The 72,089-nt window shown below is 43.7% G+C and overlaps 1 protein-coding gene across 3 annotated transcripts; it reads right to left on the minus strand.

The window, feature by feature from the left end:
* Positions 1 to 4,112: 4,112 nt before the first annotated feature.
* On the minus strand, positions 4,113 to 44,732 carry CBFB (core-binding factor subunit beta). Of its 3 annotated transcripts, none has more exons than XM_030457964.1 (6): positions 44,527 to 44,732; positions 44,218 to 44,304; positions 39,536 to 39,652; positions 21,637 to 21,753; positions 17,751 to 17,843; positions 4,113 to 4,513 (listed from the first exon to the last, which is right to left on the minus strand). In XM_030457964.1, exons 1-6 carry the CDS (start codon positions 44,602 to 44,604, stop codon positions 4,445 to 4,447), a joined length of 561 nt encoding a protein of 186 aa, XP_030313824.1. In that variant the 5' UTR covers positions 44,605 to 44,732; the 3' UTR covers positions 4,113 to 4,444. The 3 variants fall into 3 exon arrangements, with proteins under 3 accessions (XP_030313824.1, XP_030313823.1, XP_030313825.1); XM_030457963.1 differs by having other exon boundaries at positions 17,751 to 17,846; XM_030457965.1 differs by having other exon boundaries at positions 17,720 to 17,846.
* Between the last annotated feature and the right edge of the window lie 27,357 nt (positions 44,733 to 72,089).

The following is a 72,089-nucleotide window of genomic DNA, read 5'->3' on the forward strand; positions in this document are numbered from 1 at the left end:
CTTTAACACCTCCAGGGCTATGCATCACCCACCTCCCTGGGCAGCCCATGCCAGCTTTAAGTTACCTTTTCAGTGAAGATTTTTCTTCTAATATACAACCTAAACCTCCCCTGGTGCAACTTGAGACCCTTTTAGGCACAAGCTTTTCTCCAGCTCTTGAAGTTTGTTTTCTACCTAACCCATCACCTGGTATGGCGGAGAGAGAGAGAGAGGACTGCAAGGGGAGATGGGGCCAAACAATTCCTGTGAAAAACAGAATCACAGCCTGTGGAACAAGTGAAGCACTGGGAATATCCACATCCCCCAAAACACCACTGTCAAATCCAAATCCAACAGGCTGGAAAACACCAAGTAACTCATCACAAGTGGGGAGCAGTAGAGACTTGCAAAACCTCCCCAGCTGTGCTAAACAGTGGACCGAGCTGAGTAAGCATCCTGCAGCTAAGAAGGAAACATCCCTGTTTTCCACTTGTTCCTATCCAGCAGGATTTTCCACTGCCACAGGGTGACAGTGGTGGTTTTTCCACAGGGTGACAGCACTCCACTCTTCTGCATCACTTTACACCCCCCCACTCCTGGGCTTTAAAAAACGAGCCCCAGGCAACTGAGGAAATTCACTTATCTCAACCTGTGCTTGAAAAAGCTATTTAATCAAGTTACTTAAACCCTGAGCACCTCTGAGCTTTGCAGCAGCTGATGAATATGCATGAGCTGCGATTTCCATTTTGTGGCAGAGTGAAGGGAGGATGGCAGGCAAATGAGTTATGAGAAACACTGCTTATGCAAATGGTCACATTGCTCCAACTTCTGTCACACAGAAGTTCTCATCCTCGGAGCCATTTTTGTCCTTCTCTTCTTTGCCTCGGAAATGCAGTACCAAAAAACACTGTAACTTTACAGAAATTGGTCTGGTTTGTATGCAGACAGAATGGATTAGTTAATACATCTCTAATGGAGTGAAGTGCTGAACTAATGGTGAACAAAAAAAAAACCCAAAACACACAAACAACAAAACCCTGAAGTCCTGCCAAAATTCTGTACATTTTGGATTTCTCCAAAACCACATCTCCTTCATTTAACTTTCCAGCCCTTACCTGAGGAACGCTCAGTGTTAGACACACCACCTGCAGGAACACAGACACTGCTGTTTGCACCCCCAGCTTCACTTTCCGAGTTTCCTGTTCTCCAAAGCGAGCCCAGACCAGGCCAGCTGCTATTTTTCTTCAAGATTAGGCAACCTGTTTGATCAGGTCTTGGAAACCTCAGACTGTTCCATTTTAACCCCCCTTTTCTGCTGTAGATTCCATAGGCAAGATTTTCAAGATTCCCTCAGCTACTTGTGCACCTGGGAAACAAACTCCAAGGGGAGCTGGAGGACAGGGAAGCTTTAGGAGCTTCCACTCAGGACAAGGCTTTACAAAGGCGCTTGCCCACTTCTGATGCACCTGGGGCAGAAAAGTGAATTATTCCATGAAGCAGCCAAGTAAACCAATGGCTTTACTCACTGCTCTATGAAGAGGCCTTTCAAAAAGGAGCTGCTTTAGTGGCAGAGCCACCCAGCAATGACAGAGGAACCTGGTCACATCAGTTGTCATTCCTGCCACCTTTCCACACTCCAGATGTGTTCAGAAACAGCCAGACCCCAGGCTGTGCAGTGCTGCTCTCCCCTCTTTTTCCAGGCAGATTTTAACAGTAGGAAGCTCAGGTTAGACTTTGTCCTTTCCCATGCAGCCAGCCCCAAAGCAGGACTCCAGTTCTGAAGGCATCTGCAGGATCCTTTTTACAGGATGTCAGCACCATGAGAAAGAAGTTCTTCCCTGTGAGGCTGCTGAGACACAGATGTGGCTGCCCCATTCCTGGAAGTCTTGGAGGTCAGGTTGGATGGGACCTTGAGCAACCTGGGCTCCCTGCAGGGGGGTTGGAGCTGGATGAGCTTTAAGGTGCCTTCCAACCCAAACCATTCTGTGACTCTGTGAAAAGGAAATGTCTCAGGGTTACAGAAGCAGAGATGCCTCCAGAGCAAGCAGGGGGGGTACCACTTGGGGTTTTAGGGAGGCAAAATCAGCATTTTCCCCAAAGGTACACTCCTACCTTTCATGTTTGGAGGGTAAACACCAGCCCACGAACATGGGTTAGCTGAAGTGACCACTTGATGTCACTACTGCTTCACCCAGGGCCACCAGGGGTTGGAAAGTGACCTCCCCGACACAGACTGCATCCGTAGGGACTAAGGGGGATGTCAGCAAGAAATTTACAGCAACTTGAGTTTTCACTACACAGAGGTTTATTATGAAAGTTAAACATACAACATCCTGTAGCTTAAGGCAACTCTCACAGGAGATGAATCCAGGAAAAGATGATGCAACTTCAGCTTAAATAGAAATTATGAAAAATATCAAATTGCATCAAATAACTTAAAAAAAAAAAGCACTTTAAAAAAAAGTTGCACTAACCAGCAGAGGGTAAAAGGCTCGAGATCTTAATGCCAGCATTAAGATCCTGAAAGCAGCAGAAAGCTAAATGCTGATAGGGACAGTTCAGTATTTACACAAAGATAGCAATGGTAATATCTGAGAGCATCAGGTCCTGTGTACTGGTTCAAACTCATCATCTGAAACATGAGGAAAACCTTTTAAAATAATTCTTCAGGCTATTCCATCAAAATTACACAGATGGCAGAGAAGATCCCAGGCTAGGGGATGGGTGCAGATTGCATGCATGTGTCCCTTAAATAACTCACTGCAGAAACACTTCAGAAAAATTATTTCTTTGGGGGAAGAAGAGCAAGAATACATGGCCACAGTGAAAAAAAAGGTTATATCTTTCAGGTGAGTCACATTTAAATTGAAGTATCAAAATATTTCTATTTGATGACATTCTCACAGCTTACAGTTACTGACATTTTTAGGTGTATGTTAAATATTCATATTATTAACACAAAAAGATTCTCCTTCACATTGACATTTGCTCAGTTTTTTGCAAGACCTCTTTTGCATCTAATTGTTTTGCCATTAATGAGGAGTGTAATCATCTTATTTATAGACTTTAATAAAGATTCAACTGTTTTAACCATTGAGAGCTTTTACCTTCAAAATAATTCTTAAAATACTGAAGGCATTGAAGTGACATTTTAATGAATCAGGCTGTACAGGAAGCACCACATTTTAACAGAGCCAAATGACAATAATCAATTTAGTTCGAATATTGGATGCAACAAAAAAAATCTGAAACCAAGGCATTCACCATCACCCCAAATAAAACAAGGGAAATCACACAGATCAGCTCATCCAAAACCTTTACCTATTAGAAAATGCAATACATACTGCAATGTAGTTTTAATTTGCATAAAATTTAATAGAAGTCTCCTTTGCACAGAATATTTTCTGCACACAACCTTATCTCCACTTTTCACCATTCAGCACAACTTTACAAAAAAGCCTAATATATAAAATATACTTAAAAGCTGCTATATCTGAAACATGATTTAATACAGATCACCTTGGCAGCTGATGACTTCTGTTCCCAGTTTAACATGCTGTTGAATCTGATTGTAGAGTTGCAGTATCCCTTTTAAAAACTATTTTAAAAAATCCCTGAATAAAACAGAAGCCAGCCTGCGACTCCCCATGAGATTCAGTGAATATTCAGCTATATACAGGGGTATAAATACCACCCAAAATCACTTGATACAGAATAAAATCCAAGACAGAAGACTGGGGCAGAATGCATTAATGCACAAAAACAGACATTTCAAGGTTTTTTAAATGATAAAGTGGAACCAATGAATGGGTAGCAGTTAAAAGAAAACTGCAACTGCAATGTTTACAAACCCACAGCGTTTGAAAACTGATTCCAACAGCTCTGATTCACTGGGTTTCACTTGGAAATAATGCAAAATAACATCAGCAGTTTTAAGAAGGTCTTGCAAATTCAGAGAAAAAGAAAAAACTGGAAGAAATACAAGGATTCCTATCTAAAATAAAGCAGGAGCACAATAAAGAATCAAAACTGCAAAAGCCCATATTAAAAAAAAATTAAGCTTGGAACGCATTGGCTTCCAGCAGTTTACAAAAAAACCAACAAAAAGACATTTTAAATCTAGTATCTTGACCTATTTTTGAGTGACAATTTTTATTACAGTTGAGAAAATGGTTTTATAGCTGCATTAAGTTTCCATTTCACTAAAATAGTGCCAACAAAAACAAGTTTGCATAGTAAAACAAAATTTCCAATTGCCACTGGCTACATGCTTAAAATGGGAAATGCAGGTATTGTAACATAAACATAGTGCAAACCATGGCAGTTCATGGTGATTTTGACTGCCCCAGGTCAGGAAACAGACCATATTATACCCAGTTATCACAGTTTCTGGTCTTCTATTAAATCCTTTGCCAAGTAGAAGCAATGCAGATGTGCAGACCCCTGGTATGGCTGCTGCTCTTGATTAACGTAGTTTGAGATCATCACCACTCCCTAGGTTAGATCCAGGACTAGGGTCTTGCTGTCTTCTTGCCTGTATGAACAAAGACATATTTAGGATAAGAAAGATAGGATTTAGAAGTTGTAAGTTTCCTTAATACCTTCAGTTACATTTTCCTTTCACATGATTAACAGGATAACCAATTGTAAGGCAAAACCTGAACATTTCAAGCAGTACACAATGCATGCATTTTTAATATCAAATAATTCCTTCCCCTGATTTAATAATCTCCCAGAAACACTAGGAATCTTAGAGAAGGACTCAGCAGTCAGGCACCATCCTCTCTTTAAAAGGGGACAGAGCTCTGGTGCTACATAATTTTCAAATATATCTCCCCTCAGTATTTTCATGTAAGAAACACTGACTTTAGGTTTTTCTGGAATACAGAGACTTATAACATGATAAAAACTAGTGCAGCTTCATCTATATATTGACACACATTTTAACTCTTCTTAAAAATTGGGGCTTTACTGCAGAGTAGGTATTTTTCCTTGGTGCAATAACAGAAAACTGAGAAAACTTTGGTTCTTGTAATTGTACCCTTATACTGAAAAAAATAACATCAGTTCTTTAAATAAATGACCCTGTCACACACAGTTCAAGTTGATGTCAGTTTAGAGAGGAAATTAACTGTAGTAATATCAATCACAGTAAAAAACTTTCCTACCTATCTACTTTACCTGTACACATGCAGGATGCTTTCAAGTTGCACACACAAATGCTGCAGGTACTTAAACACTGATATACTTAAATGTTAGAAGTTAAGACTTTGATTCTGGGAACATCTTGCATCTGCTAGCTGGTTTTGAGGACATTTTATAATCAAGTCTTTCACACTAAGTGAATAGCTGACTCCTCAGCCTGTCATTGTTACCCAACCCAACATCAGGACCATTCTGTGAGATGCCGGGAAGCATCACTACAAAAGCACTACTCAGTGTAGCTCTCTTAGTTTCACCAGATCCAGTAAACTGCCACATCCAGTGCTCAAAAAAGTACTCCACAAAACCCCCCACTTTTCTCCCTTGACAGACTTCTTGCCTTTAGTGGAAGGAGGCAGCAGCAGATGTGCCACTGAAATATGTAGTTTAAGCACTAATATGTAGTTTAAGCAATTACCACCTTCACACAGAGTGCCCTGAACAGTGACTACCAGTGACCCAAGAGCTGCTCAGAGGTGTTCTCTGGACTCCTTGGGTCATGGTTCCTGACACAGAGGAAGCTTCTCAGCAGCTGCCCCAGCTCCCAGCCTCCTGCTCCTTTGCTCCTGTACCAAACACAAAGTTTGCCAGCTCCCAAACCCTCGGGCAGATATTGCCAAGACCATTTTCTCTAATTGATATTTTTCTCTCTTCATTTCCTTATCATTCTTCTTGCTGCCTAACTTTATGCTCCGCATGCAATCAGCTGAACACACAACTGCTGCTTCCCTCTGATTTAAATCCCCATTTAAAGTTATATTTTCCTTTCACATGCAATAATCCCACACTCTGATGTACACCCAATTCATTCAATAAATCCCACTCATCACCAGCATGTTTCCAGAGAAAATAATTCCCTCTAGCACCTTCCTCAGTGGCCATATGGTCATTATTGTTTTGGAAACACCTTCACTATCTTAAATATTACAATTGCTACCTACTGCTATCAGTATCCAGTACTGCTGTTGGCTGCACTTCAGGTATTCAGGGATGCAATAATCTTCTGTCTGCTTTGGTTCCTCTGGCTAAATGAAACTCTTGTTTTGCCTCCGTGCAGAACAACTCTGAACATGACAACAGACACCACTGCTGAGGCACAAACCCACAGATTTCTCAGTGATCTTCCTGAGGAATCACACTAAAGCAAACAGCTGTGATCACATCCAGTGCTGAAGGCTTGAAGCACCAAAAGGCACTTTCTTTTCAGCCCCTGAAGCAACTCTTGACCCTCTTTGTAGAGATGCAGAATAGTGTGAGATGGTATTTAATGAAGATTTTGCACAGTATTTCCCAAAAGCCAAGTCATTCAGCTTTGACCACCAAGATCTCTGTGGAAAAGTAAGAGAAAGTCTGTACTCTTTTTTTTCTTTCAATTCAACAGAAAAGTAAACAGTGCTGTTAAGAATTTTCTTAGCACAAAATAGTTGCTCAACAAGACTAAATAGGTACTTCCACACTAATTTAAGAGTTTTACTAACACAAAAGAGTAACAGTTCCACTTTGCATACTTTTCTCCTACTGATCAGGCTGCAAAAAGACTTCTGGTTTTAACTGCTGCCTTTTTCTACAAAAAAACAAAGGCATGCACTGTATTTCAGCATTACTGAAGTCTTACTAACATTTTTACACTTAAATAAAAAAACCCAGCAAGTTAATTGCTGCTATACTACTGCTCCAAAACCAGAGCTCCTTCTTCAGAAAACAAATCATACACACAGCAATTTTCCTGTCAGATTTCAGTGAAGATTCCAAGGTATGGGCATATGGTTTGCATTTATGTTCTGCCTAGAGTGGTCCTTTCTTTCAAAACATATGAAAGGATTCACATGATTCATGACCTCACTGCTACTTGTGGAGTTTGCAGAAGCCACTACTGAATAACTCCCAGATTTCCCCTCTCAAGTGATATGCAGAAGGCATGACAAATTACCCTCAGCTGTAATGAAAGCATTCATTACAGTATCTTACACCAGTGTGTGTGGATAAAGGTGTAATTTTGCATCTGAGTAAGTGGGGATTTACACAAGCAACTGCAATGTGGAGGGACAGCTCTGTCCCACTGGGACACCCTCCTTCACTTCTGCTGCACATATGAAGCACCAGACATCCTCCTGTCAGGGCACTCATGCTTAGTACCTAACCACTGAAACTGGGCTTTACATGCTGAAAAAATATCTAAAAGCACCATATATGCATGTATCTAAAAAATAAACACCTGTAATAGACAGGAGGACTCACCTTGTATGTACACAGCACGTGCACTGTAGAGCATCAGCTGCTGGGCTCTGTTTTTGTCCACTGACAATGGGCAAAATTGAGCTCTCACAAGAAGTGCCAGAAAATCCTTAACACTCACTTAGAGGAGGAGTTTGACTGCCAGTGAGGTACTACTTGCTAGTTCTCCTCAGTCTATTACAGGTAGCTGAAAGTTCCCTTTTACAGATGTAAAAAATGGCAATTTCCAGAGTTCTTTCAGTTTGGGATCTCCTATTCTCACAGCATAGCTCTTCAGTCTCCCAAATTGCAGCATCTGCTGCATTTTTTGAAATGCATCCCTTACAATCCCTTGCAGCAGCATCAGAATTACCCTCAGTGAATAAGGGTTCTCAGGTTCTCATAGACTGAGAAGCTTTGCTCCAATTCAGAAAGAAGCATCTATCTTTAACCACTGGGAAATGGAATACTCTGCCTCAAGTCAAGGCATAATGAGTCATGAGAAAACAGGAGCTATTCATCTGATCTCAGCATATTTCATGCATCAGCCAAATGCTAATTGTGAGGGAGCACCACTTCTAATGTTATTTATCTGCTATTTAGTGAAAGGGTAACAAATACTTGTTTGCAAGAAAAACTTTTAAAACAGTGCCCAGGTCCCACCACAGCTGTAACGTTCCTAAAACAAAAGATGTATTGTAGCCAACACTGCCAGTTGCCTTCCAACTATCCTGGAAGAGTTAAATGCAGTAGACACACACTGGAAGTTTCAATACCCCAAAATAATTCACACTGGACTTTCAGCAGACAAATCCATGCAAATCTTCTGCAATAGTGAAGGAATTACAACTGGCCACAAGCCATTTCAAACCATTCATGCTGGAGATGCTATGATGACTGACTGAAAGAAGTGCAGGAAGCTATCTAGCAAAAAGAAAACATTTCAAAGCCTCCTATAACATGATAGTCTAGAGCTCATTATGCTGGTACCCCAGGGGAAATAAACAGCAGGAAAAGTTACTAATAAAATAATTTTGACTTGAGGGCCAACAAACACAAAAAGTACCTTCTGCAATACTCATCCACTTCTCACCTCAACCCTGTTGGCTCTGAGCTTTTCCCAAGCATAAATATAGGCTAACTGGTATGAGTTAACAGTCATATCAAGAGGACAATGCAGTAACAGCTGTATTATATTAATTTTCTTCTCAATAAATTGCAAAGCTTGAAGTCATCAATTCAAAACTTAGAGCTGTGTCTCTCTTGGACAAGGATCATGGAGCGTTTACATCTGTTACTGGAGCACTCAGGTAAAACAGAGCTAAGAATAAACAACAGGTAAAAAAGATCTAAGAATAAACAATAATTCAGGAAGACAGGACATAAGCAGTTCTTCCAGCAGCTACCAGACAGTCAGACACCATCCTCCTCAATCCTGACCCATGCTGCAGGTGACTGCACTCTCAGTGGTGTCAATAAGGCTCCCCAGGCTGCCAGAGAAAGCCCCTGTACCCTAAACCTCTTCCTGGGCATGTTCAGAGACCTCTGCCATACCTACAGAACCAACTCCTTTCAGCACATGAACTCCTCAGAAAAACATCATGCAAGTCCCACCATGGGGTCTACATGGCAGCTCTGAGAAAGCAGAACCAGGGAAGCTGGAAGTTAATTTAGTGAGGATGCTATGAATGTGGTTGCTCTGAAGATGGCCTTTCATTTCAAAGAACCACTTAAAAAATCCAGCAGGCAAAATTGGGAAGTCACAAGAAGAGCAGCATGCACTGCAGATAAAACCTGGGACACTGGTGAAGAGGAGGAGGAGAAGGAGAGGAAAAATCATGTAATTTGAAGAAGTAGCCAAAATCAAATCTTTCCATGGACAACTCCACTGCAGTTCTTTAATTGCATTCTGGCAACTCCATGCTGCTGAAAGAGATAGAGCAGATGCACTGTGTGCCTTGGCATCTGTCATCTGTAATTTATTAAGTGAAAAAAAATCAGGCTATGTTATGAAAAAACTAAACAGTGAACATTTGGATTCTCTTAAGACTGTCAGCCTCCTGAAAAGGATTAAAAAAACCAAAACTGCAGATACTTTTCTAAAAAGCATACAACCACAGGAGGAAAAAAAAAAAGTATCCAAACAAAAAAAGCTCTGAAATAAAGAAAGCAATACTTGGAAAAATGACCAGCCACCATCAAGCACACCTCCACCCACATTAGTCCTGGCAGACCCCCATCAAGAAAAACAACAAATGGACAAATGGAAAGCTCTTCTCTGAGCTGCTGGTGAAGGAACAGCCTCTCCTACAGCATGTGAACATAGTTAAAATGCTGGCCATGCCTCCATTTCAACTATTCTTACTCAGCAGAAGAGTAGAGATGAGGAAAGTCAGCTGAGGTCAGCAAAAAGAGGCCACTACCACATCAGAAGAAAGGCAGCTTGCATGTAATCAAAATTTGTGTCACCGTTATACCCTGATGAAGCACCCTGTATGCTTTCAGGTCCTGGGGGGGGAGTTGAAAAGAGATTCTCAGCCTTCACTTCTCAGGATTATTTCAGCTCCAGTGCCAAAGGGATCTCATCACTGCCAGATACAGCTCCTCTAAGCTGCTGGCAGACAGCAGAGGAGATGATTTTTACCACCTTCCTTTGGAGTTGCTTTGTTTGCTGATGGAAACATCCATTTAGCACTCACCTTTTTTTTTTTTTCCTCTCTCGAACCTGGGAAGGTAGCCTTGATCTTTCAAGCACCATGTAAATTATGCACATAATGGAAAACACTCTCTGGAATTTGGTAAGAGATCTGGATGACAGACTAAAGTAATGACTTGTTATGAACTCGATGCTAAAAGGCCATACAAAAAAAGGCTTCATCAAGATTTCAAGCTTCCACCCATCTACTGCCTAGAAACTGGGAACCCTTCACTAAAAAGACATCAAATGGGTTATGTGCTGAGTCTGCTCTCCCATCACCAAGTGCTGGAGAGCTACAGAGCACAGCCAGGCTGACATGCAGAATTTGCTTGCCAGTTCCTGACATCTGCATCTTTGTTTAAAATCCATAATGAAGCTACTGATGCTGGTATTGGTAACTGGGCTAAGACAAGAGCAATCCAAGAGAGGAAAAAGTATGGCAACAGAGTGAGCTCTTCAAGTAGAAGCTCAAATTTTTTGTATGAAAAGCTCCTTCCCAAGGGAAAAAAAAACAAGTCTGAAATGCTGCCTTTTGAAGGCTGGTATAAAGGTTATAAATTTATAATTAATATTGATTGCCTCCAGACAATATTCCTCTGTTGCTCAGCCCTTTTCTAACCTTCATTGACTGAAAGAAGATGCTTGCATTACAGTATTCCCTGATTTGCAAGATTGATCTCTCTGCTACAATCAGCACTGATTCTGTGCAGCATAAATGGTTTCCCTGATATGTGCATTCCACAGCACTCTTACACAAACACCAACTATTTAAAAATCTTGTGAACCAAACTTGTCATAACATTACTGGCCTACTTGTATGTACTCACACTGGAGAAACCTTTGAGGCAACACATACGACCATGCTTTAATAATTTCCTCTAAATTATGTTGGATTCATCCTGAATCTCAACAAATCGTGGATATGCTCATATTCCCACTGCCTATGAAGCATTAACAGTTTGGGTTTCCCTCACATTCTAAAAGCAGAAGCCAATGTAATTCTCTTTACACATCATTGTCAGTCTGGACAGTGAATACAGGGAGTAGCAACTGAATTCATTCTAGGTTAATTTTTCAGGGAAAAAACCCTCAAAAGTCAGTTTCATAAGGAAAAAAAATTAATCTTGTTGGATCTATGTTTCTTCTGAAGGAAGTTACACTTGGCAAAATACTTATAATTATTTCTTTATACTAGTACTGTCACCTTAAATACTTTTTTTAAAAGGGACAGTAATTTCACTACCTAAAACCTTGGAAGAATAGGACAGTCAGTCCCATGCCTTTGGTTCAATTCTGAACTGTTTATCTGTCTGTCACAAATATTGAGCCTATTTTCCAACAGGTCACAACTTCAGCACAATGAAATTAAACAAGTTATCTCCTGTTTCAACTCAATTCCCAACAAACAGTGAAAATACACAGAAACATAGTGTGGGACTGAGTATTAAATGCTCATACAAATTTTTACTCCAGAAGTTTTAGGAATGGGGTTGGTGTTCTTTGGGGTTTTTTTTCAGCAAAATGAAGATTTTTTTAAAATGAGAATTTCATGCAGTTCCCTAAAATGGCTCTGCTTAGCCATTAATGCAATTTATATTTAGCACAAGACCACAAACAGACAAATTGCTAGGCTAGACTGTTTCAGGGAACAGCAAACCACTTTGCCTCTTTACTCATGGTTTTGCTAAAAGAAAGCGTGGCAGTAACATGGGAAATGAAAACAAAACAGAAAAAATAAGGCATTTTAAAAACGGTGTCTGAACAAATTGTGTTGGGAGACTGAGAAGAGATGCAACCCACCCCTGGGTAAAGGATCTGTAGCTAAACTGGAGAGCAACAAGAGCAGGACAAACTAAGCACTCCTGGTGAGGCCACAGCTTGAGTCCTGTGTCCAGTTCTGGGCCCCTCAGCTCAGGAAGGAGCTTGAGGTGCTGGAGCAGGTCCAGAGAAGAGCAAGGAGGCTGTGAAGGGATCCAGCAGAATTGCTGTGAGGAAGGGCTGAGGGAGCTGGGGGTGTTGAGGCTGGAGAAGAGGAGGCTCAGGGGAGACCTCATCACTCTCTGCAACTCCCTGAAAGGAGGCTGGAGCCAGGGGGGGGTTGGGCTCTCTTCCCAGGCAACTCTCAGCAAGACTCTCTGCAGAGGGACCTGGACAGACTAGAGAGCTGGGCCGATTCCAACGGGATGAGGTTCAACAAGGCCAAGTGCCGGGTCCTGCACTTTGGCCACAACAACCCCATGCAGCGCTACAGGCTGGGCACAGAGTGGCTGGAGAGCAGCCAGGCAGAAAGGGACCTGGGAGTCTGCATCGACAAGAAACTGAACATGAGCCAGCAATGTGCCCAGGTGGCCAAGAAGGCCAATGGCATCCTGGCCTGTATCAAAAACAGCGTCACCAGCAGGTCCAGGGAGGTGATTCTTCCCCTGTACTCAGCGCTGGTTAGGCCACACCTCGAGTACTGTGTCCAGTTCTGGGCCCCTCAGTTTAAGAAGGATGTAGAGGTCCTGGAACAGGTCCAAAGGAGGGCAACCAGGCTGGTGAAGGGACTCGAGCACAGGCCCTATGAGGAGAGGCTGAGAGAGCTGGGGCTGTTCAGCCTGAGGAAGAGGAGGCTCAGGGGAGACCTCATCACTCTCTGCAACTCCCTGAAAGGAGGCTGTAGCGAGGTGGGAACTGGACTCTTTTCACAGACGACCTTCAACAAGACAAGAGGACACAGTCTTAAGTTGTGCCAGGGGAGCTTTAGGTTAGATATTAGAAAGAATTTCTTCACGGAGAGGGTGATTAGGCTATGGAATGGACTGCCCGGGGAGGTGGTAGATTCTCCGTCCCTGGAGACATTTAAAAAAAGACTGGATGTGGCACTCAGTGCCATGGTCTAGCAACTGCTCCGGTGGGTCAAGGGTTGGACTAGATGATCTCTGAGGTCCCTTCCAGCCCGGCTAATTCTATGATTCTATGATTCTATGACAAGAGGGCAGGGTCTCAAGTTGTGCCAGGGGAGGTTTAGGTTGGAGATGAGAAAGAATTTCTTTCTGGAGAGGGTGATCAGGCATTGGAATGGGCTGCCCAGGGAAGTAGTGGATTCTCCGTGTCTGGAGATCTTTCCAAAGAGCCTGGATGTGGCACTGAGTGCCATGGGCTGGGAACTGCAACAGTAGTGGATCAAGGGTTGGACTTGATGATCTCTGAGGTCCCTTCCAACCCAGACCATTCTGTGATTCTATGAAATTGATCACTTCAGTTGTGAAATTATTACTTTGCCTCTACAACACAAACCTTCACAAAAAAAAAAAAACAACCCAAAAACTATCTGCACACAGCAACACACTAGGCAGCCTATTGGCTTGATCCCTCCCCTTGAGAATTCACTGCTGCATCCCTTCTGCTCCAGGGAAAAGCTGGCAGGTGCTTGTCTGGAATGCACACACTGTATTCCTACTCTATTCTCCTTTCACCAGTGGGAGGCTGTTTGATTCTCTCAGAGTCACTCTGGAAAGCCTGGGGCATCTTGCATCATGCTGCTCTGGCCAGAAGTCAGAATACAAGTTTTTACTGGAAGATTCAAGCACATCCATCCAACAGCCAACCACACAGCAATTTCTGCAGAACACTTCTCATCCTGACACTGAGCTTTGGTGTCTCACACTGCAACCACAGCAAAGAGGAGAACACACCAGTACTGATGCTCTTGACCAAGGGGACAAAGAGATAATGAAAACTGAGCACCCACCTCACTGATATCCCCTCGGCCTCCTCACTTTTCTAGTAGTTTGCAAAATGAAACAAAAAGGGTCCCAGTTCCTACACCTGCTTAATGGCTCCAGAATAAATTCCTTAAATTACCTGTGACCAAGATCCCTGTGGTGTGCTGCTTACTCCTGGAAAGAGAACTTTGCTCTGTTCAGCTGCTCTGAAGCTATTAAAAAAATCCAAGTTTTCCAAGCAGCTCAATGTCCCTAAACTTAAGAAGCTTCATTCATTTTTACAAGAGCCTTTAAGTGAGGATAAGGTCTTTTTTCATGTGTCTCATTAAACAGTTACTGTCTCAACATTCCAACATTTTTGTAAAAGTGAAAGCTATCAAAATACATTATTAATTTTGAAGGTATTAAATACACTCACTGACTTCAAAAGCATCTTTGAAACAGGAGAATCCTCAACAGTGAGGCAGGATTTAGGGCATCTGATGTGACTAAGCTACAGAAATTGCTAGAAAACCCCACAAGCTTCTTGTATTAAAAATGAAACTATGTTAAAAATGCAACAGAACACAGTTCAATCTGGAGGCATTTGAAAACTTAAATGAAAACCCCTAAATCCACTTATAGTCTATTTACATGAGGGGAATACTGTAACTGCACATAAATATTATGTGCTAATGAATTTGCCAATAAGAGAGGGTACATGATGAATGAAAGGCAAAGAAGCCTGACGGCACTATGAAGGGGTTTTGTTGGTGGGGTTTGGTTTTGTTGTTGCTTTTATTTATTAATTGGTTGGGGGTTTTTTTAAAGATACTTTAAATGATATTTAGTATAGTGATGATTCCTAAGCTATTACTACACTTGATATTTTACCCCCCTCCAAGCCATCACCAATCTAATATCCAACTGCCATAAAAAGCCATTTTAAACTCTTTTCCACAGCCTTCATTAATCTTTCCTAGGCAGATAAACCGCTTTGTTTTAGAAGTCTACAGAGAGATTTAAAGCAGGGAATCTTTTCTACACAGAAAGCTGTATAAATAAAGAACTGAAGTTGATCATTTTCATATGCTGCCAGGCTTTGGATGGATAAATTTTTCCAAAGAGCTGGCGCCTCTGTTTTGGATGGGAGTGGGTAGAATATTGCAAGGATTCCCTTTCCCTCTCCCCACTGAAGCAGAATCTGGTCTCTATTAAAGGCATTTCAGCTGTAATCCTACTGTCTGCAATATCTTGAATTTATGCAATGCTGCAATTCCTAAAACAACCATTAACACTCGTGAGATCCTGTTCCAGCTCTGGCAGTTCTGAGGTTTCCTGTCTGTGCCAAGCTTTGCAGGGAAGAAAAATTCTTAATTTTCATTAATGGTGAAAGGTATACATTTCATACCAAAAAGATTCTGCTGAGGGAATCTCCATCCCTGTGTAGTGTAACATACATCAAAATTTACTCAGTACACTAAGAACCCACATCTTCTAGATGCCCTGTAGAAACTTTCACATACTGTCTGTCTCTGCAGTGCAACCAAAGGCCCCAATTTGACCTCTGGAAATCACCTAAGAGTGCACAATACAGTTTGGATTAATATTTTGACACCTGACAGCAGTGCAGTCATCAGAAGGGAACAACAAAGCAACCCTATTTCTAAGCTGACTGAGCATATTAACACTGGAAAATCCAATACAGGCCACAAATACAAACATGAAAATGCATATTTTAGGCATTACTTTCTACTAAGACTCCTGTATGATCATTCCAAGCTACTTCTTCAAGTGCTTGCTGATTGAAGTTCCTTTGGTTCTGCTTTAGATTATAACTGAAGTGAAAGCCAGGGAAAAAATGAATGGTTTGGAAAGCCGAATCCTCCTTAGGAATTCACTACAAGTCTACCTGTTCTCTCCCCTATCCCAAAAGATCCTCATTCTTATGCAGTCCTAAGATTCAGAGTGTAAAAGCTCTGTAAACACCCCAGAAACATGGCCAGGATGTCTTTCCCCAAACACACAAATGAAAAAATGAAATGTGAAAACCAATTAACAGAACTACAAGTAACTGAGTAAATTATCTGCTGGTTATACATATTAAACATGCACAATAAAATAAAAAATAAAGCATGCATAACAAAACATACTGCAATTATTTAAAATCTGCACTTGACATCACATGAATTTCAAGTACCCTTGACAATGGTTTTAGTTCTGCTCAAACATTTCAAGTCAGCAATTTTTCCTTTTGTTCCTTTCTGTAGGTGATCTGCTCCAGTCCCTGTCCAGGGCTGGGACAATGGCTATCATTGGCTTAAGAGAAAGTGGGGACTGGCAGCTAAAAAGGACAAAATTTATTAGCAACTTCCTGCTGCATTATGAATAGCAGCTTTTTCAGAAGATATTGAATCCATCTCCTGCAGCTGGCCAGAGGTGTTGCTTGCCGTGTCTCAGTGTCACAAGTTTTTGTCTGTCATGAAGCCCCAGATGCTTGGTATTACCTCAATCTCACTGTTAATTTAAAGAGGATTTCCACATCCTAGTTGCAAATAAGTGTTTTCTACACTTGGAGGGCAGAATAAGCCTCACAAAACTCCAGAAGTTAATTCAGGAAGCCTCATTCTTTTTTAAGCTTCAGCATTCAGTAAACACCTGGCTTCCTTTTTGTAGCATCAGGAGTGGGAAAGAAGGAGACTAAAGGAAAATAAATCAAGAAAAGCCTGAAGTAAATTAAGGTCAAGGACAAAGCCAGGCTTGAAATTTCTACAGTTTTGTTAAAATTAAGGCAGGCTGACAGAGATCTTCATGAATTCTACTTCCCTTTGAACCAAACCTCTAAGCAGATGCAGGTGACAGACAGAATGATTCAGGAAATCCAGCTGCTGCTCTGAGGACCCAGGGGTATCAAGGCCACCAAGGAAAGGTTTAACTGTGATACAGCTGACACCTGACCTGGCCACATCAGTGTATCCATGGAGAGACACACTAGCCATGCCTTCAAGGAGTGGGAGATAATTCTCTGCATCTGCCTTCTTTCCTCTCTCAGTCCCATGCTCAGCATCTTCCAATTGCACTTGGAAGGTAAGAGAATCTGTCTAATGATCTCAGTGATTAGTAAAGATGCCAGAAGAATAGCTTAGTAATAACAATAACCAAATATCCTAAAAACCTGGCAAGCATCTGATTGATCATATTTGACTACAGCATGGCCAGGCTTTCCTGAGGAAGCAAAAAGTAGGAAACAGAGTTTTCTTCCTATTCTCTGCCTGCCTTAAGTTGCCAACTCTCTGTATGTATATTGCTTGTCCTCACAGCTCTTGCCTTTCTGACATCTCAGAGCAGCTGGTTTCCATTCACTTTTCTGGCTCCTCTTTTCTTGATCCCAGTAATTTCTGCTCTCACCAAGAAAGAGCAAGATTCAAGACTGTGGGGCCCTAACGAAACAAAGAACAAGACCAGAGAAACAAGGACAGGAGTTAAGACTTCCTGCCAGTAAGGAAAAAGTGAGAGGAAAACAAAACTAGTCTGTATCAGAAATCAGACTGTGGTAACATTTCCCACCACATGGATAGCAAGCTACAAAATTATGTGTCTCCTGAAGCTTTCCCTGTGTTCTGAGAAATGTGCAGGGCAAAAAACCCCAACCCTCTTTGTGCTATTAAAGTATCCTTTGAGAGAGCTGTGGCAGTTTTGTGAACAAATGCATCCTTACAGTTTAGGTTCCCACTGAACAGGCCATCTACAGAAAGGAAAAAAGGACAGAAAACTAATTCTTATCAAAAGGTCAAAAAAAGGTGTATTAGTTTTATTAGAGTTAAAACACATTTTGCAGTATTTATACTACAACATCAAACAACAAAACAGAACACACACAACATTGTACAGACAAGACAAATAAAACTGAAACAATCTAAAGTTTTGGGAAAGTACTAACCAGTTACTGACAGCAGCTGTGAAACCCTCACCTCCATTTCCTCCCGATGAGACCTGTCTCTGTCCTCGAACTCACGAGTTCTGCGCCGAGCTTCTTCAAAGGCTTGTTGTGCCAAAGCATCCTCCTGCTACCAAACCAGAACACAAGAGTGACACAAAAGGCTGCCCTCATTCCTCCCACGTTTCACTCTGACACTAGGAAACACTTGCAGCAAAAGTAAATCCTGGCAAACTCCAGCAGAGGTTCATGAAATGAATACTCACCTCCGTCACTGAAGCAGGGATAACCAAAGCTGCAAGGCAGCCACTACTCACCCTGAGAACTGCTTTTCAGGTGTTTAAAAAGCTGTTTTTGTAAAAGCTAAGTTTCCTCAAAAAGCTTAAGAAGCAATCCATTTTATTCTCCTTCCATAACTAATTTTGAAGACATTATTCACAGGTACACTTCAATACAGCTCAACAGCATTGTTATATCAAGAATGGCAATTTTATCATTTAAAGAGTACTATCTGAGTTACAAAATACTCCCTTTACCAAAAGCTGCTCAAAGTTCATCAGTATGAGCATTCATAATCCTTATGTATCACTTCAATTTAGATCCATTAGAAACTGCAAAGCAGAAGTTATTTTTCCACTAACTTGTGCCCATTCAAATAAAATGTGAAAGAAATCTGCAGGCTTTCAACAGCCTTGTTATTTTATTTTCAACCATGGCTGATACACAGCAAGAGATTTAATAAATTAATGCTCAAAAAATAAACAAACAAAACAACCCTTTAGAACCTATTTCTGTTAGAAAAGGTTTTAAATGAAGTGCTAGTAATGTGTAAACCGTTAAGGGTTTAACTGAATAGGGTTAAAAATTGTTTCTTTTTAGCACATATTTTGCTCATAATGAGAATAGATGGCTCTGTTCCCTACCAGATTCTTAAAATGTTCAGAATGGAAAAGTCTAAAGAGGTTCCATGAAACAGTGAGAGATACTGCTTCTCCCTCCTCTTCACTCCTGAACTATAATAACTTTGCTTAACATACACACAAAAGTTACTTTAAAGCCAACAGGTTAAATAAAACTAAAAAAAACAACCCTAACCTTGACTGTTAGAGGACAAAAACATGTTGAGAACCCAACTAAATTTTAATACATCAAGGGATTAAGTGCATAAATTTTTTAATTGAAGATAAAACATCTCTGGTCTGAGAGAATGTTAAATTGCTTTTTCTGCCCTGGGCACAATCTCACACCCTGAAGCTACTTCATGAAATGATGTGGAGAGAGAGAGTGAGTGAGTGAGTGCCCCTCGTGGCCTAACACAGTTAAATACAAACATCTGTCAATCAGTAACTCCACACAGCCTGGTCCCCAGAAAGTGTTTAAAGCTGCCAATAAGATAGTATTTTAACTCTACCTACTATTTTCAGATGTAGGATTTGGTCTGTTATAGTTATCTTAATGTTCATGGAATGCAAAGGAATCAAGGTCAGACAGTGGTAAATTAGTTTGTCCTTAATAATGCAGGAGAATAGAGATAGGTACTACTTATTGCAGAAGGAATGAGGCACTAAAACCCCTTCTGATAGCACTGTCATTTTGGGATCGAAGTCAGCAATTAGGTCAATTGCCACTGGCAATACTAAAACAGTTTGTAAAAAAAGGAAACAAAAGTGACAGGTATAGGAAAAAGGAAACTGAAGCATGTGAAACATTGCTCAAATATTTACAGTACTCACACATGCACAAATAAAAACTACTATACAACAACAGGGTGCAGCTACTTCTGTGTATAGTGCCTTATGACACCAGTACTACTCTTGTAGCAGAGATGAAGATCAAGGACACATTGGTAGTTGCACAGAAGCACAAACTGAAAGCAAATGACACACCTGCAGTTTAATGCTGATGCACCTTTGAAGGTCCACACTGTGTACCACCTCCAGCTCAGCATCCTGTACTCAAAAATCAAGCAAGCACTGACAACTGAGAGCAGGCATAGATTCCCTCACAAACAAAAGAAAGAGGAAAATCACACACCTGGTGCACAAACACCTTCTGAAGACAACAAGAAATTCTTAAGGGTAGTTACGTATACACAGCAGGAAACTAAAATAACCCAAGAGCATGCAAATACACTTATTAGGAAATTTGAAAGAGAAAAACCAAACCCACAGGTCACTTGACCACCCTTCCTGTTTGGAAGGATGCTCACTTTTTTGCAAGAACTGTCTGATTTTGGAAAAGAGTACAGGTAAGTTAGAGGGAAAGCACCACAAAAAAAATTGAGTTGACTACTCCCAGCTCTTGGGCAGAAAAATTCATCAATGTGCCCTCCAGCTCTGCATCCCTGGACTACAGGAGCACTCTTGGTGGAATCAAAGTGTTCCTACTTAAGTCGTGAGCAGCTGTGGTTGTAGAAGACTAGAAGGGAAACATGAAGGAAGTGAGGGCTGAGAATGAGGCACACAGTGGAAACAGAAAATGAATCCTTATTTAAATCAGCTGCAGTGCACAGCTGCCAGAAGCAACCCCTAAAACACTCAAGGGGAAGGCAAAAAGGTAAACTGCAAAACCAGTCTGTGTGAATATTAAGTTCTTGCAAATATCACCCAGAAGTATGATGTGGAATTAAGAAAGACCAAGGGAATCACCAGTGTCACACAAACCAGTCCCATTATTCACATTATTGAGCTGCTTTAGGTCCCTGAGTTTAAAGGAACAAAAGGAAGGAGGTACAGAAAGCTCCAATTTCATTATGCTAGCAAGATAAAAAAAGACAGAACATGTAAGAGACATTGAATAGTGTTTCCAGAAAAGCTAGGGGAAGTCATGATGGTCTTGGTTGAAAGAGGAAGTCTTCTAAGAGAACTTAGTAGAAAATGGCTATATACAGGCACAGAGTAAGTTGTTAAGAACCATTTGCTGGAACATCAACACAGAAGTTAGGGAGGAGAATAAAAAAAAATAATACAAAAAAGCTGTAGTTGCAGGAAATTGGTCACCCCTCTTTGCTCTGCATGCTCAACAAACCTTTGCACCCAGGAACACTTTGGACCATTCCTTCATATGGTTCTAACACTTCTAAATGATCAAACTACAGATATGAACAGCTGAGCTCACCAAAAAAATACAGATTCTGATTCATAACCTCTGGTAACTGATGTCATACATCCCATTTACTGCCCAGTGCAGAGAGTAATCAGTATGAAAGGCCACACCAACCTGGTGAAGCAGCTTCTAATATTAATTAAGTAGCTTTATTGCCAAGCTACAGATCAAAAGCAAAGATGATTTGCCTCAAGTCTGACTGGATTGAGAAATCCTACAGCTGTGTGTTAAATGAACCTTATATATGTGATACGCACTTTACAAAGTAATTTTCTGTGTTTACTTTGTTCTTGTGGGTGTCCAAAGACTCAGCTGCTAGACAGTTTGGTGGTAGGATGTAGGCACAGAGGAAGTTCTCAAAAGCTGCCATACCTTAAAAGAGCAGAGTCTACCACTGAGAAAAATGAAAAAAACCTTTTGTTTTATTACATATTAATGTGGAGGATTAATAGGCCATTTAAAAAAACCCCAACCAGGATAGAACAGACTTGCCAGTTAAATTGTTTGAAGTTAGAGACACAGCTTTTCAGAACTTTGCCATCTACTACTTTGTAGCATAGTAATAATACTAAACCATCCAAAAAAAAAAAAAATGGCCTAGAGATGATTCCTGCCCCTAATATTTTGATCAAATCAAAACACCATTTTCTCTACAACCACCTGTTCTGGCACTTCTGCACCGTAAATTTCCTTCAGAAATTGTACTTAAAGACAGAAAACAAGCAAAGCAGAGTGTGTGATCTCTACTTGACTGTGAATTTCCTTGCAGAAAAACAAATATCTAAGGCACAGCAGCCATGGGAAGACTGTCTTACCTGTGCTCTCTCTTCATCAAATTCCAGGCAGCCCATACCATCCAGTCTCTGTAGATCTATCCAGCCTTTCCAGATTACACAGACACCATTGAGAATCATAGGTGCCTTCAAGTACACCTGAAATAAAAAGCAAAATACATGTTATGAATTTGAAACCCACATGTCTGCACAATGAAAATACTGATACTGGAAGCTTCTGTGTGTATTCTTAGAAGAACATCCATCCCAGCTGGTAACATGAGCCTCTGCTCAACAGCTTCTGCTGCCTCCTTTCCCAGAACTCATTTTAATCAAGTACATGCTGGAACTTTTGCCTACTGTACTGGATGGAATAAATTGAAGCTGTGTTCTCATTTTTATAAACTGACATGCATCAGGATTTGGTTAGAATTCTGGGACTGCTTTCAGGAAGAAGTGTTCTCCTGTCAGCTTACCTTGTGTCACAACAAGTGGCACACTGCCAGACAGGGATGATCCTTTAAAGCACATTTAAGTGGTTAAACAAACACATGCTTTCCTACTCCCTGGAAGGGCTGTGTTTTGCCCCAATACACAAGCTCTTCCCACAAAGAACAAGCATATTTCAGTCCTCCTAAAAATTACAAACTGATCACAGTGTTTAGTAAAATTCACTATATAAACAGCATGCTAAAAATAAGAAAGTCTTCCTGTGTCTGTTCTAGCAGTTGTGAAAGGCTTTTCAAAAACAGATGATCAAACCCCACCTACAGCATCAATATTCTGGGTGCCCTGCACTGCAGCAAGGAATAATGCATAAGCCATAAAGCCCTACATCTAAATAGCAGTAGATGATAGTGATTTAAAGCAGAAATATATAAATCCCCTTCCAGAGATTAATCTCCACACAGGAAATTTAAAAAGAAGAAAATACACAATGCTAAATGAGTTTGACACCCTATTCAATGACATCAGCCTTAAAAAAAAAACAACCCACAGCGAAATTACTGAACTTGATTAGAAAAATCAACCTTCAGTAGTTATTTCAGCCTACCTGGCAAACCAAACCCCTAATGGAACAGAAGTTTGTCTCTGCTGAACTGTCAGAGAGGCAATCACTGCCCAGAGGACTGCACCCACTCCAGAGATAAATGCTGCCAAGACATTCAAAATCCTGTTGAGTCTTTTTGGTCTCCAGGGGTGGCCCGGCTCAGTATGGGAAGTTTCATACAGAACCTCCTTTAATAGCTGCAACTTAATCCTCTGGCAAATTCTCCAAAATCTAATTGATATTTAGTGTTACAATACATTTCAAAGCACACCATGCTCAGCTCCACACTTATCAGCTTGGGTCACTCAAGCAGAAAAAGACAAGAGATCCAGAAGGCAAAGAGGAAGGAAAACCTTCCCATGCAAAGGCTGTCCTGGTAAAACCAAGCACTGAACAATGTGAAAAGTAATCCCAACCCAAACTGGCAAACCTCCTGTTGTTTGCCAAAGAAAATACCACATCTGATCTCTGAGCTTGATTTTTACAGCTTGCCACACTTCAATATAAAGTGACATACTCTGGAATTTATTTATCACAATATGCAGTAGCTTGATAATGAAGTGTCCTGGTTTGGGCCAGGATAAAGGTGATTTTCTGTCTTGTACTTTTGCTTTTAGCTAAGTCTCTTGTAAGCAGCTGCACTTGCTGAAATTAACAGCAAGTTTCTCAGACAGTGTGTGCTTCTGGGACTGATAACACTTGATGTTTATAGTTACAGCCAGAGCCTGGTGTGCAGAGCCAGGGACACTGCTCAGCTCTGAGGAACATTTTGCCCTCCAGAAGGAATAAAGAGGTCCCACCTGCAGCCTCCTTTGGGGAGGAACAGACAAGAGAGATGCCAGAACTGACCAAACAGAGGATTCCATCCCATACACCTCAGACTCAGGAGAAATTGGAGGGATCACAAGGGCCAAACCATGATTTCCTGCTTCCCTTCCTTCACCCAGCATCCTGGGAGGATTCTGTCTGTTCCTCTGCCTGTGCTCCTGATCCATTCCAGCCTGGATCTGTGTCTTCCTGCCTCCAGCTCCCAACTCCTGCTGACCCCAGGATTCCAGCCTGGACTTTCCCAGGGCTGCCCTGCAGCCTCAGTGGGGATGGGAGAGTTACTGGGGGAAAAGGGGGGAGGAATGTGGTTTCCATTTTCCTGTATATTTCTATAGATTTAGTAATTTTTTCCTATTTATCATTACTGTTTCATTAAAGTTGTGTAGTTTAGTTTCCAACCCATCAGTCTCTCTCCCTTATTCTCTCTCCTTTCTTTATCAAGGAGGAGAGAGAGATTAATAGAGAGCTTCTGTTATTCGGTTTAATTGCCGGGACAGTGTGAAACCCTGACACAAAGAAATAAAGGTCAGGTAAATCATTCCTCCTTCTTAGCAGCTTTCCTACTGAAGGTTCTCCCTCAAGAAGAGCACAGACTGTTTTGTCTGCCCTTGTATTCACAGACCAGCTATGCAAACCATCACACCCATCTCTCCTGTGATGCCAACACACCATGCAGGCTGCACATCTGCTCTCTGCCAGCACAGAACCAGCATGAGTAAGAGATGGACTACCAGGAAACCACCTCCCCCAGCCCTCATCTCCAGATAAACCATTTCAAACACCAAAATACAACAATACTCCCTTTCAGCAGTCTTGACTCATTAATCTCACAAGAAATAAGCCAAGTACACCCCACTGACTTAATAGATGTGTTTAGTTTGGAAGTGAAAGACAGTTAAGGAAGCTACTAGAATCAACTCATTATTCTGCTCATGCAGAATAATTCAAAAGCAAAAAAAAAAAAAAAAAACCACAAAAACCAATGCAGCATAACCTAACTACAGGTCTGTAAAGACAGCAAAGTCTCAGGTTACTTTTTGCAGAGGGAAAGGAGCATTTTGCTGATGTTCATTGTAGGTTTAACTTTTACCTGGCCTCCCCTACCCTTCTGAAAGATCTGGGACATCACAAATTACATCGGACTTCCTACAGATGGGAAAAAAAAATTAAAAAAATCAATCAATCTCACCATGAGTTGTCCAGCAGGGAAGTATCTTTTTCTTCTTTCTTTGACAAGAAATATTATGCTGCCACTAACCCCCTGGTTTCAGCTGGCAGTGCCAGTGCCTGGGTCCCTGCAGCTGCCCAAGTACCAACCTCAAATGCAGGCAGCTGGGATACTGCTGCTGAAGGCTCAGTCCCTCCCAGCACTGCCTTAGGCATCCCCTGGAAGCCTGAGCAGTGCTGGAAATTCTGTCAGAAGCTGCAGAAGTCTAAGGGGAAAAGAGACAGACGTTTCCAGTGTGATTACTGCTCCTGCTGTCTGCTCACCACAGTCAGAAAGCAGCTTGAGAAACACGGCCATGCAGTGACATGAAGTACCCTTCCTCTGCTCCCCACCACTGGATTCAGATAATCAACATCTTTTCACCTCTGAAAGGGTGAATTCCCTATAAGAAGTTTCAGTTTTTTCATCACTATATAATCATTCAAATCTAACATAATTCATGCTGAAACCACACATGCTTACGCACCAACTTTTCTCTTATTAAAACACAAAACAAAGCTTACTGGTACTTTGTCCTTTATTTTAAGAAAAGAAATTTAGACTCCTTTTTCCCTCCTCTCCTCTTTCTGGAAAGTGAAAACCACCTAAGCCTGTAGCCAAAACCGTTTAACCACATTATTTCCTTCTTTTCAGATAAAGCCACATTGGTTCCCTTTCAATTTCCGAACCTAACAGAATGATTAATAAATTACTGCTCCTGTCTACGGGCACATGACCTGTGCTGGCACCTCAAAACCCTGCACAAAGCTGTCTTAAAAACTTTCAGAATGCTTTATTTTTCAAGACAGCCACAGTAAGACAAAGGGAAAAGCCACATTATTTCCACAAAGGCACAATGTCCAGCCTTAATATTACTGAGCTCTACAATTTGATTAGAAGTAGGTAAAAAGATGCCTTTGTTAGAGTAACTCTTGTAAGGTTCTGTTGCTAACCCCAGATTAACTCCATGATTTTATAAGCCCTCCCCACACCTCCATGTGCTTTTCATAATAGTATCTGAGAACCAGTCTTGTAAAACTCCGGAGGGGTTGGAAGCCAGGCAGTTTCCAATTTCCTATGCAGTGGACAAATAAAAAGCTGCATGAAGAAACAGCACTGTAAGGACACACAAGAGGAAAAGATATTTTATGCAGCTGCCCCCTTCAAAGTCCATGCTCGAAACCAAATGAGGTATGGCATTCTGAAGAGTGACAGGAGAGTTACTTCTCCTTCATTTTCTACAAGCTAGCACAGCAAAACTAATTATTTTCTTATATTTTGTGACCAAGGTCACATACTGAAATTTGCAGTTTTTACTAGCTTATACCATCTGAATTGCTCAGGTGGTTGTTATATAGAAGTTTCACTTCTAACTTCATTTTCCGTTTCAAACTCTTACTATAAATCAAAGTAGCATTAGGTTTGTTTGGCATTTTTGGTGGTGGTGGGGTTTTTGTTTTGTTTTGTTTTTAATAAGAAAAGCAGACACATTGCCTTTACATTGGAACCAAGCTTTTGTTGTTAGAACAAATAATCTGCTTGTTCACTAAACAACCAGCAAGAGTGAACACTCAGGTCCTGACAAATGATCTGGATGGAGGATGAGCAGCACCATTAACACACAAAAACCTTAAAAAGGTACAGCAAGAATAAGTTAGATTTTAAGTTGTTCAGCTGTGTTTTGTGCTCTCTCAGCTTGATCTCTGTGCCACACCCTCAACATGAAACATATCTCACCTTCCTTTTTGTACTTTCAGCTAATCTGTTACTTCCTTGAATCTAACCTCTCCTCCAACTCCAGCTACCTGGGAGGTAAGCTTTTTCATTAAAAATAGGCAGGGATGTGGCTCCTGTAACACCATTTGTTCATATTTTGATTTTAATATAGTGAAGCAGACAAGAGGACGATTCTCTATGACTTAAAAAAACCTGCTCTACTGGAGCACAAGAGGCAAAACCTCAGTTTCACAACCTATTTTAGTCCTCTAGTAAATCCTTATCTCTCAGAACCAGGGCATTTAACTGATGTGCTATCTGCAGACTTCATCCACACATCCTGCAGTTACAGAAAATGGTCCTTCTCCCTAAACCAAACCATTTCCTCCCCCACCTCAAGAGACAGCACAGAGTTCTCACCACCCACTGACAAATAAATCTGCACATTCACAGCAGCCACCCATGGGACCAACATCCCCCCAGTGCCCAGCAAAAGCAGCGCAGTCCCCTCCCTTCTGTCCCCATCTTCCCAGCTCACTGGAGCAAAAGGCATTTTTCAGAGGAGGCTCAGCTCTGACTCACATCAGCCCATTCATCCCCAATCACACCAGCTGCCTCTCTCTTGGCTGAGCTGAGCATGACTGTCCTAGTTTCCACACCACCTTCCCCTGCATCACACAACTTTTCAATATTTAAACAGCAGTCTCCTCGGTGACCGGCAGATAAAACGCTGACCACTGAGGGGGAAAAAAAAAACCAAAATAAAAAAAGAACAGCTTGCAAACGCTTACTGCAAGTAAGAAAGATGTTAAACCTGGTAAGGTTAACCTCCTGGATCCAGCTTCTCTTAACCTGCTCTGTACGTATCACCAAGGAACAGCAGGTTACCTGCTCCAATGGGAAATTACATATCCAGCTCTCCCTGAACAGAAATCTTGAAGGATGTTTTGTATCTCCACTTTAATGGATAAAACTTGGTGGCCTCACCATACAGACCTGTTTTGAAACATCAAATTGCCAGGAAGCTGAAGAGGAGCCAGCAGTGTGCCCAGGTAGCCAAGAAGGCCAATGGCATCCTGGGCTGGCTCAGGAACAGCGTGGCCAGCAGGTCCAGGGAAGGGATTCTGCCCCTGTGCTCAGCCCTGGCGAGGCCACAGCTTGAGTCCTGTGTCCAGTTCTGGGCCCCTCAGCCCCTCAGGAAGGAGCTTGAGGTGCTGGAGCAGGTCCAGAGAAGAGCAAGGAGGCTGTGAAGGGATCCAGCAGAATTGCTGTGAGGAAGGGCTGAGGGAGCTGGGGGTGTTGAGGCTGGAGAAGAGGAGGCTCAGGGGAGACCTCATCACTCTCTGCAACTCCCTGAAAGGAGGTTGGAGCCAGGGGGGGGTTGGGCTCTTTTCCCAGGCAACTCTCAGCAAGACAAGAGGGCAGGGTCTCAAGTTGTGCCAGGGGAGGTTTAGGTTGGAGATGAGAAAGAATTTCTTTCTGGAGAGGGTGATCAGGCATTGGAATGGGCTGCCCAGGGAAGGAGTGGATTCTCCGTGTCTGGAGATCTTTCCAAAGAGCCTGGATGTGGCACTGAGTGCCATGGGCTGGGAACCACGGGGGGAGTGGATCAAGGGTTGGACTTGATGAGCTCTGAGGTCCCTTCCAACCCAGCCAGTTCTAGGATTCTGTGATCAAGCTAAGCCAGCTCTCTCACCAAGCTGCACAGCACGGGGCTGCAAGCTTCAAAAAGCAGAGTACAAGAAAGGGAAGCAGCACATGGAAGGCCAAAAAAACCCCAAAGAATCTTCACCAGCTCAACAACTGAAGTTACAGCAAAAGCTGTCAGCTCCATACAAGACTTCAGACTATAGTTTAGGACATTGGTCATTCATGTTTTATAAGAAACTAATGACAAATAACTAAATTATGGACAGCTTACAGCAATTCAATCAGAATTTGTCAGTTCAAGTCTGAAACCAAGCCTTTGTATCATAGCCTGGGAATGTAAATAGAAGCAGATGAAAATAATCTCATTCAGAAAGTCTCTAGGTGCTGGCTGGTTCCTGAGCAGCTCCCAAGGTGGGACTCCTCAGATGGTGCTGGCCAGAAAAGAAAAAGAGGAGAGAAAGAAAAAGAAAAGGAAAGGGAAAAGGGAAAAGGGAAAAGGGAAAGGGAAAAGGGAAAAGGGAAAAGGGAAAAAAGGGAAAAGGGAAAAAAGGGAAAAGGGAAAAAGGGAAAAGGGAGGAAAAGGGAAAAAGGGAAAAGGGAAAAGGGAAAAGGGAAAAGGGAAAAGGGAAAAGGGAAAAGGGAAAAGGGAAAAGGGAAAAAGGGAAAAGGGAAAAGGGAAAAGGGAAAAGGGAAAAGGGAAAAGGGAAAAGGGAAAAGGGAAAGGGAAAAGGGAAAAGGGAAAAGGGAAAAGGGAAAAGGGAAAAGGGAAAGGGAAAAGGGAAAGGGAAAGGAAAGGAAAGGAAAGGAAAGGAAAGGAAAGGAAAGGAAAGGAAAGAAAGAAAGAAAAGAAAGAAAAGAAAAGAAAAGAGAAAAAAAGAAAGAAAAGAAAAAAAGAAAAAGAAAAGAAAAAGAAAAGAAAAGAAAGAAAAGAAAAAGAAAGGAAAAGAAAGAAAAGAAAGAAAAGAAAAGAAAAGAAAAGAAAAAGAAAAGAAAGAGAAAGAAAAAAAGAAAAGAAAAGAAAAAAGAAAAAGAAAAAAGAAAAAGAAAGAAAAGCTGATCAGGAATGCCAAAGCCTATTGCACTGCATAAGAAAGCCCATTTCAACTTTTTGGTTTTTCTTTCTCCTCCACGTTACTCCACATGCTGTAACACACACATCCCCTCAAAAATCAAACACAACTAAACCTAAAATCAGCCATCGAGCCTTCTGGAAGGAAAGGTGGACATTGGAAATAAAATAGGGTTACTCTATGTCATCAGTTATGACAAAGGTCAATTCCTCAAGCAAAACCAGAAATATTAACAAAACAGTATGCTTGCTAAGAGACTTTATCTACATTGCTATGTTTAAGAAAAAAAAAAATAGGATTTCTTTCTTCTTCCTATAGTAGCTCTATAAACAGCTTTTCATACTAAAATATTTTAAGATCAGAAAAAACAGGGGAAATGCAAACTCACCAACTATGAGGAATAAAGTATCTTCAAGAGAAGAATTTGCTGAAATACACAATATCCCATAAACTGCTAACAGCCTATACTGGAAGTTTAATAGCAACAAGCAAAAAATAGGTGGGCAGAGGGCTAACTAATTTAACTATTATTTGCAGGGGGTTTGCAGACAGAATTGTTAAAGATTTAAAACCTCTGCATTTTTCCCCTCTCTAGAGCAATATATGCTATGTTCATTCTGTCTCTGCATCCTGGAGCTTATTAAAATAAACCTGAAGTGTATTAGAAAAGTTGCAGCTATGATTTAATTTCTCAGGAAGATTTTTAATTTGGTCTGACCTTTATCAACATACTGTACCTGCCAGATTCAGGAGTCAGAGGATTAAAATTTTTTTAATACAGTTTTAAACTCTTAAAAATATTTTTCCTCCCCTCTGTAGAAACCTATGAATTTATACATGCCTATATATATACTATGCTAATGTCACAAGGGGTTCAAGACACAGCTTGAAATATTAGCTTAAGGCATTTCACACCCAAGGAGAAAAAAAAAACCTGTGCCCAAAGTTCCATTCAAGATCACTAACACAGAAAATAGATTTTAGCTCTCCAATTATAGCAGAGGGTGTCTGGATACCAAATGGTAGCAACCCCTAAATAGTTTTGAAACTGGGAATAATGCAGTCTGGTTCACAACTGGAAAACAGTTTCAGAAAATACTTCCAACTTCAACCATAACTTTCTAACAAAACCTGGCAGTCTGGTATTACATACTTCAGGAAACTTAAGTATTCTAATAAAACTAGATGATTTATATAAGAAATAAAGCTAAAGCTTTGGAAGAGGTCCATCTACATAAAATTCAGATGCAGCAAAATCCTTTTTTACAATTCTGTGTAGAAAACAAATTCATGTATGGACTCACATTAAATATATCTTTGTATGTAGGATCAGAGCTGGGACAAACCCTCTCTCCAAGACTGAGATACTACAGGGATGCTTTTTGCTTCCTATACTTCAAAAGAGAACAGCAGAAAAATCTTCCTCACTTCACAGGAGAGACAATTCAAGAAAACATGATATTTATGGAGTTTTTTTGGTGCTGGTTGTCAGGTTTTTTCTGTGTAGTTAACTTGACTATGTAATCATGACTCCTTTTCCAAAGCAGATCAATGTTCCATTAAATTATGCAGGTTACTATTCCAGTTAACTAAAAACCAAGCCTTTAACTAAGAAAACACAAACATTAAAGATGTTAGAGCAAATGCCAGTAGGATTTGTGAAGGCTACAGCATTTTAGTGCTGGATGAAGATCACTGGTCAGTACTTGCTTAGAAGTTAACAGAAAAATACTAAATTGCTACTGTCCAGAAACTATACTCTAATAAGAAAGAAGTCTCCAGACACACTTCCAAGGTACTGCAACTGCACTTGACTAAAACCACCCCCAAAAATCCTAATACAAAAAGGTAGCTCCTCGGTTTTGCAGTGTCACCACAAAAAGGTTTTATGCCTCCCAACATGAAATGTGCTTCATGCTCAGACTCAGTCCATCTGCCTTCAAAAAGACAAATCCAAGCCTTTAATTGGAACCCAGAATCAACAAAAATTCAGTGAGGAGAACACAAGGATAATCTGAAAGGCAAATACATGCTGGGGTTTTCCCCTGCAAAATTTTACAGGGTCTTTTATCAGTTCATCTTTACCACTAGATTCTACAGGAGAAAGATTCTACAGGTTTTAGATTTACTCTCCCAAAACAGCATGCATTTGAAAAAAAGACCAAATTTTTCTTTCAACATTTGTAAAGAACCACATTTTCACAGCAAATACTGCTAGGAGACTGCTGCTGTTTTGCTGCTACAAATATGCATGAATATAACTAAGAAATGCCTCTGCCCCCAAACCCAGCTAACTAACAAGAACACATACCATTTGCTGCCACATTGACAAAGTATCTTTTCCAGATGGAAATTACAAATTTGGTTGGGAAATCTATACATATTTCTTTTCAAGCTTTCAGAAAACAGCAGAGCAAGAAGCAGCTGTAACTAGAAATTCCAAGGGAGAGCTAAAAAGATGATGTTTGTCTAGAACACCATTTATACACCACGCTGTGTGCAAACCAACAGCTTGTTAAAGCTGAATATTTTAGCTGAAAATTTTTGTAATACAAACATACTTAACTAGAACATACCTGATCCAGACAACATGGGCAAGCCACTAATAAAAGCCATCCAGGAACTGATGAACACAAAAAGGGGTGAGAAACTTTGCCTCTTTTGCCCTTTGACTTTCATTACATTCTTGAACACTCACCCTTCCCCCTTAAGCAGGACTCAACAAGTAGTACTGCAGCAAGTCTTAAAATAATGCAAGTTAGTGATTTTTTTTTCTCTTTCACATACCAAAGCGACTACTTTGCTTTCATCACCCAATAAAACCTCAGTGCTGTAATTATACTGTAGAAAACCAGCAGTTTCTGCAGAGAAACATCATTAGTAATGTCTGTGAATTCTCTTTAACAAAGTAATTAGCAGTGTGTGTGTATATATATAAAAAATATGAAATTCTCCAGCAAAATCATTAAAAATTATTAATCTTCATAACTACATAAATATATATTAAAAAAAACAACATATAAATTGTTTTGGTTAGCCAAAATGCAACAAGGATTATCACAGCACAAGACCAGGAAAGGACAGAACCAACACAATGATCTGCAGAAGAGTGGAATGGATTTAAATTCTCACTGTTCGTTTTCTATAAACCACTTACTGATTCATTTTTTTAAAGTTCAACAAAAACACAGCTTACATTAGTTATGCTTCTTTAAAAGTCTGGTTTGCAAGTTCTCAAGAACAGAACTTCAAAAAAAAAATTCATGCTGCTTCTCTGGATGCTTTGTCAGGAAATCACCACCCTGTATGTTTCATGAACAGCCTAAGACCTTTTGAAGTGATCAGGAACAGCTTTTTGGTTTCTGTGATGAGAACCCACCAGACTATCAGGTTGTGCAACCACACTGCAGGATACAACACTAAGATTCCCCTAGTTGGAGGCATCTGGATCTAAGATGACTGCCCACTGCCCCTCCACCCCAGAGAAAAAGCTTGCCCTCAATAAATATAAAAAACAAAAAGAGAAGCATGCAGGGTTTATAAAGAAATCCCCAAACATTCTTTAGCAACATGAGAAATATGCACCAGTAGTTTTCCTATTCTTAAACACTCTTTCAGCTTGTTTTCCAATAAAGTCCAATATTGCCTCTCCTGAAGTCTGTAAGCTTTTCCTTTTTTTTCTTCTTAACAGGCACACACTAGCTGAAGAGTAGCTAAAATTTTCTTCTTGACTCCTCTGATCTATTTTGTCAAACACCACTGGCTACTCCTCAACTGCAAGGGCTATTTCATCAGGACATAAAAGCCCCAGCAGTTAATTCCATGCCCACTTTCTTCCCTAAATTTCTAAGTATTTGAAATATCCAACAAATGATGTTTTTTCCTCAGTAACTGTATTTCAATAGAACATTAAATTTCAGTGGCCCTTTCTGTAAAAATTATGCCAGGTTTATAAACTGTCACCCTCCACTAGCTTTATCTCCTACATCTATACCAAAATAAACAGATAAATGAAGTTGCATGCCCAGAAGTCCCACAACATAAACCTACTGCTTGCAATGTCTTAAGCAAAGTATTTTAAATACAAGAAGAAGGCAGTTCTCCAGACTCGAGTAGTTACAATTTGAATCTTGTGTACGTTATTACTGTAACAGAAAACAGATAAACTTTCTGCCAAAAAAAAACATATGCAGCATCAGCTATTCTCCAAAACTGATTCTTTCAGTAGCACTTGTGTTCTTGGAATAGCAGTCTTGTGCAAGAGCCCTATTTTTTTTTTTTCCATATTATTGTCACAGTACATATTTCACCAGGCCAACTTTTTAAACATCAACCATGCCAGCTAATTGGCTCATTTCATTACTTGTACTTTGGACAATAAAACTTGAAGAAACATTTCAGTAACTTTCAGAAAAATGGCAGTTTCCTGTAGCAAATGTTTCATCATCTTATTGAATTCTTCTATTCTTAAACATGAAGTATTAACTGATTTTTCCACAAAGAAAGACATCCTCCAACAGCAACACTCTTTTCTCATTCATTTATGAGAAGAGCTCAGAAGTGCAACATTAACAACTCTGCTTTGTAAGTGGAGGCTGATCTGCAAACAAGAGGATTCAGCATTCCAAATATCTGGATTTCTTCCAGAATCTCTGCTCTGAAGATTTCAAGTCCTGCTTTCATCCACACAGCACTCACCTGTCTTCACATATAGCCAATTCCCAAATGCAAAATTTACCTCCCTAACTCCAGTGTTGTTCCTTTCCTGGGAAACTTTAGGATGATGGTGTTGACTAAATATACACAACTCTGGTGGGTGTATTCAGACTACTGGAAAAAGTTCCAGGCAATGTGTAAAATAAGATGGAGTTAAATGCCACATGATGGAATAAAAGCTAATCAGAAGCAGACTGATGTCAGTGCTCAGGACCTACAGAAAGGGTTGACAAGAAGCAACACAGCCCTGCCCTGAGCACCCTTCCTAAGGATTGCTCCAAAACGGCCTTGTCCCTGAATGCACTGCAATGCCCCAAGGAGTCTGCAGGCAATGACAGAGGAATGTGGAGGATGGGGGAGTGGAAAGATTAGAGGGAAAAGGCTGTGGATATTTGTCACATGAGAGACACCTGGTGTGACTCACAGATGAATAACAGAGGGCACCCTGTGATAAATCACCCTTCAGGAACAACTGGCAGAATCTCAGCCAGCAGCTGCTCACCAGCACAGAACCCCACCTGCCCAGCAAGCAATCAGCTCTGAAAAGAGTTCTCTCTAAGCTCCTAATATCAGTGCAACTGGATGCAGAAACAAGCATCTCCCAGTTCTGAGGGGAAGTAAATCAGCCAGGATACGCTGGGACTGCCTGGCTTCCAAAGGAGTTTCTGTCTCTTCCCAGTGCATCCTGTACGCCTTAAAGCATCCTCAAAGCAAAAATGGTACAGGAACATCAACAACAGAATGACCTGCCTGGAAACAAACAACAAAACCCTGAGCTGTTTGAGCTAAAATAAAAGACTTAAAAAGCACCTCAAAGGGTGAGGTGCACATGGAGAGGTTTTTTTCCTGAGCGCATGGGCAGTTCAGCAGCTGAGGTGCCTTCACACTGACCATCAGCTACTCTTCACAGAAGAATCTCTCCCAACAACCACAATGTTTTGGGGTTGGGAGACCATCAGATAGACCTGAGTAGGAGAATGAAAAGGGTGCTCAGGAAAAGCACCAGTTTTGAGACAGGCAGCAGTCAGATCAAGGAGAGAACTGCAGACAAACGTGACACAAGTCTGACCCCAAAATATCCTTATGCTAACCCACCAGGGCAATAAGGCAGTAGCCTAAAAAAACCCACAAAACAATAAAATAATCAGTCAAGAACTCTGCAGAGCTACACAATGAACCACAGCTCGAGTTCACATCTGAAAGCACCCAGACTGCTCTACAAGAGCAAGAGTTTACAAGCAGGACTGGTCCTGGGAAACACAACATCCTCACTTGATGCCCTCACATATTGAGAGAATCCCCAAAGAATATCCCTGGTACCACTTAGAGGCTGACATTTCCTATCTTCCTAATCAAGCCACATCTTACATGCCCACATGCCTCCATGACATAAAAAAGAACAGCCCTGTGAACTACTCTTGGGTGATGCCCAGCTCTTGAGGGCTGTAGCACTGTCTCAAGTGCTTTAAACAGAAACCTTCACAACAATCTGAAGGAGCATTAAATTGCTACAAAGAAAAGAATGCAATCATAAAATCCTAATAACTGTTACAATCACATGCATCCCATGCCCTATGTGGCATGATCTTCAGTTAGTATTACAGCACTAGCATATTTTTTTTTTCTAAACCCCTATTATCAGACATCCTTTTCCACTGATTAAAAAAAAAAAAATTAGACTCAATTCCTTTCAGTCCAGAGACTCAGTGGGCTGCAAAATACTGCTGGACTGAAAATATAGGAATTTCAGGAATATTAGTTCTTCAGCACTATGGTGAGAATAAAATGAAAGCTGGAAGTGTAGAAGTTTCCCAGACACCCTCAATGACTTCTTTATAAAAAGTAAGGGTATCTAAAAAACCAAACAAACCCAAAACCAAAACTGCTTCTTCAGCTTCATCTGAACGACTTAATGTTTCATCTAAGTTCATCAAAAAGCAGTGGGGACCAACAAAAGTAAAACTTCCTCTTCAGTGCAGGCTTGCACTGATATTTTTCATAAATTAAGCCTTCACTGTCCAAGCAAATTCCACTGGGTACACTGTGGTCCTATGTCTGCCTGGAAATAGCATTTTCTCAGAAAATGGATCAACCAATACACCATTCCCAGTTGTTATGAAATTTCACTGCTAAAGTCAGAAAACAAAAAGCTGATCTGGGGACAACCCCTATCTCTCAAGCCTCCAGGGAGAAAGGAGGATGTCAGTGGGAGACTGGTGCTGTTTGCTGCCATTTAAATATAGTTTTTATTCAAATACAGCACCTTTCTTTCTCATTACATTTCTGTAGCTGCTGTGATGTCTGCAGAACAACAGAAATTTTTAGGTTTTTAGCTTCATCCAAGCACTTAACATCAACTTCCAGCCAAATAAAAATTTCCTGGTTACACCAGGAAAAAATGCATGCAAGTAGAAACACAGCATCTTCAGGAAGAAAACAGAAGTCTAGTAATATTTATTTAATTATATACAACCAAATTAATGTACTAGTGAATAGAAATCCTATTGACACCAACCACGTGGCATTCCAGGCACTCAGAACCAATTCCAATCCTGCCTGATGTGCTTCCCTCCTGAGCTGTGGAACTCTGAGTACATTCTGCTGAAAGAAGCCTGTGCTGAAGGTTCTGGTTTATTAGCAGCTGCCACCAAGCAGCAGACAGGAAGTGAAGCTGCATTAAAAATGAGATGGAGAATCATATTATACAGGGGAGGGGAAGTAAAACAATTCACACACTTCACCAGGGTAGTAACTGGTATTTAAACAATGAAAAAAGAATATCCAAGACCTGATATTCATCCAGATAAGAAAGGCCACAGCTATACAAGCATCTCAAGTAACAAATGAAAACCAGGAACATTTTATCTAACTGTAAGAAGTATACAAAATGAATCATGCAAAGAAACTTGATCACCCAGTTCTTAACAGGACATAGGAGCTTTCAATAAAATTTGAAGAAGCAGTCAAGCCTCCACACAGCTCAGCCTGAAGTTCATGTGATATCAGTATAAAACTGACACACCCCACACTCCCCCACAATCACAATGTTCCAAGGCTTTTACAATCCAGGGACCTATTTTTAGTGTGACTTTTTCTTTGGCTATGACAAACCCAAAAAATTGTTCAAACACAATTAAATTTGCTACAGGACAAAGCACAGAATGTTAAAACTAGCTCCAAAAAAAAAAAAGTTAAGCTTGAGTTTAAAATGAGTAAGAACATTTAGTGAGCCCAGAGGTGTCCCAACTCTTGAATTACTGAAGACAGGGTATCCACCAGAGCCTACCCTCCCATCAGGAACATCAGATGCATCAAATTAAAAAGGCAAATTAAGCATAGGAAGAACCCCTCAGCTAGGAAATACCAGATTGAAAAACCTCAAGCCTACTATGCACAGAATCCTGACTTTCCCCTGGATTTACAAGGGTCTTGCTCTTGCTAAAATTCAACCATTCAAGAAGCAATTCTAGCAGATGCTGCACCAGTAGTGTTGTCAATATGTGTGCAAAACTGCTTGGACACAATAGTGAGATACTTCAGCTCTGGATAAGCTATTTTTGGGCTACCACTTGTTTAGCCAAGCAGAATTCCAGAATAAAAATATTTTAGCATTGGTAAGTTTATCTACATTTGAGATCTCCAACTAATGCCTAAAATAATAATTAACTGACAGCTCCCCCCACAGCCTTTTTTTATTCATATAATTAAAAACATGCCTTGCTGGCTTAGGTCCAGTGATGAACAAGCAGACATTATTCAGTGCCTCAAGAATCAGAGCTCATAAAACAAGGTTGCACAGAGCTGCAAAAGTCACATGGTGTTAAGAGACTGCTGAAGCCTATGAAAGAAATTCTTAATAAAACAAAAGTCTCGAGAGGACAAAAATCTCAGACAATTCATGTGAAAGACTTAGCTGTTTCTGTTGATAACATATGCTGCCTACTCCTCTTCTGAAGTTCCGGGAGTGGCTGACTGTCAGACAAGTTTAACTCTGCACAGAGCAAGCCTGCCCTGGTGTGTGATTTAGGCCAGGGAAGTTTGATTACAACAGTGAACTTGTGATTTGTTCATCCTGGAGCATAACACTATTGCCATTTATTACCTTATCCATGTCTAGCCTCATTCAGATGCATTCTTCTAAACATTTTATTTAGTGAGCCACTCCAGATTTACTGTAAACACATATAAAACAGGGAGTGGCATTCATTAATGAGACTCATGTTCTATTTTTAACACACAGCCCATCTACCATGCTCCTACATGATTAAGACAACACAAGAAAATGGATGAAGTAGTTCAGTACTTTAAGAATTCATTCAGAGAAAACAAAGTTTAAAAAAAAATCCATAGGGGTAAATAAAATTAGTTTTGAACTGGCAAGAAGAGAGACTTCAGTCTTCTTACACATTACAAGAAAATTCCTCATTCAATTGTGAGCCAGAATCAATATTTTTTCAATAAGAGCCAGATTCAATTCCATTTCCTTAGCAAAGCAGTCAGTACCCAGCATAGCCAACTTCACTCATTCTCTCCCTATTTGTCAAGCTTCTGCAAGCCTCACAGGACTATAGGGAAAACATTTAAAAAAAAAACCAAAACACACCAAACTCATTAGTTTCAATTCCAAGCACCCTATCTGCCCTCAGGATTATTTTTTTCTTCCTATCAAGTTTTCCCCCTATAGGAAATACTTGAGTGTTCCACCTAGCAACATTCAGAAGACCCAATATGCCATTAAACCTAAACATGCTTCAAATATTGCCTCTACCCTGGGAGGTTTGGTCGTATGAGTTGTTAATTGTTTCAAAAGCAGGTAAAAAAGTTTAGCACAAGTTAGAATATTGTAGTCTATTAAAACTCTTTGAAGACAAAAAAATTATACAGAAATTAGCCTGAAACAGAAAGGCTATGGGGAGCATAAGGACAAGTCCAAACCTACTGAGGTCTGCAGAGAGTCTCCTACTGAATTCAGTATTTGGATCAGTCCCAAAGCATCTACAGTTACAAAGATTAGAGACAGCATCTATATTTTGAAGATACATTTTTCCTGTAAAACAAAACCAGCTGTGACTTCAGTATCTTTACTCTGATGAGACAAAGCAAGGTTTTTGCCTTTAATACAGCTTCATGGTAAGCATCACTGTCATTGGGGAATTTTAGCTTTTGGTAACAGGCTATGGAACAGCCACCTCATGAAAAATTACATCCACAAATTAATTCTGAAAGTGATGCTTATTCCCCACTATTGCTCATGGTGAAACAGGGGAAAATGCTTCATTCCACTGAGCTGCACACCAAATGCTTGCTGTATCCACTGGCAGCCTAAGACCCAAGGAAACAACCAGCTCAAAGAGCACTCTTTCATTACTGTCTCCCACCATTTGTTGGCCCAAGTTTCTGAACTACTATCAAAGAATCTGACTCAACACCAAAGTTAAATTCCTCCCCCGAATTTTTCATAGCCTAAAAGTTCTGTTCTTCAAAATAATAAAAAGCCACACACAGATGGCTGCCCACGTGTTTCCCTCCAAAAATATTAAGATGCTTTAAAACAAAGTGACATCAGGGTTGATCCTAACACGTGACTAACATGCACTGAGAGGTGAAAAATTAGTAATTTTGCATCATGCCCCCAGCCCATACTATAGGAGATCACAAAGATAAGATAAAAATTCATTTCGGTCACAATAATTTCCTTCTTACCTTGCCTCCTTCTCTTTCAAAGTCGACATATTCCCGGGTCGGTGTCTGTCGCTGCTCGCCCTGCCAGCTGGCCGGAAAAAACTGGAGAGACAGATTGGTTCCTGTGGCCACAAAAGCCTTTTAGAAAAATCAATACAAACAGGATCAGGGAGCAAGACATTACATAAATTATGCAGGCAGTCATTTATTTTTACATCAGTTTATGTCTTAAGCCAGGCAGCACAGAGAATACTTAAAGTCAAAACCATGCGCTCATCATTTTTCCTAAGTATTAAGTTACAAACATTTGATTCCATTTTGACAACATTTACCATTGGCTGCTTCAGATATAAAACACAACATGGAATCAATACTTCTTTCAAATCAGTTTTGCTGACATTAGAATCTGTCCTTTCAGTTTTGTCTGGATAACCTGTGCCCTTAGTACCTGAAGCATTAAAAACTGCCAATGCTTTTTATAGAGCTTCAGTATCTCTAGAAGAAGGACTGCTGAAGGAAAATTAACCCCTGAGACCTTTTATTAGGGACAACTTTTTTTTTTTCCTCCCCCCAAAGAAAAGCACTTCTTTTGCTTCACAATCTACTAGTGCCTAAACACTGATCAGAACCAAAATGCAAATATTCCCATTTTATCACCACTGGCAAGCAGCATCAATACACAGCTCAATTAAACTTCAGAGGATGAAATCTTCTTTGCCACCTGAAGACACCCAGGAAATCCAAATCAGTAGATACTGTGTCAGTGAGAAAGGCACCAAACCTTCTCAGTTGGAACCCCCTGTAAAATCACTAAAGGGACTGACTTAACTGTATTAGAAAAAGCATGTCTTGCTTTTAAATAATTTTCTGTAGTTTCAAATGAAAGCAAGATTGTTTACTTTATTAAGACACTGCATTTATTTGTGTATCTTATCAACTCCAAGTCAGGATGAGTATACGGATTTCTGGACATGAAATAAAAAACCCTGGCTTTGCAAGCCCTTTGCAAGGAGATTTTTTCAAGTACCTTGTGTGGTACACATGAGCATGAACTATAAGCATGTGGATACTCAAACATGCTCCCAGAACATAACTCTACTCAGAATCCCAGGGTTAAATGTAACTTGTTACAATCAAATAACTGTATTGATTAGCATGATCACCTAAGATTTAACTGGTGATCAATCCAGAATACAGTTTTCCTTAAAAGCTACACAAATACTACTTTAATAGCTGGCATTTCCTGGCAAGCAGATTTCTTTGAAGCAACCCAGAATTCAGCAACTTGACAGCATAACTGTACTGCTACCTATGACACACCATCTCTACCTGGTATTTAAGACAGCTCTGGTCGTGCAGCACTGCCTGTCACAGGATTAATAATTTTAAATTAAATTAGTTTTAAAAGTAGATGTGCTTTGTCTTAACTTTTCCTCCTTTGCCAAGGGAGACTCTGCAATCAGGTTCCACTCCAGACTATTCTTAAAAGCAGCCTATTTATTTTTAAATCTCCTGTAAAGGCCATTCTCAGGGTCATTAAAATAAGAGTAATCCATCCTGCTAATACTGGGGGAGTATTGTATATTGTATTGCTCTACAATATCCAAAGAAAAACATTTCAATGAATGCAGAAGCAGCTTCAACAAGGGCACCCTTGCACAAATAGAAAGCATCCAAACAGCCAGGGCTGCAGACCAACAGCACCAGGCTGACTAGCTTGTCATTTCTCTTTGCTTTTCTCAGTGATGCTACTTACATATCAACAAAGAAATTTATTATCTCCAAATATTTCTGACTCATAGGTCACCACCACTCAGTCTGCTCATGAGCTACCTTCCCACTTCCCAGCATCTTTACCAAACAGGTGGTTTACACTCTTTCATTTACACACTTAAAATGCCCACAGAGAGAGATCCTGGAGATCACTGCAGCCCTCCAGGCTATGCCAGCATCTGCAGACTCCCAGAATACTGGATCAGATACTTGCTTTTTTGGGGAACAGAGAGCCTGAAGTGCCCATGCCCCCCTGCTTCCAGCCCCTAACTTCAGCTAGAGGTAAGAACCCTGGGAATAAATCCCAGAGAAAAGAAAATGGAAGAACAGAAAATTCCCACATCCTCACGGAGTCATGCAGGCAACATGCAAACCACAGGTTATTTACAAAGCTATGTAGGTATTTATCCTCTGGATTTTTTGAAGCCTGTTCCCTCCCTTTGAACAATTAAAATACTCATGTGCTTCTCAAATCAAAATCATAGCTTGCTACTGAAAAGCTCAAGAAGAGTCTTGCTAGTAACCACACAGGACTACACTGAATCCAACAATTTTCTTGTAGTAGCAAGCAAATAAATAAAAAAAACAACAAAACCCCAAAACAACAAAAAACCCAAACCACTGGTATGGTCTTAAATTTGAAAGTAAAAAAAAAAACAAAAAACAAAACACCACAAAAAACCCCCCCCAAAAACAAAACAAAACTACAAAACCCAAACAAACAAAAAAGAAAAAACAAAAAAGCAAAACCTAATTTTCTATACAGAGCTTTGTGAAGCTCAGTCTGAAATGCTATCATCCATACATGCCTCAAATTTTGCAAAGACCTCATCAGGTAGCACAGGGGTGACCTGAGCCACACGTGGAGTATCAATACAAGCACCTTCCAAACAAAGAGGTGGTGAGGAAGTCTCCCAAAACAAATTTAGCATGGAAAGTTATTTTCAACTTACCAAAGCAATACCAGTAAATCCCAAATCTTAATATTTCACAGGTACTTTCTCAGGAACACTGGTAATTATTTTCTTTGTTCCATCAAAACTTGACAGAGGTAACAAACAGCTTACTGCCAGTTCTACATTAAATCCCTAAGATATTCCCCAGGTTTTTTTACCTGCTTAAAAAGCTCATTTGCAAAGGCTCCCTTCAGAGATAAAAGAATAAATCCTTGATGTCTGGAAAAATACTAAATTCTTAAAAAAGTTAAACTGCTAGGTCTTTTTAACATCAGCCATTACACACACTACATTTCTAAATAAACGTGCCCTGTTCACAAAACAAAACCAGCTGTTTCAGATCAAAAATATAGGAGCTGTTTTATAATTAAGTAGTATTACTTAGAACAGGCAACACTGGTTGCTTCCAAGGGACGAAGTTCTGGTAGAGAAAGACAGGAGTAGCCTTGGAAATCCAAAGGTGAAACTACAGCGATTTTTAATTTATCTAAATAACTGCACAGGCTGCATTAGAAAGCTGGTTGATAAACTAGACATTCATTTCATTTATTTTTTTAGGGAAGGATTCTGTTATACCATGCATTTTCACTTGCTCACAAGCTTCAAATGCTAGCAAGCCACCTTTTCCTCACCTACCTATTGTTTGCCTAGTGACTTTTGAAAGGAAGCAAACATGCACCATTAAATATGAACATTAAAAAAATAATAATAGTAAAATCAAGGAAGAAGCTACAAACGGCCTCCCACAAAAAGGTGTTTCTGGTTCTTAGATCACAGGGGTAAGAGGCAGTTAAAATAGTTACTCAATAAAAGCTAACCATGTACTTCAGTGTACATCTTTTTATGCACTGATGCAAATGAACATCAGTTGCAGCAAGTGGCATTCAATTACATTTGTTTGGATGTGCCTAAGAATAGTTTAAGAATTAATTCCACTGTGAACTGACTAGCAGTATCCACACCACATGAAATTAAAGAATCATTGTATCATACGTGCAGAGTAAGGAGCTGTTTTCTACGGGAAAGCAATGCTTACCCCATGTTCTATTGTATCAAGTAAATGAAAAATAGGTTACTTCTGAATTTTAAGAGCAGCCAACAGTCGAAAACTTCACAAGGCTATGAGATACTGATCCTGCAGAAGAAATATACAGCAGAAACCACACCAGGAAGGAACTAGTCAGTTCTTGACTACGCCAAGCCATACTTCATCTCACTTCTTAATTCTCCACGTACTGCAAGTAACCTTAATGAATGAGAAAATCGGGGCTGAACTGCCAAGTTTCAGGTTAAGAATTTAATTTTAAAAAGCACTTATTGCACAGACGCATCTAAGAGCCCATTCGAGACTTCGAGCCAGCGTCTTCTCAACAAATTTCACTCAGTTCCGAAAGCTACGATTGAGAGGGAAAAAAAAAAAAAAAAAAAAGCAACTGAATATCGAAACGAGCCGCTCACAACCCCAACACGTGTCCGGGGAGAGAAGTGCAGCCGGATGGCACTGCCGGTGCTCGGAGGGCTCCGGGAGATGTTCCTCCCTCCACATCACCGCCCCGGGACCCCGGGACCGCCGGCACCGGGTTCGCTCCGCTCCGGCAAACTCGGGCCGCCGCCTTCCAGCGATTGAACGCTAAAGGGACAGAAACGCTGCCGTTTAACGACCCCGTCTCCTCCCCTCAGCCTCTGAAAGGCGGCAAATGTCACTTTTTTTGTCCTCAAGGAAAACTTTCCAGCCCGGCGCGAGCCCCCGGGCCCGGCTAAACACCCCCCCACTTCCCCGCGCCGAGCAGCTCAGCTGAGCTACTTCCAGCGTTCCTTCTCCTCCAAGCCTCCCTCAAACTTTTTATTAAAAATAAATAAATAAATTTAAATAACTGGGGAGGACGGCGGCGGGGCCCAGCCGTCTCACGACTGCCTGGCGCCCCTGCCCACCCCGCTGCCGGCGGCCCCCGAGGGGAGCTCGGCGCCACTTACGATCTCGGAGCGGCCGTCGCGACAGGCGTTCTGGAAGCGGGCCTGCCTCTCCTCGTGGGGCCGGTCCCTGAAGCCGGTGTATTTAATCTGCGGAGAACAGGGAGCGCAATCAGAGGGGCCCAATTCCCGGCGATAAGGGGGCAGCGGAGTGCACAGACTGAGCTTCCCTAGCGCCGCCGCCCGCCTCGGCTCCCTCCGCCGCGCCTGAGGTGAGAAGCGGGGCTGCCCCGGCCCCTTGGCGGAAACTTTCCTCGCGGAGAGGAGGGTCAGAGGACGGGGGTGGTGGAAGCGGGCTGCCCGCCGGCTCACCTCGCACTCGCGGCTCAGCTTCCTGAAGAACTCCTCGTTCTCGAACTTGCTCCGCTGGTCGGGGACAACCCGCGGCATGGTGGTGTGGCCGCCGCCGGCTGCCCTCCCTCCCGCCCCGCGCTGTCCCAGCCCCAGCGCTCTCCTCGCCCTTTGTTAGCCCCCGTCGGCGGCGGCAGCACCCCCTCCCTCCCTCTCTCTCCTCCCTCTCCCGCCTCCCAGCGCAGAGCAGCAGCCACCACCGCCCGCTCCCGCCTCTCCCCTCCCTCCCCTTCGACTTCCTCCCGGCTCGCACACCCCGGCCGAACAGCCGCGCCATTCACAACCCCGCCGACACCCCCGCGCATGCGCCGCGGGGCTCCCGCACCTCCCTCCGAGGCGGGAAGCGGCTTGAGTTCGGGTGGGGGGACACACACAACACATCGCCTCACACCCACCTTTCCCAACCGCATCCCCTCACCCGGGCGGTGACGCACTCGTAGGGCTGAGGAGAGCGGGGTCTTTCCCCCTTTGCTCCCCCCTGCCCCGGCTTAGCGCGGTCCGTCTCGATGGTTTCCGGCTTCCTGCTTCGAGGGGAGCAGCCTCAGCCCGGCCGTGGGTTGCGCTCCCCTTGCTCGGGGTCCCTCCCGGGCCGTCCCTCAGCTTCCTTCCCCCCCTTTCCCACCGCCACTTCAGTCTCGGGGGGTGCGGGCTTCGCACCGGCCGCTCGGGGGCAGGGAGGGCTCTCCGCGGCCCGGTGCGAGGGCCTGGGCTAAACCCAGGGCATGGTGCGTGTCCCATGGCTGCTAAAAGGATCCTGCAGCCTCACTCCGGCTGCCCTCCCAAACAGGCCTCCGGGGGCTGCGCTGCTCCCTCCCCGGGCTTGCTGGGCCGGGGAGCTCGTTCTGAGGCTTCAAACTCTGAAGCTTCGGTGTCTGGCGTTCTGCTGTGAGGCTGCTGCAAAAAAAAATCCAGCGCTTCGGTTCACCAGTGCTTAAAAAAAGTTCGCTTTGCACGCAGGCTAAAAATACAGCACCGAGAGACCATCCTGAAGTCTTGATTCTAATCATCTGCACGCACAGGAACTTGACAGGAGCTCATGGGATCAAGGAGCACAGCAGGACAAAATCAGCTGTCCCTAAATCAATTTTTTTTCCAACTTCACCTTGGTTATCTTCTTTTCCTTCTACCACTTCCCCAGCCTTTCAGCAGCTCAAGCATTGTAAGGATAGTTGCCCATGCCAAAAAAAAACCCCAAAACCTGTTGGCTGTTACGGATACCTATTACCAATGTAAAAATATTAGAGTGTATTAGATCTTCTGATAAAGAAATGAGGTTTTCTAATCTCAAAATCATACAATCTTAACTTTACACGTACTCATGCAAATTGGGAGAGGGCAATGCTAGGGTTAGCCAAAAGGCATGATTTGAATCAAGTCTGAGGAACTTCATAAAAAAATGAGGGAAGTGTCAGTATCCCTCAACTAACTGTATACCAGCTCCATAAAAAGGAGGGGTTTTTTGAAATGTAGAAAAAAATTTAAGAGACGCTTAAGACGTTTATGAGCTGCAGATTCAGGCAGCAACTCTGTGTTTGAGATGTACCCTCCGATTTTTGGTACATTCCTGTAATGCAGATATGTGTGTAAATTCAGAAATGAGAAGCACTAAAAGAGCTGTTCTAAAAGTTTTCTTCAAAACTGAACAGTAATACACTGAAACTGAAAACATAAAAATGTTAATATAGGTCTCAAATCGTGTAGATTAATACAAACCCCTAAGTGAAATTCTCCTGAACATCAGGCACATTTAAAGCTCCCAAAATAAGATATTTAAAAAAAAAAAAATCTGCATCACTTTTCATCTTACAGCAAGATCAATACCAAGAGCATAGACCTGCAGGAGACCTGCCAAGTTCATAAGGTAGAAACCTGCTCTCTTAACCTCCAATAATCTTTCACTACTCACTAGCACATTGCTCAGTTCCCACCTTCTCCCCCCAAAAAACTGCCTGTGTTTTCTTTCAAGAAACAGTTTGCAAAAAAAAAAAAAGTTACCAAGGTCAAAAACAAGAGCAGTGGTTGTAAAGCCCTAATATAAGAAATGGGAGACAATCACCTAGGCAAGTGTGGGTTTTTGACCTTGGAGTATGTTTTTCTAGACTTTGGAAAGAATGTAAAATCTGACTGCTTTCCTCCAGGAAGTTCTTTGTTTTATGTTTTTCATCCTGGAGTTTTCCTCTCCCCACTGCAAAGTTTTTGTTTTAAACCAACTGAGTCAATATTATCGTAGAGTTTGTAACAGATCAGATGCTGCTTCTCTGCGTTGTCCTGGCTGGTCAGAGGTGAGATGGAAAACACTGGCATGGTGTCATTCTGAATTTATTGAATTTCTCTATACTAAGCTAACGCACACCAAAAAAATTCACTTTTGCTCTGAAAAACCATAGTGAAGGGAACTGGTTCCTTGATATTGTGACAGATACAACTGGGAGAAAATTATTTTAAACCTGCTTTCTCATCAAGGAAAGATGATGAAATTGGACCAGCTTTTCCCTCAACCCTGTGCATTTTCCCTCTACCTCCAACATTTAACAACGCAATTCAGGTCTTAGAGATGTCCCTGCTTTTATTGTTCATAGCTAGGCAGAAGAAAGGCACAAAAATTAGTGTCTTTCCAGCAAGAGAGGCTTCAGCATAATTTCCACAGTTATTTACCCTGCTGGCCAACAGCCAGATAGTCAACACAGATCAGAAGCAGCTTTGCAGGTGGTAGCTGGGGGATATGAGAGGGAAAGCTGAGGTTACGGATAAAACCTCATGGGAATTCTCCAGCTCAGTTAACCTTTTTTCTTCTCCGTTTACTTTTTAGCCCTGTATCATCAGTGCACCAGAAGGAGCTGGATCCTTTTTTCCTTCTGCATGACCAAGTGCAACTGCTTCCTAAAGGTGTCATGGATATCTCTGCAAAGCCTTTCAGTGCAGTTCAGGCTGCTCAAATGTGACCAAACTTACCATGGTCTGTCCATCCATGGTCTGTTGATCCACAAGAACTTTGGCTGGTCCTGAGCCTGTGGCTGAGTTACCTGCAGAGAACAGAAAGGGCAAGCTTGTAGGCATGCTGGTTTGTGAGCCATTCCTCAGAGCAGACCCCTTTCCAAAATAACACCTAACATGTTTATAGTGCATGGATAACTGAGACATATACCAGTTAAAGATACACAGATGGAGCTTTCTTCAAGAGACAAGTCCTGTCCACACTGCACTTTCTAGAACCCTTCTTTACCATGTCTTTAAAACCTCTGGTTTTCCCTCTGTAGCAGTATTTGCTGAACAAATCCCTGGCACTGATGCTGTGTTCTCTAGATTTCACACATGTGAGACACTAATAAGCAAAGGCTCCTGCATATCCACTGAGCTATGGCAGCTGCAGCATAATCAAGCACCAGTGTTTTGTATATACAAGCTACTCTCTGATTACAGATCCATTATTAAGCTGTCTGCAAGATATAATTATGCACATTAGGCATGAAATGTATTCCACTTACGCAAGTTCCATGCTTAGGGGTTGTACAAAACTCAGGAGGAGGGATAGAAGTTGAGCAGATGGATTATCTTCTTTCCCTCAGTCTAATTTGTATTACTCTGCTACCAGAACTGGTGCTCCCAGCCAGAATATCTTCAGTGAAGCCATCCCACCAGTGACATGGCATGTTGCTGGTGGGTTCATGGATCTTCAGTCATATGCAGGAATCATCCTGAAGTGCTCTAACTCATCTCCAGAGGAGCTTTTAATGCCTAGCCTGCATACATCAGCAAAAAGATCTCTCAGGACTCCCAAGAAAACTCTAATGAGGAACATAGGCAATGCAGAGGCCCAGGAGCTGTTGGTGTCAATTTACATGTGGCAAAACACTTTATGGATGTAGGGACTCCAAATGTGACAACAGCTTTCAGGACTTGACTAAGTCCAAAGTTGATCTCTAAACATCTTATGTACCACACAAAGAGAGATAAAAGTCACACCACAGCAGTTAAAACAGAATTATCTACTTTTGCATGCTGAGTGGGAAGCTGCCTACTAGTAAAAAATGCTAAGCATGGGGGCTGTGAGGGAGGAAGCAGAACCTGAGCTCTTTTCTCTAAACCAGGCTACAAGGAGATGCATCTGTTGACTCCAGATCCCAAAGCTGGAACCTTTTCCCTAAAAGAACGTGCCTACAGGTGCTACTTGAATTAACTGAATGTGACTCCCTTGTCAGAACGTCTCCTGCCTGCCTCTCTTGTTCCTGAACATTTGGAGCACTTAGAACATGGGAGACCCTTTCCAGGCTGAAGCCCAAATTCCTGGCCACCTCAACAAGCACCTTTGTCCCAAGAACCCTAACAGAAGAGTAGCTCCCATCAGGGTTGCTACCAGAGTGCAACAAGAGACCCAAGCCTCCATCATCAAGACTAAATGAAAAGCCAGTTAAACCAGTCATCCTTTCCCACCAGCTGATCTGGACACCCTTGGCTATTTCTGAGTTTTAACACTGGCAATTTAACAACATGCTTCACAAAGAAATTGCCTTTTTTTGCCAGAACCTAGACATGCAACATCTCCCATGAAAGCCTCTCCTGTACAGCATGGGATGGCCACCTGAATACACTCTTCTGACACTTGCATGCCAGCAACTAATCCTGGAAAGATCAGGAATTTGGGCAACTATGGAAGCACAGTGGGATACCAGATACACGAGACTGATGCAGCAAATGTGGCCTCTGAGCTTGGCACAGCCTGAGGAAAACACAATATCTAATGAACTGAAAATCCATTTAAATTCTTTCAGTTAACCAGGGGAATACAGATGTTTTTCTACAAACCAACATGAAATGAAACCTGAGAAAATCTGAACTGATTAATCCTCTGATGATGCAACAGGAGCTGAACTCCTCAGTTAGAGAACCAAACCAGATAACCCCACATGGCTGCTTGACTTTCAGACTGATAATTTTAACACTGATGGTGATCACAGAAGCAGGCATACATTTCTAGGATTCTGTGCTATCTGCACATGTTTTGGCAATGGAACTGTGCAGGTTTTATATTAAAAAGCCATTTTTTAAATTTAACAATTGCCACATAAACTGTGACAAGAAACCTTATCTGTACGCAGAGTCTCCACTGCCTGGCCACCAGACAGCATGAGGAGGAGCCTCTCCCAGCCTTGCCTGTGGCCTCTGAAATGACACTTGGAGCCTATCACTTCACCTCCCATGCCTCAATTCCCCCCCTTATCAAACTATTTGAGATATCCTGGTGAAGATCTTATGGAAAGAGCCAGGCACTCTCATTATCCATGATGTTGAGCAACAAGGATAAAGTTTAACTAAGCACTTGGGTGACTCACCCAAGACACGGAGATGGAAGGAAGTGTTTAGAGATGGCCTTGGTGAAATCAGTTCTGAAGATGCTGGGCACACAGACAATACTGGTGGCACACACCAGTATCAGACATAACTTTTTCTGTGTATTATCTGATGCACTTCCAGCAGCCACAGCACCTTGTTCCATTGCATTTCTTAAGCTATTAAAAACTCCTTCAAAAGTATATGCGTGGTTTTTGGGGGGTGGCAGACTGTGCGAGAGAGCCTTTCCCAGCTCTTAAAAAACTAGCACTGTAGGAAATGGGTTGAAACAACTCAGTTGATGGCTGATGTGAGACAGCAGAAGTGGCCACCCCTGCTTGGTCCTCCTGCATGAGGAGCAGAGGGGGTGTTCAGAGTCAAAGCCTGGAAACCAAACACACATTCATGGGCTGAATTTGAGATGATGGGGGAGAAAGCTACACAGAGGGTGACTCAAAGCCCTGTTCTGGCTCCACATGTGAATATTTATCACTGAGTAAGCTGTCTTTTGATGGTATTCAGGGCAACTGTTAGAGGTGATTCAGTCTTGGTACAGATGATGGCCAAGGGACACTACAGACCTAAGAGAGATTATTCTTACAAGCTTTAACTTTCCTCTTGTAGATCCAGTGGTGGAAAGAAGTTACATTTCTGAACCTTTTTTTTACCTTCCCTATGATCAAAGCAGAAATTAACTCCCACATGTAATCAAGGACCTTATGACTTTACCCAGCTGAAATAAAAATACCAATAAAGTTCACAGTAGGGGAGATTTGCAACAGGCACAGCTTCACTGAAAGTGTTTTGTTGGTAAGAAACAAAGAAGTTTATGCACAAAAAGATCCCTCCCTCCAAAATTTGTTTAGAAGAGTCAGACAACTACAGAAGATTTATAAGCACAACTTGCATTAATCTCTGTTCTGTTTCTACAAAGTTTTCCTGAAGATATTATAAGTTGTTCTACCACCATTCAGTACAAAAAAGTGTCTCACACTTTATCCACCTTTAAGACATACACCCAGCTTTAAATTTGCATCGTAGAAGGCAGCAAGGTGTTGACTTTCAAGCATCAAATTATTCTAAAACCCTTGTTCTTAAAGAACTGATTTAATTTTCAAGACAAAAGTTGCCTTTCAGAACTGAGCAGAGTTCCGTCCCCCAGACACATGCAGACCTTTGATTTCCATGCAACTAGCACACCAGGCTTCCACATGGTATCATAACAAATGGATTTTATTGTCCTTGCAGAAAAATCAGGGCTCTGCTTAGGGGAGGAAGAGACTGGGAGGCAAAGTCATGCAGTGTGTTGTACAGTCAGACCTTCCAGGCCAGGAGGAGCTGCCACCATCTACAAACAAAGCACTCAGAGGTGAAGTCTCACATTGAGCCTGATACTGGAAATTAGCAATATTTAAATTGATGTCTCAAACCAAGTCTCCAAGGAAATATTTCTCTTTACCAGCACATCCCATCACGGGCAGGTTTGGAGCACTCTGGTGCAGGGGGTACAGCCCGCTGCTCTTGTTATGGAGCTTGCAAAGTTTTAAAAATAATAATAATAATAATAATAATAATAATTTTAAAATACTTGGCTGCTACTTTGAGGAGTTACCAAAGCCTGCCTGCCTTGTATCAACTTCAAGAAAGCAAAGCTCATCTCATCTCTGTACTGCTGAGCTGCCTTTTCACCTTCTTTTAAAACAGTGCTGTTATTGTTTTTGTTCTCATTGATCTTATCCTTTGAGAATTTGGAAGGGATTTCAAAGAGGCAGGGTGTTGATAGTAACTTTGTTTTCATGTTTCTACTCTGTTGAGGAAAGCTCTTTGTTTCCATTGACTAGGAATTAAGATGGCCCCAACCCTCAACTCTAATCCAGAATAGTCTCAAGAGCCTTTACCTTGACTTCGTAAGAGCACCAACATTTCCTCATGTTCTGATTGCACATTTCAGGTTGAAGGGTGTATTTACAGCTGTCCCAAGACAGACTCCTGTCCAGCACACTCTTCCCATAGGATTTTCCCAGCAGATAGGGATTTTCCCCTGCTCAAGTCTTCAGCATTGTAATTTACCAATAGCAAAGAGACCACCTATGAGCCAGTGCTAATGCAGCACTGAAAGGAGCAAGGCACAAGAGTATTAGAGGTTGTTCTTCACCTCTCAGTCACCTCTGTGGGCTCTGGTAGCAGCTGCAGTGTTTGCAGATGTCCAGGTAAGCTCGAGACTGACCCACAGAGCATAAGGAAAAATAAAGGTCACTTCCAGTTTCACTTGAAAGAAATTCCAGTGGCTACTCCAACCCCATCATCCAGACGGGGTTAATGTGTAGCAAGGGCAGATCTGGTTTCATCTGAGATCCTAGATTTTTCCACAGTCTTTACTATTTGGGGAAAAGAACAAACCTTGAAAGCTGAAGGAAGAAAACCATGGCCCAAGTATAGAACTGGGTCCTGTTGCAGGGGAGTTAACACAAGACAGTGTTCTACACAAACCCAGGCTTCTCTCAGGAGCGTTAAAACAAAAGTAGGCTACTTTCCTCAGGATTTGCACCTCCATTCTCCCCTTTCACCTGCACCACCTAATTTAAAGGCTTTTGGAGGAATTTCTGAATCCTGCTTTCCCTAATTTTCTTGAGCTTGACCTGCAGACTTAACAATTTATTGTGTAGGAGAATGGAAAAGAAAAAAAAGGCACACAGGGGTAGTAATCTCCCACACTTCGCTTTACTACAAGTCCAGTGTCAAACTGAGTTTGTGCAGGGTGAGACTTTTTTGGACAGAAGGTCCTTTAAAGGTAAAGAGAGTGACTCTGGAACCTCTCACAAGAAACATCTCAGTATCAACTGAGATTTCCAGACCAACCAAGCCGTGTCCACCACAGAGCTCTCTTGTTCTGGGGGAGGTAGCACCTGGCTGGCTGATCTTCAAGTCATAGCCCTGCTCCCAGATTTCAGATCAGAGCACTCAAGGGTTCCAAAAACAGTCCCAAAGTGCCCCCATTCAGCCATAATGCAATGGCACAATTCCCTAACCTTGTTCTCAGAAACAGCTGAGATTTTTGGCTGCTTTTTAAAACAAAAAGGCAAAGAAGAGGGAAAAAGCAGGGGGTGGAAGACAGCTTGAGGGAAATGCCTGAGCCTGGCAAAGCTCAGCTATTTAGGCTAAAGCTTTGGCAAGGCTCTGAGCAGTCAGACTGCTTACAATGAAAACCACCTGACACGCTTGATGCCTTCATACCCACTCATAAAAACACAAACACCTCGAGTATCTACAAAACCTGGGGCTCCACAGCAGATAGGGTGAGCACTAATGAAGGGGTTCAAACTGCAGCAGCCAGATCAAGATCAGGTAACAGGAGAACATTTGACTAAAGATAACTTGAGTCCTGGGACAGATTTCCCAGGAGAAAGAAGTTTCCATCACAGAAGGTTGTCAGAAGCAGATGGAATGCTGTACTACCCCTGCTGTAGCTAAAAGCAGCTAAAAAGGGAACCAGGTGACACATCAGAACCCCTTGATATTTCCTCTATACACAGTCATTTACACATGCTAACAGTGATGATCTTGTTTTAGTAGGATTTTATAGCTGTTAAAGTGACCTTCAACAGGGAGATGGTGGAGTCACCATCCCATCTATGTGCTCCATGTAAATGGAGCACTCCATGCCATACTCTAGTGGGATACTGGTTTGGGTTTTTTTCTGGGTTGGCACTTCAACGTGGTTATCTTAAAGGTCTTTTCTAACTGTGACAATTCTGTGGTTCTGTGACCTACTTTTCACATCCATGTTTTAACAGCATTTCTGTCCCTCTGTGACAGAGGTGGTGAAGCAGAGGCACATGAGGATTGTGTGACTTCTCCCTGCTCACAGAGGACTCGTCTGGGTAGGGCTGATGACAGCAGGATTTAGCACTATGCATCCACCACTTCTCTACCCAAACAGATCTTCTCCCTGGGAAATTCAGGAAAGTTCACACATGCTTTTTCATGGGCACTCATTGATGGAGTTCCTGGTTTTGGCTGCTGCTGCTGCTCTAGGGTTTATGAGCCCATTACCCTAGGATCTCCTCACAGCTACCTCATCCTCTCTTCTTTTCTCCAGCCAGGGGATTTCCACTTTGTTCTAAGATCCAAAATCACTTTGTTTAGCAGTCTGCTGTGCTTTATCTTTTATGAGGAAAGATCCTGGATGGGAGCTTTTCCTCTGTTTTCATCATCTACTTTTCAACTCCTTCCCTTCACTTCCAACCTGGCACGTCTCCACCATATGTCTAAGTACTTCGTACCATGGGGATTCCTCTTTATTTGCTCTTTCCATTCCTGCTTCTTCCAGGCTTCATTTTAGCTGTGGAAAGCTTTGGGAACTGGAGCAAGCCACTTGAGTGTCAGAAGATCTAACAGAGAACATCCAAGGATGTCTGGTGGGCAGATCATGGCTCTGTGAGCAGTTTGTTTCCTCACCACTTCTCTTTTGCTCTTAACAGCAGCATCCCCAATATTATGTATCAACAAATTTTTGATTGTCAGGTTTGAGTTTTACAATCATTGGAGATCCAGAGCTTTTTGGTTTCTTCCACTTCATTGGCTTTTAAACTTGATTTTCACATCCTTTGTATTTATCATCATTTTCTCAGCAGCGCCACACTGTTCACCTCCATCTCTTTGGTTTGCCTCTAGATGGGAAACAGCAACAATTAATTCAGGATCAGTTCTCTTACACTCTGCAGAGTGATTTCATACAGTGTTGGATCCCAGTCCCTGTCACATCTGCTCTCATTCAGTTTGGCAACCAACTCATTTTCCACCATGGCATCATCATGGCTCTTTTCTGCTCTTGCAAGGAGTCTGCTGCCATTTGTGAGTTTTTGCCCTTTGATGTGTCTTCATCTGCCAGGAACCTGAAGCAACATTCATTTCCAGAGATGAAAAGCAAGTGTGACTATCATACTTTAGGGTCCAGAAGGAGTGTGTTTGGTCATCCAGTTCAGGCTTCTGCCTCCATTAAAATCCAAGAACAGATAAAGGGGATCCACACTTTTGGCTTCAACAAAGGTGTGGATGAAAACATGCCAAAGGCAGCTTGCAATGGCACCCCAGCTTTGTTTGTGGGCAGCATGGTCCCCCATCACCTCCAAGATAACTTGCAGATTGTTATGAAGGGGAAACCAAGCTGAATTAACCATTGCTTTGCAGCTCCTTCCCTGTTGGTTAGTTGTCAAGGCAGACCTGTTTCTCTCTGCCAAAGGAAAACCAGCCTGAGAGGGGACAAGACAACAACCAGGGAAATTGTTCTTAGGAAAAGATGCTAATTCAAGAACTTTGATTTCCATGTCAGATTTGCTGATAGAGCATTGAAGAGCAGAGCTTTAAGATCCAACCTCCCCTCTTTCAAGGTGTGTCACCCACCACATTTCATATCTTGGTTGTGACAGGCTGAATTTCAGTGGGTTTTCTACCTTAGGCTGTACATGGATGGAGTTTCATCTCCTATAGAATTAAGCCAGAGATACCCAAAAATGTTTCCAGGAGGCAAATTGCACACACAGACACACACCCAGAGAGACACAGAGCTGGGAAAAACCTCCACTTTGTCCACTGGGAAAAAAAAAAAAATAAAAAAAAATCAACAAACCCTAATCATTTAAAACACAATTAGTTACAGTCTCTGTCTTGCTTTTGAGCATGTTAAATTAAAGCTGGTTGAGTCAGTCTGTTCTCCAGGTAACCAGAGCTCTGTGGCAAAGCCACACACCACTGCTGTCCCCAGATACAGAAAGTCCTCACAGAGCTCTCCTCTGGGTCTGTTTCCCAGCATTTATCACTGAGAGGAACTTATCACTTCAGGAATACCATGATTGCCAGAAAAACATCTAAGAAAAGCCCAGAAACACTGTGCAGTAATTTAACTCTCTGCCTGAAAACTTCTTGCCCCCATGGCTGCTGTCTGCTCACTGGCTTCGTGTGAAGAAGTGGTGCAAAACTTCTCTGAAAGTCAGATCTCTTGCACATTTTTCTGTAAAGCTGCCTGTAATCCACCTGTTGGGGTTTTTTTAATGCTTGTGCAGGCAGAATTGATGAGAAGCCTCAGCCCCAAGTGCAGGGGTAGGCTGCTGGCCCTGCCTGCTTTGAAGGCACCATCCTCCTCCACTTGGGTATTTAATGCCAAACAAGAACCTTCCTCCTAGGGAAGTGACATCCCCACAATGCAGAAGGGAGAGAACAGGATCTGGAGTTGTGAAGCACAAAAAGCTGCAATACAAGCAGAGGTGTGGGCATGAATATGGACATGAGATGGGCCCCTCCATCTCCATTCCTCTGCACTGCCTTTGAACTGAGGAGGAAATGCTTGTGGCAATGCAGGATGCAAAGCTGGTTATGCTCTGCTGGAGGAACACATATGTAGCCAGGGAACACATGACTACTGAGAGATTAAAAGGGGGCTAAATTCAGCACTTTGTCTTCATCAGCAGTTGCATGAAATACTCTTATTTTTCATCCTTTTTTTTTTTTTTTTTTTTAAAGACTCCCGAAAACATGTCAGGGATTATTAAAGATACCCCAAATTCTGAGAGCAGGGGCAGGGAATCTGAGAGGCAGTTCATGATCCTGCTCAGCTGCATAAAATGGGCTAGAGCAAGGCAGCAGCTGCAATTCTAAGAGCTCTGGTCACAGCCTCTGTCTCTCTCTCTCTCTCTGGCTCTGTAGCAGCCAGCTGTATTCCCACTAACTTGTTGCTTTTAGGTTTATGAAAGCAATTCAGCACCAAACTTCTCTAATGCATCCTTTTCTTATTTCACCAAGTGCTTCACAGACTCATGGACCCTCACAGAGACAGACCACAGTCCTTCCTTTACTTCCCTGCATTTTCCATTCATCTACTCAAGCTATTTATATACCCTCCTTGTCTTTTTGGATTCCCTAATTTTCGTTTTAAGCACAGGAAGCCTTTGCTATGAGAACCAGCACACCTATTTCTCTGCCAGTTAACCTCTAACTTAAATATAGTGCCAAGCACCTGTGAGCAGATGCCTGTTCAAAAAGAAAATTGCAGTTTCCTGGGGGCCTCAGCCAGCAGCAGCTATTACAAGTCAGATGGGGCAGGAGGTTCTCTGTCTGCTGATGGCCTCAAGCATAAGAAAGGACCCCTTTTCCTCTCCTGGCATCCCTGGTGCAAGCAAGATGCACATACCTAGCACAGTAGGACTTCAACAGCAGCAAAACACAAGCTTCAGCCTCATCCTCCTTCCAAAGTTTCATTACTCTTGTGGGATTTTCTTGCCAGATGTGCTGTCCTGACGGTCACTAGTGGTGTCCCCCAGGGATCAGTGTTGGGCCCAGTTCTGTTCAATATCTCCATTGATGATTTAGATGAGGGGATTGAATCCATCATCAGCAAATTCGCAGACGACACTAAGCTTGGGGGGGGAGTGTGGATCAGCTGGAAGGCAGGAGGGCTCTGCAGAGGGACCTGGACAGACTGGAGAGTTGGGCTGATTCCAAGGGGATGAGGTTCAACATTCCAAGTGCCGGGTCCTGCACTTTGGCCACAACAACCCCATGGGGAGCTCCAGGCTGGGCACAGAGTGGCAGAAAGGGAGCTGGGAGTCTGGATTGCCAGGAAGCTGAACATGAGCCAGCAGTGTGCCCAGGTGGCCAAGAAGGCCAATGGCATCCTGGGCTGGCTCAGGAACAGCATGGCCAGCAGGTCCAGGGAAGGGATTCTGCCCCTGTGCTCAGCTCTGGTGAGGCCACAGCTTGAGTCCTGTGTCCAGTTCTGGGCCCCTCAGCCCCTCAGGAAGGAGCTTGAGGTGCTGGAGCAGGTCCAGAGAAGAGCAAGGAGGCTGTGAAGGGATCCAGCAGAATTGCTGTGAGGAAGGGCTGAGGGAGCTGGGGGTGTTGAGGCTGGAGAAGAGGAGGCTCAGGGGAGACCTCATCACTCTCTCCAACTCCCTGAAAGGAGGTTGGAGCCAGGGGGGGGTTGGGCTCTTTTCCCAGGCAACTCTCAGCAAGACAAGAGGACAGGGTCTCAAGTTGTGCCAGGGGAGGTTTAGGTTGGAGATGAGAAAGAATTTCTTTCTGGAGAGGGTGATCAGGCATTGGAATGGGCTGCCCAGGGAAGTAGTGGATTCTCCGTGTCTGGAGATCTTTCCAAAGAGCCTGGATGTGGCACTGAGTGCCATGGGCTGGGAACCACGGGGGGAGTGGATCAAGGGTTGGACTTGATGATTTCAGAGGTCCCTTCCAACCCAGCCAGTTCTATGATTCTCAAGCACACCTTTTTCCCTGCCTGTGAAGGCAGAAATCCTAGATCAAGAGCAGCTATTTCCCTTACACTGCCAACATCTTCCCAATGATCAGTCCCTGGTTCAGGAAGACACCTTGTGCCCAGAAGCCACTGACCTGGATGTGACATAAACTTGTGCTTCAGATTTGTTCTGAAGCCAGGCCTGAATGATGGGCTATTTTTTCTGCTTGTTTAAACACTGAAAGACAGTAAATTGAAATATCCCTCCACTGCTGTTCCATCAGCTCACGAATCTCCTGGTCGGGCCATCGGTTACAGGTTGCTGCAACTGTGGTAAAACTGAACCTTACATTTATCTTTCCACAGAATGCATTAGTGACTAAGATGTATGATGTTTTCTTGCTATCAGTTTTAGAAAAGTTTTGGAAGCTTGTGGCATATGATTGACTCTTGGAAATGTTTTCTTCGGATTGAATGTCAGGTTGCATTTTGATTAAGAGAAATATCTATACCTGTGGAAGGCAGGCAGTGATAAATTAACAATTTCCTATTGCTTTCTCAGGCTTGCTTTTCATTATAGGTGGAACAAATTTGTGTCAATTGAATAATTCCATTGAGGCATTGATTTATTTTTGTATTACAAAGTATGGTAAAGAAAACATTCAGAATCTTAATCAGAAAGTATTTTGATTAACTCTAGAATTTTTTTTTAAAAAGACCAATTATTTTCCACCTGTGGCAATTTTTTAAAAAAGCTTTCTTTTGGTATTAAAAGTTTAGGGTGAGGCACATGTTTTTTGAAAGCAGAACAGGACTTTTTGTGTTTCTACCATGCAGCACTAACCCCAAGCTAGCCCCATCTGCCATGTTGTGCTGCTATCTGCCTTTGGGTAGTTTTAATTAAAATAATCACAAAGGGGCTGCCACCAAAGTGGGGGAGCTTAAGATAAATGCAACTCACTGGAACAAGGGCTTGCTTGCTTGCTTGCTAGCTCTGATCCTCTTGAGGAGGCCTTACCATAGCATTCTCCATCACTCTAAGGGAAAAACAGCTGGTCTGTATTTGGGGTGAAAAATTAAACAGTAGTAACCCCAGTGAATTATTATCAAGCCTGGCAATTGTGCTCAGAGGAACAGAGCCATGGATGAAGAGTCTGCTGCTGTAGACCATCTCCTGCAGGGCTGGGGGCTGAGGGAAGGGAGCTGTGACCTCTAAAGGGAGCAGAGAGCTGCTGAGCTGATGATGCCCCAGTCTGTTCCCAGCCACGGGACTCCCAACCAGCACCCACTGCACCCATACCATGGAATCTGCACATGCCAGACCTCTGGAAACTTGGAGTCCCTCTTTCAGTTTGGTGTAAAATCCACAGGTGCCTTCCAGCCCTCCTGAAGTCATTCCCAGTTCAGATTAATGTATGTATGCCTGTACACCACCATAAGCCAGGTGAGAACACAAATATAACTGAGGAAAGAGGCTGTGAATCTTTTAGATTTAAAGGCAGAATTTCATCATGTACAATAATTATAGCTTTTGCAGGCAGCAAATGCTTCAGTCAAGTTCAGGGGCCTTTAATTAAAAGAGTTGCATCTCCTTCCATGTTAAATATCCTCATCTAAATAATAAACTTCCAATACACACAACCCCATAAATAGTGCCTCCAGATTGCATATTTAGTATCCTCAATAAATAACGCTGTAATTTCAGCTACTAACTAGTTATGAATAGCACTCTGAAATAACAAAGCAGCCATTCAAATGCAAAGCTGAAACAACATTTCAAGTTCTAAAACTGTTGGAAATTGTCACTAACAGGAGCCAATCTCCTGCGGTCATCAGCCTGGTGTCTCAGAACTGAGTGCTCTGGGGGCTCCTACCTCTTTGTCAAGCAAACTCCATTGGATCAGGCACTGGACAGCCAGAGCATAGAATCATAGAATGGGCAGAGCTCATCAAGTCCAACCCTTGATCCACTCCCCCCATGGTTCCCAGCCCATGGCACTCAGTGCCACATCCAGGCTCTTTGGAAAGATCTCCAGACACGGAGAATCCACTCCTTCCCTGGGCAGCCCATTCCAATGCCTGATCACCCTCTCCAGAAAGAAATTCTCTCATCTCCAACCTAAACCTCCCCTGGCACAACTTGAGACCCTGCCCTCTTGTCTTGCTGAGAGTTGCCTGGGAAAAGAGCCCAACCCCCCCCCGGCTCCAACCTCCTTTCAGGGAGTTGGAGAGAGTGATGAGGTCTCCCCTGAGCCTCCTCTTCTCCAGCCTCAACACCCCCAGCTCCCTCAGCCCTTCCTCACAGCAATTCTGCTGGATCCCTTCACAGCTTCCTTGCTCTTCTCTGGACCTGCTCCAGCACCTCAAGCTCCTTCCTGAGCTGAGGGGCCCAGAACTGGACACAGGACTCAAGCTGTGGCCTCACCAGGGCTGAGTACAGGGGCATGACCTCCTTGGCTTTGTTTATGGAGGAAGCTCCTCTCATTAGATAGCTGGATGGGTCTGCACATTGCTGGGAGACAAATATACAGACTTTCATTTGTAGGTCAGCAGTTCAGAGCTGATAGGGGATGAGTAATGACAAGCTAATTGATCTCAGATGGCCCTTCAGTGGTCTCTGCAAAATGAATTTGGGGATCTGGGTTCGTGTCTCAAGGGATGAGCATCCACATCACAGCAGAACAGGCCCTGCCAAAGCTCCTCTGGTGAGGGCAGGCTCTGGGAGGACCCATGAAAACCTCTCTCTTTTCTAATTCTTAGAGGGGGTCCCTTTGGCAGGGCGCACTGACAGCTGGAGCTGAAAAATTGGCTCTTGCTGAGAAACTTCACAGCAGCTCTGAAGAGTTGGGCTGCATTTCCTCAGCCCTCTGCTCCCAGCTGAGCAGAGGAAGGTTTGCTAACAGCCGCTCTGTGTGCTGGGGAACTTGATGCCCACGCCTAATTGGAGAAACACTGACGATTTTCTCTCCTAATCAAAAACTACTCTTCGCATTATGGCTCTCTAATGTACCTCCTGTCCTTCCAGCACATGAGGAAAAACATGACCCTTTGCAACTCATCTGCTGGCTAAAATTAGTGATTTTTTTTTTTTAGCAGTGATGCATTTCTTAAATTATGTCCAGTGGGGCAGAAAGAGCCTTAAAAAAAAAAAATCCTTCTCAGGAGGGTCATTTATTCTAACAGAAATGCTAAAGCATACATCTTCCTGTCATGGCTCTGGCCCTCGGAAGATTTTTCTAGATACAGCGTTGTTGGTTTTTATATATATATATATAATTTCTTTCATTTAAACATTATTAATTGCCTCCCCAGCCCTCTCCGCTGAAAACAATCGGCTAGGGTCAGACGTGAGGGCTGTTATTTCTATTTCTGCTGCTGCACACAGAGCTGCTTCATTACGGAGCTGCAGCCGGACCCATCCTGCTCTCCCACGGCGCAGTCCTGGGCTCGCTCCTCTCCCACCGAAGCTGCTCAGCAGGTTTGCTCCCGATTTCCCAGGGCCAGCCAAACCTCAGCCTCAACAGGATCGACCTAAAGGCAGAGGTGCCAAGGCTCAGCTTTGCCTCCCAAAGAGGCGGTGAAGCCCCGGGTTGCCCAGGCAGGAGGGCACGGGCATCCCGCTGCTCTCCGCAGGGTACAGGGATGGGGACACCAGCACTGCTGGCACCCTGAGGGGTGTGGAACAACCAGGGGTTCATTAGCGGTGGGAAAGTAGACGGGGGCGCTCGGAGGGAAAGCGCTGGGGAACCAGAAAGTGCTGGATTTGCATGTATAATGGCCCTGTTCTCTGCTCCCTCCCCTACTCCCCCTCACCTTCCCCTCCCCGCTTTCGCTGCCAGGAGCCAGGGAAGAGGCAGGAGCTGCTCCTCTGCGGGTAATTTGGTTGGGGCAGGGTGTAGCCCCGTCATGCAAATGCCCTCCTGCTTCCCCCTCATCTGCCGTCGCTCCTGGCCCTGCCAGCCGGCTAGCAGCGGAGCGGTGACACGGCCACACGGCCCGGCCACCAGGATGCTTCGTGGCTGAGCTCAGCTGGGACACAGCCAGCTGAGGAGGATTTGGACCGGGCCAACGTCCCAGGTCCCACGGTTGAGGTCTTCCCGGCAGCTCCTACCCCTCCAAAAGTGCACTGGGCAGGACCTTACTAATGATCATAATAATAATCATAGAATCGACTGGGTTGGAAGGGACCTCAGAGATCATCAAGTCCAACCCTTGATCCACTACCGTTGATCATAATGATCATAAATCCCTGGGATCAGGAAGAAGGGGCTCGTTTCTTTTCATGTGACAGGACAAGGGGCAATGGACACAAACCAGAAGAGTTTGTGCCAGCTCTGCACAGGATTTTCTCTAGAAACAATTTATCCTGAGTGAGAAAGCCTCCTGCTTTTGAGGAGGGTGCCAGCACGGCTCTCTGCAGGGGAAGGTCTGACCAAGCTTGGGCACCAGCATCCAGCCCTGCAGGTGTCATGGCAGTGGCTGTGCCCTAGTGGGATCAGAACCCTTTTGGCAGGTGCAGCAGGCTGCCAGGACCAGGACCTGAGCTCCCAGCAGGCACAAGAACTGATGCAGGGAGATGTAGTCACACTATATCTATGACCACAGCTCCTCACCTCCCACTGCTGTGGTGGTTGTTGTTGTATTCAAATGGAGGGCTGACATCACAACCAACCCCAGCTAATGCCACTTGGTCCTCCTCAACCCTCTTGGGGTACTTGTTTCAGCCAGTGTTGACCACATCCCTCCCAGGCACCCTGCAGGCTGTGGTCTCAGCAAGGACCTTCTGCACCTCCCCCCCTGGGTGCGCCTACCTGTGGCCAAGCACAACCTGAGACTGTTCTCTTCTCTTTCCATCACACAAGGGGTGAGCTGCACTAACTCCCAACCAGATGGGCAAGGAAACATACAATTTGTTTGCCCCCAAGCCCTCCCAGACCAACCCTCCTGTAGAAGTGGCTTCTCCATCCCCCTGTCTCCAAGCACCCAGCTATGCAGACATCTGCAAGGTAGATGTTTAGTAAGAGAGAGCACATGGATGTATATGCTCTTGGCTCTCCTAGCTTGCTGTACAACCCATGGCCACCCTGTAAGGCTACATGCCCTTGACTTGGAGCCACCAGTGAGCCCGTGGTGCAGCAGCACACATGGCTCACCCTGTGAAGAGGAAGGTGAACACTAGATCCTCCTCCGTGGCAGGAGGGGAGATTGAACAGAGTTTCAGAGTTTGTGACCCTCAGCCAACCCACAAGCCTCAGCTGAGAGTCTTCTATCCAGTTGCTTCGATGTTAAGTTCAGGACCAAAAGTTTTTACCCCATCCCTTTCGTGCAGCACCTCATTCCCTTTCCACCAAATCGTCTCTCAGGGCAGCACCAAGTGAAGAGCTGCCCTCTGCTTTCAAAACCTTCTCATACACACACACACTCTTGCATTCAAGCTTCCAGGCCCTGCTCAGCCCTGCAATCAAACAGCACATTGCTAAAATACCACCCCACAGAGATACATTTTGCTCCCAGCAAAGTCTCCACAACACAGACCCCAAGGGCTTCTCAGACTTCTCTGTCACTGCCTCCAGGCTTCTGGACCAGAAAGAAAGTCCTGCCTCTGAGACCTATAAATAAATTCTGCCTTTTTCTTTGTATCTAAGGACACTCCTGTCTTAACATCTCCCTGCTCCTTGCCTCCAAGCCCAGCCCCACAGAGCCAAACACCCCCCCAAGAAGCAGCACCTGGTTTTCAGTATTTCTTCCTCCCTTCCTGCAGAGGCTCCAGCAGCTCCTCAGCCCAAAAGCAGGCACACAAATTCTTCCTCTTTACAACAGCACCACAAAGACCCCTGAAAGTGCAGCCTTTTATAGTCCTGTGGGGGATTGCCTGATGCTCCTCAGGTGTGACAGGTCCCTGGGACCTGCCCTTTCCTGTGCTGTCTCCCAGGGCTGGGAGGGGTCACCCTGTTCCCAAAGGGACCCTGGTCCCCTGCCACATCCCGATGTCCTATCCCACCTCATTCAGAAAATCACAGAATCACAGTATGGGGGGGTTGGAAGGAACCTCTGGAGATCATTGAGTCCAACCCCCCTGCCAAAGCAGGATCACCACAGCTCCATCTGAAAACTGAGACTGCCCTAGGTCCCTTGGGGAGCTGGATGGGGTGTGCAGAGAAGCTGAATGCCAAAATGCCTGCCCCCCCAAGGCCTTGTGCCCCAGCCCCACTACCCACTGCTTGGGAAGAGGAGGGGCAGGACCCCCAGGAGATGCCCCTGGGGGCTGCACATCCCCAGGGAGGATTCAGGGGTTGATTTTCCCCTGGAGGATGTGAAGGCTCATCATAGGTGCCCAGGGTTAGCCCTGTGTTCGAAGGAAAACCATTGTCTCGAAAATCCATATTGTACAATAAGCAGGTTTAATATATTTTTATAATGTGTATTTTTCACAAAAAATTCAGGGCTTCATTTTCCATGCATTGCAGAGAGACAGATTTTGAGAGTGGGTGTTTGGACACAATGAATACCAGCACAGTGGTGGATTCCCCAGCACTGGACATTTTTCAGACTCTGCTTGAGAGATGCCTGGGCCATCTCATCTCATCTCATCTCATCTCATCTCATCTCATCTCAACCTTGTTCCTACCTGTAAACATTAGACCAGATGATCTTTGAGGTCCCTTCCTACCTGGCATTCTATAATTCCATAATTCCTCAAGAGAAGGGGGGAATTTCTGTGGTGTAAGAGCTCTAAGCCCATTGCAGGGTGAAGGTGGAGGCTGGTGAGGTCCACCCCACACTTCCCAGTAGCTTTGAGAGCTGGTGCTCACTGGAACTAACTGGGCAGCTCACATTCCTTTTGGAAAATCAGCATCAGCTCTTGGAAGGCTTGGGAGGCAAATCCAGGCTGTCTAACAAGGAACACACATAATGGAGGCTCCTATGTTATCCAGGTGCCCTATTTCCCCCAGGAGACACAGGATGCAAGGGGGGGAGGGGAAAATCTCCATAGGTCACTCCTGCCTGTGACTTTTTCCAACAACTTTTCCTTCCTGGCCAAGTGAAAAAAAAGAGCTGGTTTCTAAATGATAACACATGGCAAACGATTCTGACAGCAGATGGGAAGAGCACAATTTTCTGCGGGATGCAAACCTTCTCCGGGTGTTTCCCAGTGATGGAAATATCACCTCCAAATCAGAAACACAAGCTCATGGTGAGCACAACCCAACAGCTGATTTCTAGCCTGGAAAAGCCAGAGGTGCTGGTCCTAAAAAGCAAACTTATAAATAATATCATGGTTGATGTTCTTTCAGTTCATACATTCACTCCACAGTTTGTGGGGGGATATTTGTTTCGGAGGGGAGGGACAAAATGCAGCAGAGTGGGACTGTGAGATTTCTTTTTTGTCTTTGGGGGGGAAAAAGAACATCAGCTCTGCCTACAGAGTTAACTGCAGCAGGAGATAACAGCCCTGCTCTTTGCTCCAGCATCCTCATGCCAGGCTCTGGGCACTGCCAGCCCTTCCAGGCTAACAGCAAGGCCACAGCCCAGCACTGCTGCATCTCCCAGCCCAGGCAAACCCTGTTGCCTCTACAATGTGCCCTGCTTTTTGGTGGGGTTTCAGCCCAAGATAAAGATCAGTTGTTATTTTAGATCAGAAATCCCCATGGCTGCAGCTCACCACCTTGCTCAGAGCTGGGTGCTCTGTGCTGGAGGGGAGCAAAAAGGTCCTGCTGGCCATGGTGTCACATTATCTGCTCCCAGGCATATGGGAGGACAGGTCCTGGGAGGCTTTGCCAGCCTGGTAGAGGATCTCAGAAGAAACACTAAAATCAGCATGTGTGACTTGGAAGAAGAGGCACAGTTGCATCACAGCCCAGCCCAGCCTTGTCTTGTGAAAACCAGCCGTGATTAAAACAACAGACGTGTTTTGGTTAGCCTTTTTTTTTTTTTTTTTTTTTTTAACAAAACAAAACCAAAAGCACTTTAGATCTTTCATTGAGGAAAGCTGGGAGATGACTCAACCTCGGCTTGCCAAACCAGGGGGAGAAAATGAAAGAAAAAAAGGCAAAAAAACCCCAACCAAAACCAAAGCAAGACCAAAAAACGCAAGCTGGTTTCTAACCAAATGTTTCAATGCATTTGTTTTCAGCGTGCTCGTGGGCAACTGTGGGACCAGCCCTGCAAAACCCTGTCTGCCCACCACCACACAACTTGAATTTTGAGTAATTCTCACAGGCTGATTGATGTGGTTGAGCCTGGCAAGAAACAGAGGGGTCGATACAGGCAAACGTCCATTTCTTCTCCATCTACTCAAACTTGGCTGCCACCTGATGGGCAGGACCTGGGCATCCTGCTGCCAGGGCACAAGGCAACATGGCCATCCCTGCCATGGGGAGGTCAGGATCTGCCCCTGGAGGTCTCTGGGGAGGAGAGATGGATCTTGATGGTGTTTACTGGGAGCTCAGGGAGGCAGCTTTGGAGGATACATGAGTAAACACGTCTGATCTTTGGCTCCAAAGTCCCCCGAGCGCCGTTTATGCTTTGAGAGAGCAGACTGTGGGCTCCACCTCTGCACAGGCATGTTGGGCATGTCCCTGCCTACCCCCTTTTGCCCCAGGCACAGGGGTTGTACACGGTGTAGTCCCCAAGCTACTCAAGAGTTCCTGCTGAAAGGGACAACAGATGCTGGTCAGATGCTCCAAAAGCCTCCAGAAGGCTTCTGAACATCTTTTACCAGTAGCCTAATAGAAAATTGGAGGAATTGCATCCAGTAATGGGTTGGTTCTTGGCTTTGATATTGTTTTTTTTTTGCCCCAAGCTCTGGATTAAGTCGGCCAAAGCCCACAGAAGCACTTCTACAGATTATTCCTTGACATAGCAGCCCAGTGGATTTTCTCTATAGGCTTTGGCACCCTCAGCTTCAGCCCACAGTCCTCGAGAGAGCTGGGGGGATGTACTGTGATCCCTCCTGCAGCTGGCCAAGGAGCCTGGCATTGTGCCCAAACAGTCCCTTCTCCCAGGGGAAGTTGGGGTTTTTTGGGGGATTGCACAAGCTGGGGTTAAAAGGAAACCAAAGCCCCGGGAGGGATGGGAGCAGTGTCTGACCCACTGCCACTTGGTAGAAAGTGACCTGGGAGGAAAAGAGTGAGAGTGATGCTTGAGGGGGGGGAAATCATCTTACAAACCCTCCAAACCCCACAAAGGGTTTGGTGGAGGGAGGAGGTGCTGTGCAGGACCAGAAAGAGGAAAGAACTGGAACCCCAGCACCAAAATGGAGGAATATCCAGCAAGTGAGTAGGATGCTTCATGAGCCGAAACCATCTTTTTTTTCCAGACATGAAAACCACCTTAGAAGTTCTACCTGGCTTCTGAGCCCAGTGCCTTTGTGTGCTGGGTCTATATAAAAAAAATACAGCATTCATGCAAGGGTTTTCGTTTGCCCTCTCTGCCTTTGTGCCAGCAGACCTTGCATGGCACGTTCAGTGACTTCCCACGGGGCCTGAAGAATTCAATTTTGCTTTTAAATTTGATGCCTCAAGGCATGATGCAGAAAGTTTTCATGTGCATGGTGCCTCTTTTTCTGTGTAGTGGTCTCATGCAGAACAAGGAGAAGAAAAACAAACAAACAAACAAACAAATCTCTCCATGTAAAGGCTGCTTTTGTGAGAAATTATGAAGTAACCAGGGAAGCTGGGGCTGGGTTTACCCACAGCCAGCTGGGCTGCACTGGCATCTTGAGCCCTTCTTTTCCAGCAACATTGCAGGCCTAGTGCCCCTAAGAATTTATTTTTGGAGCTGCTCCCTCTGAGCAGAGAGAGGGAATGCTGTGGCCCTGCATCCTACTTCCATCCCCCTTACCCACAGGGAGGTTTTGGCAGGAGCTACCTGACTCGTTTCTCTCTTTACTGCTGCCAGAGCCTCAGCCAGTGATAAAGAGCAGTGGGTGCCTTTTAATTAACATCCTCATTCAAGGCAACATATTATTTTTCATTAAAATCAATAAGTAGTCCCTGCTTGGACTTTTTTTTTTCGTACGCCTGGTATTTAAAGCAAACCAAGAGCTACTCCTGGCATCTGGATCCCATCCTTCCTCCATGGGATGCTCTGCTGCCAAGGCTGCACCTGAGCAGGGATTTTCTGGTAGGAAAAGAAATGACAGGTCAGCTGCCCCTGGGGATTCTTCTCCCTGAGTGATTATTTCAGATACACGAGAGGAGAGGGCAGGTGAGTGATGCAGCACAGCATCCCTGGCAGCATCCTCCTTCCTGTCCAGTGTGGATCACAGAATCATAGAATGGGCTGGGTTGGAAGGGACCTCAGAGATCATCAAGTCCAACCCTTGATCCACTCCCCCCGTGGTTCCCAGCCTATGGCACTCAGTGCCACATCCAGGCTCTTTGGAAAGATCTCCAGACACGGAGAATCCACTACTTCCCTGGGCAGCCCATTCCAATGCCTGATCACCCTCTCCAGAAAGAAATTCTTTCTCATCTCCAACCTAAACCTCCCCTGGCACAACTTGAGACCCTGCCCTCTTGTCTTGCTGAGAGTTGCCTGGGAAAAGACTCCAACCTCCCCCTTACATCTGGCTCCAACCTCCTTTCAGGGAGTTGCAGAGAGTGATGAGGTCTCCCCTGAGCCTCCTCTTCTCCAGCCTCAACACCCCCAGCTCCCTCAGCCTCTCCTCATAGGGTCTGTGCTGGATCCCTTTACCAGCCCAGTTGCCTCCTTTGGACCCGCTCCAGCACCTCAATATCCTTCCTGAACTGATGGGGATAGACTGGGGCAGCTCTAGACTCATGTACAAGTGGCTTTTCCTTCTAAAAAACAGTGTTAAACTGGGTGGGCTTAGCTGAACCACATTAGACCAGGCCTGGACCTGCAGTAGTTTAGGATCTGGGGTGCATGTGGGTTCAGTGGGGTGCAGATGGGTGCAGCAGTGTGTGCATGGCTTGCAGCTCTCCTTTGCAAAGGAGGGAAAGGGCTGGGCAGGATTTTGCCCCACCACAAGCCAGCACAGCTCATTTCTTTCCAGCTCTCCTGCAATATGTTCCCAGCAGAATGTCCCCAGTGCTATCCCTCTGGACATGCCCGGGGCACAAACCAGTCTCCCTCACCTCTCTTGTTTCCCACCAGCAGCTCTTCATTCCCTTTTCTCCCCTTGATAACATCAGGTTTTGCACACAAAGCCTCAGCTTGTCCTCGAAATTCCCTGGTGCTCCCTGGGCTTCTCTCCTTCCCTACTGGAAGGGGCCAAAGCATCACTCTGGGAGATTTCACCCCTGTAACTCAGGAGCATGGGGAAAGGTTTCCCACACAAGGAACCAAACCCACAGCCCTGCTGAGCCCTGGTGTGCCAGAGAGAGAGAGAGAGAGATGCCTTTGGTGTGGTGGCTTTGGCAAGGATTTTTATCCTGACAGTTTTTCCAGGAGCCCTGGTGAATGGGATGCTTGTCTCCCAGCTCCTCACAGTTTATCCAGCCAGGTTTATTCTCAGGGAGTGGCTGGGGTTTGTGCTGCCCCAGTGCCAGAGCCAGCCTGAAGGGATCCAGTTCCCAGGGACACAATAAATCCCTCAGCTGGACATGATCCCTGTGACATGGAGAACCCCTGGGCTCCACCCAGAGAAGAATTTTCATTTTCTGGAGCTTGACTGCAAGCCTGCCATAAGCCTGGATTTCTCGGACCATTGTTTTTTTTCCTACAGTATCTTAAAAAAACAACAACCAAACAAACAAAAAAACCCAAACCAAACCAAACCGAAAAAAATGAAAAAACAAAAAACAAGAAAAAAAAAAACCAAAACAAGCCCAGAACCCAGTCCTGAGCTGATCTACAGGGCAGTGTCAAGCCTCTGCCATGCTAGGACAGAAACTGATTTAATAAAGGGGCTGCAGTGGTTTGGCTTGAGTTGCTTGGGCAGCCTGTGAAAGGGAAAAAATAAATACACAGCACCTACCAGCTGTCCCCAGGTGACCACCCCAGGACCTCTGGGCAAAAGCATCCTTCCAGACCTCCCAAAAAACTCGTGGAGCCACTCTGCTTGTAGATGGGAAAAGCCCCTGTCCCTTGTCTCTTGCTGGTGGTGGGGACACATCCTGCTGCCCCTGTCAGCAGGCACCATCCCAATGGTTTGCCCTCAGCAGGCCTGATGTCTTTGAAATAGAAAGTGTACCCAGGGCCTGCCTTGGGTTGCAGTACAAGCCCATGGGAGGTTATTCTGCCTTTGGTTTCACATTCTGACCAAATCAAAGCTTCAGAGACCTCCAGACCTCAGGAGCTGGAGATGGCAACACAATGCCATGCTCCAAAACCCAACTGGCAGAGCCATGTCCTCCCATGGCCAGGGCAGCCCTGGTTATTTGTCACTGAGCAGCTCCAAAAAATGGGATTTTACAACGTGCACCCACTAGATCAGCAGCCAGCTGATCCCCAGGTATCCAGGGGATCCTCAGCATCTCCAGCCTGGGAGATGATGTGCTATGATAACCACGTTTCCTGGCTTGGATTTAAAGACAACGATCACCTGCATGTAAAACTAAAAACCCCTGGACAGCCTGGTGTCCTTAAAAGTTCCCAGCTAAAAATCAAACCAAATCAATAGTTCAGAACCCAGAAGGGACCCAAAGGACAACATGTCCTGAATGGCTGAGCCCTGCAGCTACAAAACACACCTCACTGTCAGCTGCTTGGCTGGGCTGTTCTTAAGCAAGAAGCATTTGAAGTGGGACTTCTGGCTGTGCTATTGTCCCTTGGAAGCCACCATCCAGCCTGGGGACACTCCCTTGGCAGGGTGGGCAGCAGGCAGGGGTCTCCAAGCCCTGCCAGCCCATCCCCTGCTTGGGGATGAGTGAGGATGTCTCCTGGAGCAGCCAACTGCAATGTATCTGATGTTCAAAAACAAAGTCTGGAGTTTATTAGAGCAGCAATCCGCAGGCTGGGGCTCGGGCGCTTCTGAGGGATGACACAAAGGCCCTGACTGCACGGGGGTGAGAGCTCTCCTCAGCAAGTTTTCTGCAGGGCCTAAAGCATTAAAGGATCCAGATGTGCTCAAAGGCACAGCCACAGTGTGCTCCAGCCTGGAGGCACCCACTGTGCTTCCCGATGCCTTTGTAACCCCCTTTGGAGCTCCCTGATGTAACCTCCCCCCTGATGTCTTTTGTAACTCCCCATTGCACCCTGACCCTCCTCCTGGCCAGACCCTGGGGAGAAGCAGGAGGGCCTGAGGCCACCTCACTTCAGGACCAAGCATCTTGTTGGGAGCAGAGCCCACAGTCCTCAACCCAGGCTGAAAGTCAGGCTGGTGCTTGAAATGTATTGTGGGCACGTTCTAGCCATTGGCTAGTGGTATGTTCATTAAGCCACTGCAGGGCTTAATTAGGTTCTGGCAATTAAGGGACATAAGTGCCACTGCCCACCGTGGTGCCAAGCTCAGTCCCCAGGCTGGGAGATGGGAGATTCCTTCCCCGATAAAACCCCATTTTTATGGGCTGCTGGTTTTCAGAAGGGAAGGATTATACCCAGCAGCCCAGGAGCCCCCTCCCAAAGAAAGAGGGGATGGCATTCCCTTCTCCTCCCATCCTCAGGAAAACCCCCTGACCACCCATCTGCTCGCTGGGCTGCGGGGTCTTTCTGCCACCTAATGACACTTGTACAACAAGAGCTTGAACACATCCCCTCCTTGTCAACAGGTTTAAGTCCTGAGAAATTTAGTGAGGTTGGAAAAGAGCTGCTTGTGAACAGAGCCGAGTTGGATTACTCCAAACAAAACACATGTGACGGATTAAAAATAAAAATGCTATTAAATTCTTTCAGGATGTGAAATTTAACAAAAGGGCTGTTGTGTGAGGAATGGAGGGGAAACACTGGAGTCAGGACCAGGAACTCACTTAGCCAGGCACTTTTGGACAGACCACCTCGGATTTATTTTATACCACTATTTTTGGCCTTCGTGTGTGGATTTGGATCA

The sequence above is a fragment of the Calypte anna genome, chromosome 11 (assembly GCF_003957555.1).
Source record: "Calypte anna isolate BGI_N300 chromosome 11, bCalAnn1_v1.p, whole genome shotgun sequence".
NCBI lineage: Eukaryota > Metazoa > Chordata > Aves > Apodiformes > Trochilidae > Calypte > Calypte anna.

Excerpts from the sequence above, each read along its gene's own strand:
- CBFB (XM_030457963.1), bottom strand. The coding sequence starts at position 44,604 with ATGCCGCGGGTTGTCCCCGACCAGCGGAGCAAGTTCGAGAACGAGGAG. Across the intron at positions 39,653-44,217 it reads GCGACGGCCGCTCCGAGATC|GCTTTTGTGGCCACAGGAAC; the intron begins GTAAGTGGCGCC and ends TTTTTCTAAAAG. Across the intron at positions 17,847-21,636 it reads TTGATGAAGAGAGAGCACAG|CAGGAGGATGCTTTGGCACA; the intron begins GTAAGACAGTCT and ends CTGGTTTGGTAG.